This window comes from Hydra vulgaris, chromosome 09 (assembly GCF_038396675.1).
Source record: "Hydra vulgaris chromosome 09, alternate assembly HydraT2T_AEP".
Taxonomy (NCBI): Eukaryota; Metazoa; Cnidaria; class Hydrozoa; order Anthoathecata; family Hydridae; genus Hydra; species Hydra vulgaris.
In genome coordinates this window covers 38,119,863-38,191,951 of record NC_088928.1, presented here as the reverse complement: position 1 = coordinate 38,191,951, position 72,089 = coordinate 38,119,863, and the positions used below count along the sequence as shown (strand labels likewise).

The window sequence follows — 72,089 nt, the reverse complement described above, 5'->3', positions numbered from 1 at the left end:
ACATGTGAGTATGTGCGCGCGCACACACACACAAATACACTTACACACACGTAAGTGTATTTGTGGGTGTGCATAGCGTTTTTTTATGATACGGGCTATTTTCTTCTAATCAACATAATTTTTCGTAAATATACTTTTTAAATTAAAAGCAAATGAATAACGATAAATTAATTAACAATTTTATTTAATAAATACATTTTTATTTTACGAATTGTAAAACTAAAAACTTTTAAGTTTACTTTTTTTTTGAAAATTTTTCAATTAGATAATGCCATTGGTTGTTTTTTAAGTATATATCTGTTATTGCAAATAACTTTTATTTGTCTATAATGTATCTTAAGGAGCAAAGTAACGATGGTTAATCATGTTATAAATATTATTGTATAGGGGAACCTGTTGTACCTTTGACCACGTTGTACCTTTGGTCACTCTACTCTGTTGGCTTACTATTATTATTTAAAAAAAACGGGAAGTGTCATTTGAAATAGTAGTCCATGACAACTCTTCTTATCGTAAAACATTATACTTGGGATAGATGGTATTGATCCACAAGCAATTATAAGTTTTGACTCTTAAAAAGTAAATATTTGTGTTAATCTTATTCTGATTTTAAAACTGTGATAAATTGTTGTTTGATTCATCTACGACATTATAAACATTACCCAACATCTTTTTTTTGTTATGGAAAATTTTGGATGATTATGTCTGACCGTAAATGGGGATTAAGACAATAACTGTTAAAGAAACCCATCTCGTGTACCTTTGACCAGTCAAGGACGTTGTACCTTTGACCAATAAAAACTGCTTCCTCGGTAATTTGCGGACTTTAAGAGGGCAAGATTATAAAATTTATAATCTACCTTATTAGGCGTCGTCTGTGCTTTATTGCTTTTTAATGCAAAATTGTTTCTAGTATTATGATGATGAAATAATTCCATTGAATTTTAATGCAATTCACTATTTATTCTTGAACCACTACTACACTTAGAATAATCAATTTTGTTAATTTAGTTAGTTGGACAGCTGAAGCAATAATATTGTCAAGTTCATTTTATTACCTAGTTTCTGCTCAGCTATAGGGAATTAAATGTATCGAAATAGTTAATTAATTTTGTTAATATATTTTAGTTTTAAAATGCCAAGGAGCAAGATTGGTGTTTTTCGCAAAAAGATTTCCGAAATGGATATGCTAAATGCAGTGAATTTTGTGCTTCAACAAAAAATGAGTTTAAGTGAAGCTGCAAGACATTGCAACATTAAAAAGTCAACTTTAATATATCAGTTGAAGCAGTTTAAAAAATCTGGTAGTTGCGAATATTTATATTCACATACCAAACCAAAAAAAGTATTCTCAACTGAAGAAGAATTAATTTTGGTAAACTACTTGGCAGATGCTGCAAATATGCATTATGGACTTACATTAAAGCAGATAAGATCCTTTGCATATGAGTATGCTTTAGCAAATCATAAAAAAATTGAAACTTCATGGATGAAAAATAAATGTGCAGGTGAACAATGGCTGCGAGATTTTCGCAAAAGATATAATAACAAGCTATCTCGACATAAACCACAACCTACAAGTCTTGGTAGATCTTCTGCATTCAATAGAGAAACTGTAAGAATTGTATATAAAAATTGCAAAAATGTTTTAGAACGTTATCATTTTGACCCATCAAATATTTGGAACTGTGATGAAACAGGAATTACCACAGTCCACGTACCACCAAAAATTCTAGCTCCAAAAGGTAAAAAACAAATAGGGAGCATAACTAGTGCTGAACGAGGCAACAATGTAACAATGATTGCAGCCATTAATGCTACTGGAAATAGCATCCCACCATTACTTGTATTTCCACGTGCTAAATTCAAAGACTACATGTTAAATAATTGTCCTCCTGGAAGTGTAGGAGCAGCTAATAAGTCTGGATGGTCAAATGAAGTCATTTTTGTGCAATTTCTTGAACATTTTATTAGTAATATGCGACCGTCAATTAAAAAACCTGTTCTTTTATTAATGGATAATCATGAGAGTCATGTAAACATTTCTGTTATTGAGTTAGCAAAAAAATCAGGCATAGTTTTAATGACATTTCATCCTCACACAACCCATAAAATGCAACCTCTTGATCGTGGTGTTTTTGGACCATTTAAAACTTTTTATAACAATGCCATGAATAACTGGATGATATCACCAGGCAATGCTGGTAAACCAGTCACAATTTATGATATATCTTACCTTGTTGGTCAAGCTTATCCTCATGCTTTTGTACCAAATAATATTATAAACAGTTTTAAATGTACTGGATTTTATCCATTTAATGAAAATATTTTTACTGATATTGACTTTTTAGCTGCAAATGTTACTGATAGGCCAATAGTGAATACTGAAGCTTGCCTTTCTAATGAGATTATTGATGTTAAAACTGCTCCATCCAGTGTACCATCAACGTCATCTATTGTTTTAGGGGAAATCCCTACTGTGAGTTTACCATCAAGATCAATTGTTTCACCTGAGATAATACGACCTCATCCTAAAGCCAAATTAAGAAAAACAAATACTTCAAAAAGACGTAATAGAAAATCATGTATTTTAACTGATACCCCTGAAATTAAAGTTATTCTAGATTCAAAATCTAATAACCAACAATTTAAAAAGACCTCTTCAAGCAAAAGAAAAAAAATGGCAAAGCAGATTATTTTTAGTCAGTCTGACATATGTTTAAATGATGAAAGCTCTAATGAAATTGATTCTGGAGTAAATATACTTGATAATGAAAGTGAAATTGTTTCTGGAGATTTTTTAATTGTCAAGTTGGCTGGAAAGAAATGCTCTAGATTTTATGTAGCAGAAGTTTTAGAAGTTGTTGGTATAGTTTACAAAATTAAGTATCTTAAGAAATCAGGAGACTTTTGTTACAAGTTTATAAGAGAAGATGACAATCTTTATGATTTGGAACTTAAGGATATTATTATGAAACTTCCACCACCAAGTATTGGTCATGGTTCATCTAAACGTCAGTATCTTATGTTTGATGTTGATCTGACTATTTGCAATAGTTAATATATTTTACTCTTTTATCATTGTATTTTTTGTTGTCATCATTAAGATATTTTCTATAAAAAGCATTATGATCATATGTAAATGAATATAGACCGCCAGCTAACATAAGTTATAAAAATATATTTTTGCTCTTTTCTTATCTAAATTAATAAAAATAACTGTATATATTAGAAAATATGTTTTGTACAATTAAATCGCGTTTAAAGTTTTGGACCTTAATCCTAATTATTTCATGTAAGTAGCATCTAAAGAAAATATGTGACTTTATCTAAATAGTTATAATAACTGATTTTATTGAAAAAAATTAGTAATACTGAGTATCGTAACTTTAATACACAAGTCTTTGCAAGATTGTAAGGATTGATTTTTCTAGTTTTTTTTTAGACAATTAGGATTGATTACAAAATAATTAGATTTTTTTTATTGATATAAGATGGACCAAAAGTTTCTATATAATATATAACAAGCTAAAATATTAAAAAGGGTTCAAACATTGCATGATTTTTTAATAATAACATTTTGGTCAAAGGAACAACGCGCATCGGTCAAAGGTACAACGTACGTGTTGTACCTTTGACCAATAGACTTCTTTTTTTAAAACGCGGGAAAAAGATACTTCTTGGTCAAATGAAAAAAAAGTTCTAAGTATAATTTTTGGGCAAAATATAAGAGAATATTATAAAGTTTGAATGGTTTGGATTTACTCAATAGGCTACGCAAAAAACGCCTTAAAGCAAAAAGTGGTCAAAGGTACAACAGGTTCCCCTACACATCATGTCTCATTTTTTTTAAAACTCTTTCCTATTTCGTAAACTGTTTTGAAACAAAATCATATTATTAATGGTCGGACATTGTTTTAAAAATACTTTAATTTACCAGTTTATCTTAAGTTATATTAACAACAAATTTGAATAAAATTTTTTTTATAAATTTATTTCATTAGTAACAGAATTATAAAAAAATTTTAAATAAAAGAATTTAAAGGTTTATTAAGTACAAACTAATTATATTATTTAAAAAAACAAAGTAATTATATTATTTAATTATTAGACGAAAATAACTGATAATTAATAGTAATAGTAATAATTTATAATGATAAACATGTCTGTGGCCACACTAGAAGTAGAAAGTTAACATAAAGTGTTGTTTTTTTATCTAATTCTTAAATCTTAAGTTAAGCAAAATTTAAGAGACAAAATTTAAAAAAATAGTACTACTTTAATCATTTTACAAAAAAAAAAGAAAAACAAATTAAATTTCCTCGGAGAGTTTAATTAAATATTATGCTTAATTGTCTTTAACAAAAGTAGAATATTATAATCTAGTATAGAATTTAATGGTATGGCTCTAATATATATATATTGACGATATTCAAATAAAACAACCAAATTATACTTTTCCAATGTTTTTTATTGATGAAAATCTCACTTGAAAAAATCATGTTCAAACAATGTGCTTCAAAGTTTCAAAAAATATTGGAATACTATTCTAAGCGAGAAATTTTATAAGTCGACATGGATTAACTCAACTTTATTACTTATTAATCCAATGCCATGTTAATTATGCAAATATCGCATGGGAAAGTGCTTTAAAAAAGTCGATTAGGTCGTCTTTATTGGCAACAGGAGCAGCTTGCACGTCTTATAAACTTTAAAAATTGTTAGACTCATGCCAAACCTTTTTTGTTCGAAACGAATAATACTAATATATCAATTATAGTTAATATATATTAGGATTATTGATTTTGAACAAAAGAGTATTGGCATGAGTATATATATTTAAAGTTTATAAAACGTTTTAAAGTTTATAAAATAGAAAACAAAGAGTGTTTATAAATGCTCTTTGCTTTATATTCAAATCCAAAATAAACTAAATTTCTTCAAGGATTTAATTTATCTTACATTTGATAGAACATCTGAAAGATACTATATACTATCTTTTCAATAAATATGATTTACAATTAAAACTCTGGTATATAAAATTTAGAACTAAAGACATTACAGAGAAATATTAACTGACAAAAAACTTGTAATTAGTTTTTTGCCAATTTGTATTATACTATATTAAAAAATTATATATAAATGGTGCAAAACAAGTTTAAAGTTACACGAATTCAGTGTATGGTTTTTATTATAAAGTTAATATATTAAAATTTAATTAATTTTTTAAGAAAATATCCGATTGTTGCTGAACATTTCTTTGATGAAAATAAGTTAACGGTATAGCCAAAAGCAACGAAAAGCCAAAAACAGATGGTTAAAAAGATAAATTATTTTTACACTTTATATAGCAATACAATTACTTAAAAAGTTTTATTTTTCACAGATCGTATTGCAGCTTGCGGAGAAAATGCAAAATTTAAATTCAGAATTTTAAGCCAAACTTTTTTAAAGTTACCATTAAAGTGGTGTTGACATCTTTATTCGAAAGAAATGAGTGATGTTTAATTCCTATCTGGCATTCATAAAGATTGAATAGTGTGTTTTATTCTGACCAGTTATTACTTTATCATAAATAAAACTGTCACAGCACCTCTTGACTGTGAAAAAATTGAGTATGTTAAAAGAATTGAGAACCAAGCTAATGTTTCTGAGGCTTGTCCAATTAAAGACTTTTGGATTGATTTAAATACAACAAGTTTACATTAATAATTAGGAAACCAAAAATATAAAACAACTCTAACTTTGAGCCAATAATAACATTAAAGCATACTCCTCAGACAATTTTATAAGATTTTATGTTTATGAGGATGCCTTTGACTGTTGTTTATAATGTTTATAGACATTTTTAACTGCATTTATTGACAAATCTACCATTATTTTATAAGTTATAGTCAGTGCACGAAGTGGAGAAAAAAAAGTAACGGGATAGTATTTGGTAAATTAAAAATACCATCCCGCCTAATCATTGTTATATATAGAGATTTGTAAAAAGGTGGCGGGATGATTTATACTTTATAAAAAGGTGGCGGTATGGCATCCCGCCGCATCCCACCTCACTTCGAGCTCTGGTTATAATAAAGTCCCATGTTATGTTATGTCAGTCAGATGTTATTTTGATGTCTTCGTTTACGTCCTGCCGATGAGCAGCTGTCCATCAAAAATATGTAAAAATTATATCTTTGTTTAATTTTAATATATTGATTTTAGATTACGCGCCGAAGTCGGCCCAATGCCTATGTCTTATCTGGATAGATAAGATTTAGAAAAGTTAAAAACATTTTTATTTTTTTTATAATTAAAAAAAACTATGAGAATCCCTCAAAGTCAAAAACACCCCACAAAACCTCCCTGCAGACATTTATTTTTAAAAATTATGTTCTAAATGTCTTTTAAACATACTCTAAGCGTTCTTTACGTTAGAATGTTTAAAGATATTTAAAAGATGTCTTATTTAAAAGACAATTAGAAGATAACTTTTAAAAGCAAACGCCCTCAAAATTGTCTCTTTTTTTTGCATAATAAAATAAAGTAATGATATAAGTAAAAAAGTAATGTATTTAAATAACTTTAAACAAACTTCAGAATAACTATTTAGCAAATTTGAATATTTAAAGATTTACGATACCATATTTTAATATTTTTAAATACTTAAATTTATTTGATATCTTTAAGTACTTAAATTTGCATAATAGGCCCGTAACTTTTTTAATTAAATAATTTTGAAGCTAGTTTTAAGATAAAGCAAATTAATAAAAATTAGGAAAGAAACAAATAAAAAAGAAAAAAAAAAAAGGACAGACAATAATTCTGAGTTATTTATGTGTACGCATGAATTTCTTTTTAACAAACATAGCAATGTTTCCTTGATGTCGGAGAGTTGTTTTTAAAACAATCAATTGCAAAATGGATAAAAAGATAAAACAAACAAAACTTATTTGGTTTCAAAAAAGATATGAACTCACTTAATCAATATATAGTTTATATTGTTTTGCTGGTAGAGTGGATCTTAAAATCTGAAGTTAGTGTATTTCAACAACTTCCCTAGCGATTTCTATTTACGCTATTAAATATAAAGTGTTATTATGTTTATTTTTTTTCCCAAAGTTTTAGCCCATCTATTTCATAAGATGATATTATATAAAGTCCTTGTTATCGAATTAAATTGCGCTTTAAAAGGCAGAATATGTTATCTAATCCTGACTAGCCAACAAAACCGTAGATCCATTATAAGATGTGTAGTAATTCAGCATATTTCATCTTATGCATCAAAATTACTTGTTTGAATGTTATCTCTTTCTCTAAAAACCAATGTGCTAAAAAGCTAATGTGCTTTTCACTACAAAATTTTAATTGGAATAAAGTCACAAACAAAGATGGCTTTAGCGCTTGTGAGATTTTTTGTTTAGAGCAGCTCAACAATAGAAGAGTGCATCTTTTTTTTTGGAAAAGTGATTTTAATGCAAACATATAACCTGTCAATAGCTTTACCGGATACCTCATGCACTTTTGTTAAAGACCAACATTCTGCTTCTAGTGCGGTTCAAACATCGAAGTCAATTAGAAATGATCAGTCATTTTGGAATTCTGGAAACTAATTAAATCAACGCAATTACAATTGCAGATTGAAAATTCATACATTTCAAGTAAGAAAAAACGTCCTGCTGGAAACGTCCTCCCTACGCAATCCCCCCCCCACTACCCCTAGTTGACATCTACTCGCGCCGTTCTTAATTAAAAGTAATTTTATTGCTAATATGACGTACTGCCCTGAAACAAGGGAGAGTATGCATCGAAAGATTCATTACAAAGCTCTTGGTAACGCAGATAAAACAATAGCAACTCATTTTGAGCCAGATTGGGCTGTATACCGAAGTATGCAACAAATTTTCATTAATGCACTAAACGGCGAATCCTATAACAGAGAAATTAATGTCGTTTTTGAAACATTTGAAAATGAATTTAGAAAAAATGAATCGATTGCTCAATATTGATATTTATTTCATATACATTTATAATTATTATATCTCTTATTAAGATTTAAGTAAACTTGCTACTTTTTTCCATTGTATAATTTATATATGAAGAGCTTATTTTCAAAACGCAATTTTAATTTTATGTGCCGCTTTATATATTATTTAATTTAAAAAATTATTAACGCATAAAGCACTTTGTAACTATTTTTAGTCTAGTTTTAATTATTTATTGTTTATTTTTGACACAATTATTTGTTAATATTAGTAATGTGTTATTTTTCAAGTTAAGTAAATTTTTTAATCTAAGTTGTCACATTAAAATAAAATTGCTCATACCGCGTTTTGAAAATAAGCTCTTTATATAATCTTTATTCTTTATAAATATTCTTTATTTCATTTTAAAACTAGTTATTTCAAAATATTATTAATATTTTTGTAACTCACAGTCAGGCGTATAACTATAATATACGCAAAAAAATCAATAATGTATATTGTTTCCTTGCACAAACATGACTGAATTTAGGTTTAAAGACACATTACAAAAATCATTTATATAAATTAAAAACAACAGTGGACCAAGGATAGATCCTTCGGAAACTCCACTTAAAACATTTAATACTCTAGATTGTATATTACATACATATTGTTTTCTATTGGTAAGATAACTTTTAATTCAATTGTAAGTTTTATTAATTATACCATAGTGCTTTAGTTTATCTAATAGGTAAATCAATAAAAACATAAAAAAAAAATCAATAAAATTTATTTTGGTAAATCAATAAAAACATATAAAAAAAAGGTAAATTTATTTTGTTTAAAATTATTAGTTATTTGATCAACTAATTCAATGATTACATGTTCAGTTGGGAGATTTTTTTGAAATCCAAACTGATTTGGGTAAAATAATTTATTTTTAATGAAGTAAATATAGATTCTATTATAAATTACACGTTCGAAAAGTTTTGAAAATACGGAAAGTATTGATATAGCTCTATAGTTGGTTATGTCCGAATGTTCATAACATGCTTTTGTGCTATTTTAGGTAAAAGTATGAAGCATGGTTTATACGTTGATAAAATTGAAATATACATTTTGAGACTCTGACCTACTTCCACAATGCATTTGTCTCCATGGTAACTAGATCATGTCCGTAGCAGAGACAGTTTTCCATTTCTGGTCTTTTATAAAAATTTAAAACTAGTTGAACCTCAGTGTTTGATCAGGAAAGTTTGACAACTGCTATTTTAGAAAACTCAAAAATAAAAATTGTTGCGTGAAAAGAGTCTTAAGCTATTGTGGGTCTTGGATTGTGATCTATATTATACAAAGCAGCAGTTGTGAATACGTTAAAATTCAATCGCGATGAGCAAACCAACTTTTTAACTGCGTAGTAGTTCAAAACTCTATTTACCTGTTTGTGTTGATAATTCCATAACTCTGTTAAAAGATATTGATATCTTAAGTTTATAAAGTTTATCAACAAGTTTTCTTTTGCAAGTTTTCGTATGAAACATAAATCTACATAAATCGCATTTTGACTTTCTCAAGACTTTTATCTTTTTTGAACCTTTGTTATATTGTTGGTTTTGACAAACACGTTTTATACTATTGTAAACTATCAATTGAATAATTGTTAAAGTTGCTTTTTGTAAATTTCAACTACATTTGTTACTTGTATTCTCTTCAACAAGTTCAACAAATGAAAGAAACAAGAACAAATTTTCTTTGTGGAATCTTGTAAAAAACAATTATTGATGACATAACCTTGATTTGCGAGAATATCTTGCCGCAAGATTTTAGCTGACAATATGAAAGATTTATTTTAATAAATCTTTTCATAACAATTTTTCAAAACATTTTTGTCAAATGTAAAATAGGAAAACTTTTATAACTGTACTCCCTGGATACTTTTAGAAGTATTTCCACTAAGTTTACTTATCTTTTTGGTATAGTACAGTAAGGTTAACTTAAAGACAATTTAAAGACACGATTATCTTTATAATTTGTTTCTTGAATCATATACTCTTTTGATTCAGCAAAAACCGGGCAGCGATTTAATTGTCAAAATTATCGTATGACATTTTATCAGAGTTTTTTCTAATAGATCTTGTATAGAGACTTAGCAGATAAGTAGAGTGATATATAGCATCGGGGCTATCAGGTCACTAGCACTAATATTAACTGACAATGTATTATCTTCAAGGGTAATGGTGCACTTTCTTACACATTTTACCAATTCAAATGTTGAAAACCAATGAAGTGCAACGTCAGAGCTTTTACGGAACATTTCGAAACGGATTCACAAGCTGTTCTCAAAGATTCCCTCATACTTGCTAGTTGATTCATTGAACAAAAATTACGTTCGTCAACAATGTCTTTTTTCTTTAGATCAAGAAAGACCTTTTTAATTTTACTTCGCTAATAATATAGTTTACATTTATATGTATAATAATTGCAAAATAATATTTAAAAAAGTTGTATAACTTACGAAACTTTGTATCATGCTGAATAAACTATCCATTTTAATATTTGTATTTTAATTACCAAATGATATATTGTAGTTGGTGCCCAGGCTTTCTAATTTTTCAAATTAAGGACTTACTCAATTTTGTATGTTTTTCAGGCCGTAAGTGCTATGGGCTTGATTTTCTTGTCAAAGTTTTTTTCATAAAAAGAAAAGATAAACTAATTTTATATTTTAAATAAGCAAAACTCTTACAAAGTTTTGTAAATTGTCATTTTTGTACTTTTTTTTTCGTAGTTGTTTTGATTTGTTATAAAATAAATTATTGAATGATGAAGGATATCATAAAATAATTGATAAAGCTTTATGCAACTTATTGCTCTTTTTATTAGGAAATTTTAACTTAGAAACTATAGATTATCAAAATAAATAATCTAGAATCTAAAACTTGTACTCGCACATATGGTGACATCATATATACATTTAACCAGGAAGTTTATGCCGTCCTCCTTACTAATGTCACTTATTCCGCCAGAATCTCGAATCTCTTTATTCTGAACCAGAACTCTAATAACTGCGTCACGACTATTCCTAAAACTTGTAGAAGTATTATTTTTTAGAAGTATTTTTTTCTAATGCTACTTTACGTTTATAATATTCAGTCAGCCTGGATATATTTAGGAGTACTCCGATTCTTTTTCTCACAAATAAAAAAAGATGAGTTTTTGCTATTTTTTTGTGCTTCTCTCTTTTGCCTTCAAAAAAATCAATTTATCCATGATCGCTGGGAAAACATTTTCTATTTTGTTTAAAAATTGCTAATCAGTGTGTATGTTATGTAGACCCTTCTAAAAAAGTTTATAAAAGATTATCAACAAATTAAAAAAATAACAGTGAAAAAGTTATTGTCAAAATCTCTTAGCCTGTTACAGATAGGGCTGTTATTAGGTTGGGTCTAGAACAAGACCCACACCCAAAACCCACTAGACCCAAACCCAAAACCTGCCAGACCCTAAGCTGTTAAACCCATCAACTCCGTTAACCAAAAAGGGTCTGTTATGGGATTTATTGTATCCAAACCCGTTAAACGCAAACCCGACCAACATTTTCTTGGCTAATACCGTTCTGAACTTTTAAACTGCGCATATTTTCTGGTCTTGTTTATTATTGGGTATATATACCAATAGAGCCTTATAGTCATGATGATGTCCGTAATGACCATAATGATCCTACTCTGACCATATTGGTGGCATTATTGAGGGAACGGCGTGAAATTTCCAGATAATTGTTCTGTGACGAAACCATTAGGTCTTATCACAAAACATTGCCGAAGACTGTAAGGTCTTCTTAAAACACTTAAACAACCAAAAAAAAAATTTCAGCGGCTTTTTGATAAAAATCAAATAAAAGCTACATTTAATAAGGAGGACACACGGGACGGCATAGACTGTTTGTGATGCTCCATAAAAGTAATCTATTAGATACTAAATCATTATTATTTTTTATGACCAACTGATTTAGTTTTTAAAAATTTCTAGCATTGAAAGCTGAGAAAAACTAATATATATATATATATATATATATATATATATATATATATATATATATATATATATATATATATATATATATATATATATATATATATATATATATATATGTATATATATATATATATATATATATATATATATATATATATATATATATATATATATATATATATATATATATATATTTAATTATATTATAACTGTTTTTGTCCATGATGAAACACGTACTCAATACCCCACATCAAGTAATGATATGCATTGTTCTTAATTTATCATAATTGGTGCGGGCCCAGACCCGCCCAATATTCGTAAAGTAAATCTGGTATGAATCTGGGTTGAATCCATTGATACCCAACCCAAACCCATTTATACAAGTAGGGCCTGGATCAGCGAACCTTAATACCCGATTGAGACCCAACCAATCAACAATCTTAGTCACACAGTCATAACCCATCAGTATCTTTTTTAAGAAATTGCTTTAGCGTAAAAAATGCATTTTATTGTAATTCAATTAATTAGTTGCGTCACGTTTAAGATTAATTACGCAATTAATTAGTTGCGTCACGTTTAAGATCGCAGCACAAAGTAATTTTTCAGACAATTAAGCAATTAAAATTAGTGTTTTTATAATAAAAACAAATTTATTTTTATGTTTAACAATGCACTTTTGCAATGAAGCAATGTAGGTTGTCATCATTGACAACCTAATGTTGCCATCCTTTCTTCATTTCAATATGTTAACAATGTTTTAGGAAATAATAGAATTAGCTGTAATTGTTCAAAACAATTGCAAAACTTTATAAATAATTGTTTTGACTTTATTTGTAATTAAACGTCTCAACATTCTAATTTTGGAAAAAGGCTTTCATAGATTAAAGCGACAAGATTTCATGGATTAAAGCAAAGGCTTTCATGGATTAAAGCGACTATGACAAAGAAAATACTATATTTCACAGAAATAATAGAAATCATATAAAGATACATTAATTGTCTCAAATTGAAGATTTTTTTGTGTGTATTTAATTAATCGAATTAACGTGCATTTAATTAATCGAATTAGAAAAACTTAAATAAAAAATTTTAACAAAATCTGATCTTAAAGAACCTATAACTTCGGAGTTTAATAAAATGAAAGAAACGAAAATTTATTTTGTATCTGAATCAGTCTACTCGTTCAAAGATAGTGTTTACAAATTGAAATTCAATTTTGACGACTGATCAGACGCACGAGTCTCTTTTCTTTCAGTATGGAAGTGCCTGGTGTAGCACTTTCTCATCATATATATATCTCATACATCTCATATATATATCTCTCATATATCTCATATATCTCATATCATATATAGATATATCTCATATATCTCAATATATAAATGTAATATATGCATATATAATTGATTTATTGATTATTATGCATATATTGTTGAAATATATAAACTCAAACTCAAGCTCAACTACTTCTGCTTTTGTTAGAAAAAAATTTGTTAAAATTTATTTTTTGTTTACACAAAGTTAAGACTTTTATAAAATCTATTTTTATACTTCTTTGGGATTTTGCTTAATCAATATGCTTCCAATTGCTTTTAAAAAACATCCATAATTTATACATGGTTATAGATCAAAAGAGCTAAAACTCTTACAAAGTATTTAAGATGTACTGCCGGAGGCTTCAGTACATCGACTGACAAATAGCCTGACTCTCAGCGGAGTGCTGCTACATCAATTAAGGGTTTATCACGGGGCAGCAATCTTTTCATTCATTATTCTTCGTTTTTTTCTTCTCTTTTTAAAACAGACGTATCCATTTAGATAAGCAAAAAAAAGTGAGCAATGTATTCCATATAAATACACTCGTATATATATATATATCTATATATATATATATATATATATATATATATATATATATATATATATATATATATATATATATATATATATATATATATGAGTGTTTTTATATGGAATTTTATTGCTATAAGTTTAAAATAATCAAGAGTATTTTTGGATATAACATTAAATCAAAAAAACATGATCCAAACATATTAAATTTTGTATATATATGTAGTATTTAAATTTTCTAAAAAATAAGTGTTTACTTAAGTAGTTAAAAACTATTTAGCTATCTATTTGTGTTTAATAATTACATCATTGAAGCATCGTTTTCAAACATTTTTTTGTGAAATAATGAAATTGTTTAGCTAAGTTTGTAAGCTATTAATTATGAAAGTTGTGCAAAAAAGTTGTGAAAGTATCATTTTAAAGCCTAAGCAGATTGAATTACACATTAGAAGAAGTGGTCTTTAGAACTCAGAATGGTCTGATCACAAGAAGAAGTGGTAATAAAGGAATCAAAAAAGATTGAATCGAGAGACGAGATGGTTATGAAAAGAGATCGCACTAATTGTTGTTCAGAAAGCACAGGTATAGAATACCTCTTATTAGAATAGAATACCTCCATTTCCATTTTTGTGCTTATTTGAAACTAGTAGTTATACTCTAACTACCACTATTTTTAGATTATTGAAAAGAATTTTATGTTGTAAATTATTTTTCGAAGATTTTCAAGTTAAGAGAAATTGAAGATAGAACAAGGAGGAACAATCTAAAAGTTGACGGAGTTAAAGAAGATGATAATGAAACCTGGCTGGAACGCGAACAAAAAGTAAAAGTAATATTTAATGAGTACTTGGGTGTAGAAATTATAAAAATTGAAAGAGCACATAGAGCTGGTAAAAAAAGCGTAAAAGAGAACAGAACAATTGTTCTGAAATTATTGGACTTTAAAGATAAGGAGGAAATTTTAAGAAATGCCTCAAAGTTAAAGGGAAAAAACATATATATTAAAGAAGATTACTGCATGGAGACGAATAAAATAAGAAAGGAATTGCGTGAAAAAATAAAAACTGAAAGAAAATCGGGCAAATTTGCTTACATATCATACGACAAGCTTATTGTACGCGAGTGGAAGACAAAGAAAACATAATTTTCTATTTATTTTATTTACGGTTTATTTAAATTTTATTTATTATTTAAATATTTTTATTGATAATATATCAATAACGAATCCCTTTAAAATGAATCCGAAAATGTTTGAATACGAAAGTCTTTTTAAAAACATTTCAAATAAGGTTTTTAAAATAAATGATCTAAACACTTTTGATAAATATGACCTTGACAAAAACTTTATTGATAACTTTTCATTAATGAATATGGAAACACCTTACATGTTTCCAGATGAAATAAATAAGTATTTGAAAGATGTTAAACCTCATGAGAGCCTTTCGCATGTTCTTCTTAATATTAGAAGTGCTTAGGCAAATTTTAAAAACTTTAAAATATTCTTAGAGAAAGGGAATTTTATTTTTAATATTATTTGTTTAAGCGAAACATGGTTAACTGATGACAAATTTAACGAGAGCACGCTTTTTTAATTAAATAACTATGAAGGAGTATTTGCAGAGAAAATCGAAAAAAAGAGGTGGGGGTGTTGTAATTTACATCAAAAATAGTTTGCGGTATAAATTACGAAACGACCTATGCATATCTGATTACGACAGGGAATTTGTTTCTATTGAAGTCATTAACAATGACTCTAAATATACCTTAATTTCATGCTGTTATAAACCGCCACAAACATCAACAGAAATATTCTCAAATCATCTTCAAAATATTATTTTGAAAAGCTTCCAAGAAAAATTTTTTTTATTTATCCTAGGAGATTTTAATATTAATACTCTAAATTATGAAAATAATAAAGAAACACAAAGTTTTTACAATAATTTATTTCGATTTGGTGTAATTCCTCTCATAAATATACCAACGCGAATTACAAAAAATTCGGCAACACTAATAGATAATATACTAACAAATTCCTTATTTGAAATCTCCTTAAAGAAAGGAGTAAGGCGGCATTTTTCTTTGGATAGTCAAGTTAACTTTAAAAGTGAGTTAGCAAAATTTTGACTGGTCAGATTTAGAATCCTCAAATGATACCAATTTAATGTATAATACGTTTATAAATATTTTTTTATTTTTTTATGATAAACACTTCCCCAAAATAGTAAAAATAATTAAATTTAAAGGCATAAATTCACCTTGGTTGAGTAAAGGTCTTAAAAAATTATCTAAGCGGAAACAACAAACTACTATCTACTATATATATAAAGGGCAATGTGTGTGTGTGTGTTTGTTTGTTTGTTCTCTATAGAAATCCAAACCGCCGGACCGATCTCGATGAAATTTGGCATGGGAGTAGTCCTCGAGGGGGAGAAGGTTCTTAGCTGGGTTTTGACCCCGTACCCCGATCCCCGGGGTCAAGGGGGCCCAAAAATGGGCCCCCTGACCCCGGGGTCATGGGGAATCATTTTTTGGGCCCTATTTTGTGTACAGATATCAGGTAAGCCAGTTTAAATATTGGCCCGGGCAACGCCGGGTAACTCCAGCTAGTATATATATAAAGGGCAATGTGTGTGTGTGTTTGTTTGTTTGTTCTCTATAGAAATCCAAACCGCCGGACCGATCTCGATGAAATTTGGCATGGGGGTAGTCCTCGAGGGGGAGAAGGTTCTTAGCTGGGTTTTGACCCCGTACCCCGATCCCCGGAGTCAAGCGGGCCCAAAAATAAGCCCCCCTGACCCCGGGGTTAGGGAGGACCATTTTTTGGGCCCATTTTTGTGTACAGATATCAGGTAAGCCAGTTTAAATATTGGCCCGGGCAACGCTGGGTAACTCTAGCTATCTTATCTTCTTATCTTATCTTAATCTTAATATATATAAAGGGCAATGTGTGTTTGTGTGTGTGTTTGTTTGTTTGTTCTCTATAGAAATCCACCGATCTCGATGAAATTTGGCATGGGGGTAGTCCTCGAGGGGGAGAAGGTTCTTAGCTAGGTTTTGACCCCGTACCTCGACCCCGGGGGTCAGGGGGACCATTTTTTGGGCCCATTTTTGTGTACAGATATCAGGTAAGCCAGTTTAAATATTGGCCCGGGCAACGCCGGGTAACTCCAGCTAGTTATATATAAAGTACCATAAAAAAAAGCGATTAAACGAAATCGGTAAACAAGAACTATGCAATTCTCTTTGAGAAAATTAAAAAAACCGTTAAAGCTAGTTATTATAAACTACTTGAAAAGAGTCAAGCAGATTCTAGGAAAACATGGCAATTATTAAATGAAATTATTGGTAAACCAAAAATTAACAAACCGTGCTTTCCTAAAACTATAAAAATCAACCACAAAACAATTGATGTTGAAAACATCATTGCAAATGAGTATAACAACTTCTTTGTTAATATAGGATCTAAACTTGCATCCCAAGTTCCTAGTGAAAATAAATCTTTTGATAAATATTTAGATCGTAATAAAAATGAATTGAATAGCGAAAAACTAACCATTGTTAGAATTTGACAATGCTTTTAAAAGTCTAAAAAGAAATAAAGCAACCGGAATCGACGATATCAATAGCAACATTGTAATTAACTGCCAAAACGAGCTTAAAGTTTCTTTTTTTAAAATATTTAAACACTCCTTAAAGGAAGGTATCTTTCCTTAAAAACTGAAAACTGCAAAAGTAAAATCTATTTTTAAATCAGGAGATACAAGTGAAATAGGTAATTACAGGCCAATATCAATACTTTCTACATTTTCTAAAATACTTGAGAGAATTATGCACAATAGATTATACACTTTTAATAAAGAAAATAATTTTATTTACTCCAAGCAATTTGGTTTTCAAAAAAATACTTTAACTGAACACGCAATCCTTCACCTAGTTGATGAAATAAAAAACTCTTTTACAAACGGAGAAGTTACATTAGGTGTATTTATAGATCTCTCTAAGGCTTTTGATACCGTCGACCACAAAATATTATTATCAAAGCTTAGCATTTATGGCATAAGGGGTAGAACGAACAAATGGATAGAAAGCTAATTAGATAAACATGTGCAATTTATATACTATGGAGATAATAAACTCTCTAATCCTTCCATATTAAAGTGTGTGTTCCTCAGGGTTCAATAATTGGACCTTTGCTTTTTTTAATTTATGTTAACAATCTCTATCGGGCATCAAAAAGAATTTCAACTATAATGTTTGCTGATGATACCAATTTTTTTATCTCCGGAAAAATTATACGCGAACTGTGCGTATAAATGAATCAAGAATTAGAAAAAATTTCTGGATGGTTTAGGGCAAATAAACTTTCTACTAACTCAAGTAAAACGAGTTTTTCTTTATTTCATCCTTCTTATAAAAAAAAAGAACTCCAATCTTCTCTTCCAAAATTATTAATTGAAAATAGGGATAATGTTACTAAATTTTTAGGCGTTTTTATTAACGAAAATCTAAATTGGAATAAACATTTCGTCTATTTAGGTAGTAAAATATCTAAAAGTATCGGAATAATATACCGATCACGCCATTTATTGAAAGAGCCGCTACTCAAACAATTCTTCTATAGCTTTGTTCAAAGTTATTATTAGTAATACAGCATGGGGTAATACCTATAAACACAGACTAGAACCTCTCTATCGTAAATAGAAGCATGCTATACGAGTAATTAATTTTAAAAATAAAAAAGAACACACAAAGCCTCTTTTGAACAGATGTCTTTACTAACATTGATTGAACTAAATGTATATAATGCCTTATGTATAATAGCAAAATGCAAAAAAACTCCTTCAATTTTCTATAGTCTTTATAAACAAAAGCCAGAGTATAAATACCTGTTGCGCACAAATAGTACCCTTTTAGAGCCTTCATGAAAAACTAAGCTTGAGCAATTTAAAATTACTTATCGTGCACCTCATATCTGGAATAAGTTTTTATTACTTAATCAAAATATTATTGACTTCGAAAACTTAAATAGCTTTAAAAAAACTATTAAAAAGAGAATTTTAAAGTATAAAAATTTACTTACTGATTTTTTCTAAATTTGTTCACTGCTAGCTTCCTATATAAACTCTTATTTTTTAATATACTTATATATATTTTTCAAACATTGCATTAGCAATAAACGTGGTAATATTAAAAAAAAGTAACGATGTATGTTTGTATAATTGTTATCTTACGTTTTAATACAATTATAATGAAACTATTAAACGTAAAAGTTTTGTAAATATTTTAATTTTTCTATATGTATATGTATGACAATGTAAAGCGGTTCTTGATGATAAGACCTCTTGGTCTTCTGCAAGTTTCCCGCGTTTTTCTTACAGTTCGTATTACAGGAGTTTGTTTATTATTTATGTTTGTAATTTTTATATTTAAATGTATATTCAATCTTAACGAATCTTTATTATGTAATCACGAAAATGTATACTATGGAACAAAAATAAACTTGAAAAAAAAAATATATATATATATATTTCTATCAAATCGTATAATGAGTAACGTATGAACGTTAAAGTTCCTCTCAAGCAAATTAAAGACTCAAGATTTGTAAGGAAGGTAAGCAATCGAAATAAATATTTTTTTTTAATATGTGTATAATTTGTTCGAATATTTTAACGTTATTATAGTGATTCTTACTACAACTTTGGTTTTCTGTGTTATTATTATTATGAAGTTTAAGTTGCTTCATTTATCAGCATAAAAATCAATTTTCGTTTATCGCAAAAAAAAAAAAATTCAAACTTATTTGAAGAAAAAATTACCAATGTAATAGTTTTAATGAACAGCACATAAGAAAGAGTAAGTAAGTGCTTAACAAATGAATCAAAACTGTAAAGAATCTTATATATAATAATATTACTTTGGACCAACGTTAGAATACGTTGCTCGCCCAACGTCGGATGTCTACGTTGGGCCAACGTTAGCCCAACGGTTGGCTGCGACATCGCGCCGACTTTCAAATCCACGTTATAGCACGTCAGTTGCCGACCATCAACCAACAAATTTTTCGACGTTGATCCAACGTTGGGCCAACGTTAATGTGCTATCTGGAAAGCTACTTTGTTTCCTAGTGCCATTGGAATTCTGAGTCAATGTTGCGATGATCGATTAGAGCTGAGTGTAAAGTCTTTCAATTGAGATAATGACTTTGAGGAATTAGGTAGCTATAATGACTTTTTTTTAAACTATAATTAAATATTCTCCAGTCATTTTTTATTCCTCCATTCCAGCAATAAAGAAAAGATCAATCCCATTGGTTCCGGAATTTCCACATCCAAACAGAGAATACCGAAACAAATAACAGAGTTAGATAATGGGCTCCAAATTAAATAATCTTTTATAACTTTTTCTCCTTTAAGCAATAAAATGTACTTCTTTTGGGAGGGCTCTGTTATTAGAAGCATCTCGTGAAATTTTATCAGGTAAAGTTGACCAACCTTTCTTGGCTAAATCTACTGTTTCCCTTTGCTCGAGAATCGATTCAAAACTTAAGTTATTATTCAACTACTTTGAGTTATTGTTCGTATAAAAACCTTTATTACTTATTATTCGGGTTTTAATTCATCATCAAAACTTTTGTCGGCTATATTTTCAACTGAACCGAGAGATTGTAGATTAGCAATATCGTCAACGCGATTATTCTCATGATTATATTTCTTGGTCTAATTGATTAATCATCGATCAAAATGAATAGTAGAAAAATTATTCCCACTTATTATTTGTGTTCACTGTTTCTTCTTGTTTTTCTTGTTTACTATCAACAGTTACGTTTGTTTTTCTTTAGTCTGATGAATACGAAAATCTCAAAAGACGCTATTTATGACAAGTTTCGTTTTTTATCATTATTTTTTTATCCGCTAAAGGCTTTTTAAGGAATAAAATAAAATGATAAAAAACGCAAGTAATTTATCTATTTCAATTGGAATTTCAAGGGTTAGAAAATTATTTTTATTTTACTGGCATCTGGCGCTCCTTAGACACCTGCCACCCGGGACAGATTGTACCTTTTGCCCTCCCCCACCTCTCGCCCCCCTTTCTGCTTGTTTAAGCTCCTTTTACTTTTTTTGGATACTGCCAGCATATTTTTGTTTGTTTATGCGACACAATGGTCGCAAAAAGTGACCAACGGAGCCTTCCAGTCACGTAGATCTGGGAGATGTGAAAATAGAAGTAGATTGAAGATGATGTCATTGGGTGAGAATCATAAATGAATGTAAAGACTATTTTGTAGGAGGAAGAAAATTTTAGGACTCAGGAATTAGGTGAACAATAACTCACGCTCTAGTCATACTAAACAAATGATAAAACAATGGTCTATGAGTGAACAAGTCAATATCGATCCGCTGGTTCATTAAAGGCAACCATGGCTAAAATTATCGCACCATACAAAACAATAAAATAAGTAGATAAAAAAATATAAAGTAAAATGATAAAAAATATAAGTACGAGCAATATAAAAAGAAAAAATAGGCTAGTAAATGTGCTACTATATATGGTCTAAACTCTAGATAACAAACTGAAAACTGATAATAACCTGTGTGAGATAAAAGTATATAAATGTCGTTAATGTAACAAATTCATAATATAAAGCTCAAAAAGCGCTATAATACGTGGGTGTAAGAGGTAAAGAAAAGTTGGTGCCATGGTAACCAATCAGAATTAAGTAGTGGATAATGGTAATCCCCCTCCTCAGGAATGCACTGCGATCACCAATGACGTTTCGGAGAGCCCGAGACCTGCACTAACGCCACTCGTCAGGGGCGTGTCCTTGCAACAGATCTCACCGCCTGCACTCTACGTCATGCTAGTCAATATTGCAATATAACAGGACTACACTACAAAAGCCAAAAATCCCAATCCCTATCCCAGTTTTTAATACAGCTCTAACATTCTTAGAGATCTCATGAGGGTGGTAAGGGATGCGCGTGGTGTGAATATAAGCAAATATGTTAATACATATAAATATCATGTACACTTACATTAGAAAAGACAAACGTGTACACATGCATGTATGCGTATGTATAAAAATAAACAATTTAATGTATAGAAATAACACAAAGCAAATAGAAAATAGAAATTAATAATTATGAGTAACTTACCGTTTCTTTTATGGCTGAAATGTGTCTTTTAAATATAATAAGTAAATATCACTCATAATCATCGAAACTCAGAATGTTTGTCGTTAGTATAAAAGTATTTAGTTGAAAATATGGTAGAAAATCTGGTGACTCCAATAGTATGAGAAATATAAATCTTGCCTGATAAGTAGAGACAAAAGCTATCACACAAAACAGACTCAGATAAATTAAAAAATGATTAGCCAGAGATAAAAAAATACAGACATATAATCAGTAGGCAGAGAATAGTGAAAAAAATAAACAGATGAGACAATAAATGCGATTTTTTACTAATAGCTTATAACCACTGAAAAACGTAACGTTTAAAAACAATATTGTTGACAAAACGACCTAACGAACGTTAGTGAACACTGTATAGTGCAAACCACAACAAACTAACTTAGCGACATCAGATCAAGAAAACTAGATAGAAACAAAAGAGTAACAAAACACCTTATGAGATTGTGATATGTCTAAACTTATCTAGTGGTATAGTTCAGTACATACAAACCAATAATACATTTGTTATAAAAATACGCTAATACGTAATTTTGTGAAAAAAAAAATTTTTTTTCGCGCTCTTTTGCTTCTCACAAATATGCGGTCTCATTCGCACGTAATAACACAAATCTGAATAAATATACAAGGATAAGGTCAAAAAAAGATTACGAACAAAAGTATATAATAAAGAACAAATATTTGATATACTGATTTTAGAGACTGTTGATGTCTACAGGTGTGATGGTGTAGTGCATTAGTATGTACCGTTTGGTCGTCTCGTCTGGTCTCGTTATGTTTTCGTTCACTTTCAAATCGGGTGAATAGAAAGCTAAACACACTCACTCCTTGCGCTTATGAGCTAGCACATCAGAGCCAGACGTAAGACCTACAGAGTGGATTTCAATTGATCGAATGCACACATTAGTCACCGTAGGCCACAAGCCATCGCTCTTAGTCAAAAGAGCTACTGCCCCGTGCTGGTGTGGAATGATGTGCTATGGAGTAAGATTTTAGATCCGAGCTCATAGTCAGCGAGCGCTGATCCGACGTGCATTGTGGAGCTTCCGAATGAACGTGTGTGTGAGTGTAAGCGTAGCCATTAGGTTATTGAGCGCCGTAACCACATCCAGCGGGATAGCCTAATGTCCGTTTTGTCGTTGTAGTGTACATTGGAAGAAGTCGGGGCTCACCAGCCACAAAGAATAAATTTGTTTGTTTATGCGACACAATGGTCGCAAAAAGTGACCAACGGAGCCGTCCAGTTACGTAGACCTGGGAGATGTGAAAATAAAAACAGATTGTAGGTGGTGTCATTGAATAAAAAATAAAAATCATAAGAAAATATAAAATGTGTGGCAAGACTTTTGTGAAGTAGAAAAACAAAGAATAGACAATAAGGGGGTATGGGGAGGAACAACTAACGCTCTAGTCACTCTGAGTGTTGAACATATGCAACAAAGAACAAATATTTGATATACTGATTTTAGAATTTAAAATTATTTTTATTTTACTGGCATCTGGCGCTCCTTAGACACCTGCCACCCGGGACAGATTGTACCTTTTGCCCTCCCCCACCTCTCGCCCCCCTTTCTGCTTGTTTAAGCTTCTTTTACTTTTTTGGATACTGCCAGCATATTTTCCAAATCTAGGTTATAACAGAATATGGTAAGGTGATTTCAAACAATGATAACGAGGTTTCAATCAAATCTTTGATGTACTTATCATTTTTATCTTAAATTTCTTTCAATGGAAAATGCACGAGGAGTCATAGCTTTTAAAAAAGTCAAATTTATTTTAAGCTTTAATTAAAATATGACAAAAATTTTAAAATTATAATTATGATCATCAAACGCAAGTTTATGTTAAATGTTAAATTAAGAAGTTCTTGTTATTACAAAAAATCTCCTAATCTCCCAAAAATCGTTTTTTACGGCAAAATATCCTTTAATCAAGTTAAATGAAAAAACTGTGCATTTTAAGTTGGATATTTAGTATCTCCAAATGTTTTGTAATGTTATTTTACCAATATATTTTCAATAAATAACCTTATTTAACCACCATTTCGGGTTTCTAAATTATGTTTTCTTTTTAAAAGTAAACAAAAAGATTCAGGTTAACGATATGATTGTTAGGTATATGCTCAGGGCCGGGTTAAGTACTTTTTGGCCTTCCGGCACTTTAGGCCTTCTAGCCCTTGTTGGCCTCCTAGAATTCAAATTTAACAGGCGGTTCATAGCGATTTAAAATGAAAAAATCGGCGGACGTGTAAACAACGCACCCCCCTAAGTTTAAAACAAGTTTTATGGAAAATAATGTTTTACTGACCTAGAAACTTAATTAAATAAATTAATTAAGTGTATTTACATCAACTGATTATAAGTGATGAATGGAGTTAAATCTACATGATTCGACTGACCCTTAGGGATTGAAACAACAAAATATACATTCACTAATTGACCCTAAGGATTGGAACAGTAATAGTCATGATTATTAGTATTTTATAGGGTGCGTCATTTACATGTCCACCAAAAAATCATTGTAATTGTTGCGCTATGGTTTTATAACGTACTTTCTTTTGTATTTTAAACACGCATCTTGCGTTATTTATTATTAAAAACACGCTGCGATTTGTATAGGTTTGAAAACAGCTTTTGTCTGCATTTTTAGCTTGCAAATCCAGATAGATATCTTTTAGGTTGATGAAATCCAATACACGGTTTTCGATTTGAACAATAGAAAGATCTGAAAAAAATTCCTGAAAAAAATTCCTGAAAAAAATCTTCAAAATGAAGATATTTGGCTTATTTTTATTTAGGTGCCCCAAAAAGTCCTTATAGTCTTAACACAGAGCACCGTGAATGCCGCGGATATATATATTTTTTTTAAATGCGCTGCCAGGTTACTGGAATTATTTCCGGCAAGAGTTTCTGGACACACGCACCCTTATTTTTTTTGTCCTGTACAAGACATGTTAACTTGTAAAATAAAACCTTGATAATTTCATTATCCTGTTATTGATTGGTGTATAACTCTTTAGAAACTTAAGAGATTAGAATTATTTCGAAACAAAAAATTGAACGTAATATTAATGGGTCAAACATAAAAATTTTTTTTAAAGAAAAAATTTTATTTTTTCAAACGACAGATACATAAAAGTTTTTTACAAATGACTGTTCCTTAAACAACGGGAACAAATATATATCTTTTTCAAATGATAGTTACTCGTCATGTAATAATGCTACCGACAGTGACCAATGGGTAGGTACCCGTTGACAGATACCTGTCGACAGCCTTATATATAAGTTTACAGTTCGCATTTGACCGACTAATGAAAATTTATATTGAATTGTGCATTAATTGCCAACCTTTGACTATTTAAAAAAAAGTTGCGATTTTGTTGCAGAGAATGGTTTTTTTCTAAAACAGTCGAATAAACTAGCATTTTTACATTTACATCAAATTTCAATGAACATTGTTCATTTAAGTATTTTAAGTATAAATGAATTTTTTAATTAAAAAATATTTTAGAATTCTCAAACATAACTTTTTTCATTTTATTTTACATTGAATTAATTAAAAATCAACTGGATTAACATTAAAAAGTTAATTTCACTGGATTTGAAAGTAACTTGCGTTAATTAAATACTAGTTATTTAGAAAATGTAATTGTATATTTTACATTTGTTTGTTTTACATTTTAAATTAAATAGCATTACGTACATTCATTTTTTTAAAAAGGTTAACGTTGTTATAAGAATTTTACTTTGTCAAACAAATCCAAATTTTGTCTCACGACTAATATTGCGTTTAGTGTTTCACCCGAAAGTCGAGTTCTCAAATGAGTGTAGACGATTGCAAAACTACTAAAATCTCGTTCAACTTTAACCTGAGAAAAAACAGCAACAAAAACATCTTGAGAAGTCTTAGAGAGTTTCTTCCAATTATAATCATCACGTTTTAAATGCCAATATTCAAGAGTATTAAAATTTTCATTTACCCCAATAGGTGGCTCACTATACACAATATTTGTTATTATGCTGATAAATTCTTGTACTCGGCTTAACATGTATGATTTGACGTTGACCTCCTCCTTAAAGAAGATAGATTTGTTATTAGTTATTTATCAAGCAACAAATTTTATCTAATTTATCTGATTAAATTCAATCAAACTAATAAGATATACAAAAGCTTTAAAAACTAAACTTACTAGTAAATCAACAAAATGTTATACTAATTTTTAGTTTGATTTTTGAAAAGAAAAAATAGATAAATTTATGACCTTAACCCTTGACATTATTAATTTTCTATTGATGATGAAAGTTATTAATATAAAAGTAGTAAGTGGTATTAAATTTTTGTTGATTTACAATAAAAACTTTTGAATCCTAAATAAAAAAAATTTCTTTTCTTTAAACTATTTAATGAAAATTTCATATAAATAATTATATATCAAATATTGATTAAGTATCCAGTATAATATTGAAATACCTGAAAGTTGAGTCAAACGATCTTCATCTTTATCTCGTACATTTTCATCCTGTCTAGCAATTTCAGCAAATTCTATTTGTGAGTTTATAAAATAATGAATTTTAAGTAGGTGATTTACTCCACGACTTCTCAATAAATAGTTGAAGACTTTATGACCAGCAGTACAGTTTAGAGTAGCCGTGGCGCAGTGATAGCGCACTTGCCACAGAAACGAAGGATCCGTGGTTCAAACCCCACCTCTGGGAAAATTTTGCGACATCGGTTAGGAAGGAGGCGTGAACTTCCAATTAAATCCTTTTCCGTGGTGCTCTGTGATATGACGGTAAGGACTTCTTGGGGCACCTAAATAAAATTAAAAAAAAAAAAAAAAGTACTCCATGCGAAACGAGGATTGAATAAGAGTGCAGCAATGAAAGCATCGGACTCAAAAATTTTTTGCGAACGTATGTTTAAAGCTTCGAGAAGTTTAGATTTGAAATTGTTTTTTCCAAGTTCATTACCATTTTCATCCATCGTAAAAAGAAGTCCAACATGGTACATCTGATCTTTGAAAATCCTTCATTACAAAAAAAAAATTGGTTCAAATACTTTTGTATATTCTTCAATATATTTCCAGATTTCATTATTTAATTTTGGGTCGCGGTTATTTCGATTCGTCTTAATCTTTTCATATATAGCAAGTTTTTCAAACATATCTGATACCATAATATATGTACTACCCCATCTCGGAGCAATATCTTTGCGTGGTCTCTTAAGATTAGCAAAAATTGCATCATATTTAGGCGCTCGTGTATTTTTTATGAATTTTCTTATTTCAGAAAGAATGGTCTCAAACGGTTCAGTAACGTCTTTAGCAGCTAATTGGCGCTCCACAAAACTTGGTGCCTATTGTACCAATATTGTTTTCTAACACATTTAACTTTCTCTCGTGTTCTAGAGTTTGCGATTGTCTTTTGCTTTTGGCATCTGTATTTTCGGAGTAGTATAAAAAGAGATTTTTAGGCTTTGAAAAAAATGCATTTTCAAAAAAAGTATTAGAAAGATTTATACAGTTCATTGATTTCACAAGTGAAATCTAAGTATAAATAAATCTAGCTCTGCGTAAAATAAAGAATATCCTATAACATCAAAACTTCCAGATTGTCCAGTTTGTGCATCACCAGAGTTTAATGTAACTACTAATCTCCTTCCACTACCAACACTAGGCATGAAATCAGAAAAGTTTCTGTAAAATGAGATAGTAGTTGTAGAATCAATTAAATTTTTTGATTGATACAATAGTCCAGATGATTCATTATTAAATGCTTTAATATTTGCACCGTTCCGCAAAGAAAGATAAAAGTCTTCTTAACCAGATGAGCAGTAAATACATACACTATTACTACCAAATCCTTGAAATATCGTATAATTAGTATCGTTATATGATGTCCAAGGTTGTATAACAGAGTTAGTATTTACTGGAGAATTGTATGCATCATACATGCGTACTCTAGATTCCCACCAATTTCCAGATATAACATGCATTCTAATATATTTAAGAAAAACACCTTGACCAGCATTGTCTGTAGTGTCAAATAATATATATATATATGCATATATATTCTTTACCATAAGCGGTGTTAATAAATCTAAATGTTTCTGAATATAATTGAATAGATGACAATGATTGAGGTATTGATGTAGTTTTGTAATAAAAGGTTGTTACCAATATGTTAGTGAAGTACTAGTTTTATTGTATAATTGAATTACTAGAATACTAGTAAATGGTAAATCTAGTGTAAAGTATCCTCCAAATGAATTAGCAGTATGCACATTACAGCCTTGGTCAAGTAGTAAAAATAAAAAATCACAGGCTAAAGGAATATTATTATCTCCAACACTACCTGTAGAAAAATAATAATCTACTATGCAAATTGCATGATCTGCGTACTTGAATCTCCTGTATTTAATATTCCACATTCTTTTTTTTTGTGTTTTTTTAAGACATTCATCTCTTACAAGTACACCTTTAAAATGTTTTATTTTTAATATTTTTGCTGCTTTGATCAATTTAAAATTTGTTAGTGGTTCATTTGGTAAAATTATTCCTTCAACATTGATAAGTTTATGATGATTGTTATTAATTTTTTTTATTTTTACTTATAAATTGTTTTTTTTCCTAAAAAAAAACAATTTGATCTCTTTGGGCTCTGGGTTCTTTGACCTCTTTGACCTCTTTGACCTCTTTGACCTCTTTGACCTCTTTGACCTCTTTGGGCTCTTTGACCTCTAAATTATTTACTTTTAGTTTGTAGCGTCCATTTGCTAATGTTTGTATACCATCTACTAAAACAACTTTTTTATGATTTTCTGCGCTTAATGGTACTTTATTGACCTCTTCTGTGTAAATTTCATGTGAATGTGATCTTATTACATTCCTATTCATCATCTTATTTTCTTTACTTTATAAACATTTTTTGTAATCTTTATGTGTTATATATTTTTAATTAACATTTTTCTTTACTCCCTTACATTTTTTGTTCCCTTTTCCGTGTACTTTGTAAGAATACAACTTTGATCTGAGTCCTACAAATTCTTTAATTTGTGCTCCTTTTACCTCATCTTTAAACATTCCTAATACTTTATTATTAGCTCCAACTTTAAAAGCTACCTTATTTATTGCAGGATGATTCTTATCCAATTCACTTGTATCAAATTTGCTTTCAATATCTTTAGAAATATATGCGTAAAAGTCTTCTGTTTTAATTTCGTATGCTAAAGAATCTGTATCTGTGAATAATAGTTTAGCTCGATCAGAATATTTTTTCTTTATGTAATCATAATGAAATTTGTACATTAGTATTTTGGTCAAATCTAATATGCACATTCCTAAGTAAATTGGTTTAGCCTATGTTAATTTTGTTCTTTTCATATGTATTGCAATTAAGTTTTCATAAAATATTGTTCTACTTTCAAAGTTAGGTTTTGATGCTAATTTAATAGCTTCATTTCTGTCTGTTACTAATCTAATATCAACTCTGTTTTCAATACTTTCCATTGTTTTTCCAAATACTTAATTATTCATAAGTTTAAAAAAGTCTGTTTCAAACTTGTTAATTGCTTTAGCTCTAAGATTTGTATTAAGTTTAATGTATTCATTTAGCAATTTTCTTTCTTCAAACTTTATTTGAATTTTTGTAACCTTCAATCCTAATCTTTCATACAATTTAAGATTTTTATGATATAATATATAAAACTTCTTATTTTTCAAGTTAAGTACTAATTTTTCAACATTATTGACAGTTATTCTTTCAGGTGCAAGTGGATAATCATTATGTTCATCATGCAGATGTTCATGATAATCTAAATCAACTTCTAATATACATGGAATTGATTTCCAGTTAGTTAACTCATTTTCATCAATCCATTTAAAACCATGTGTTAGAAGTGGTTTACTCATTACCCATCCATATAAATTATTAGCATCTAGATATTGTATGTATAATGATTCTTTCTTTTTATCATACGCAGAGCCCATGTACTTATTATTAGAAAATCCATATCTAGTTGATATCATACTAATTCCACCTCTTATTCCTTTACGTATCATCAGTAACATATCGTAATCACTCAGCAATTCTAATTTTATTTTTGTTTTCTTTAATGCTGCATCCCAAGCTAATTCTGGTGATGTGTAATACCAAGCTGGAACTAAATCATAAATACTAATACAAAGATATCTAAAATTTTCAAATACATCAGCAATTAACAACACGTCTGAAACATTGTACGAATCATGATAATCTCTAAATGTTTTACAATTAAACTCTTTCCATACAACTTGTGCATGTGAGTAATCATCATCACTTATATCTTCAGCGTTTAATCTCGAAAAAAATGATTCTTTTGGTGGTAATTGTGTTTCGGAAAATTTATCAATAGAATCGACCCAATCATATGGGTATACACCTTTTCTTAGTAAAAATCTAATTTTTTACTTGAATAAAATTTTGCAATATTTTTACATTTATTTTTTGCTAAATTCTTTGATAAAGCATCTAAACTATCAGGCATAAATCTATAACTATCTAAGATACGAAGTTCACGTTTAACTTTAACTTTCTTACCCTCTTTATTAATAAACTCACCAACTTTAATTTCTCTAGAAAAGCTAATATACTTTTCTTCAATGTTTGGTATACAACTCAACTTTCCTCCTAATAATTTCTTTATAAATAAGTGAATATAAATTTCTTATAAATTGTGAGATAGTACTGGAAAGAATTTTAAAATTTTATGTTTTAAATTACAATTTTGATGAGCAGCACCTCTATAATTTCCAGCAATATGACAATGGTCACGTACTTTATCTTCATTTAGTTTTTGTCCACAAATGTGACATGATATTGCTGCATTAAAATCATCATTATTTTTTATCAGTAACTATCATCCTTTTTGGAAATTTAATCTTTTTATAAATTTTTGTTAAATTTTCTTCTAAGCTGTCATCAAATTTTTGTGCACCATCATCTGTTTCATTAGTTGAAGTAAATGTAACTGGACTGCATTGATAAATACTTTCGTCAAAACATTTAATATAATAACAGAATGAACTTGAAATATATTTTTTATTTTGTTTAATATAAGATTTATTCGGATTTGGTTAACATGTGTCAATTGGTTGGATAAAACTTTCAAAGCATATACTACAAAAGGAACTCTCATTGATTTATTGTGATTAGTAAATTGCATTGTTGATTTTGGTGGTCGAAGCTCGATACGTACTGAATCATGTGTTTCACAATAAGATATATGTTTAGACAAAGATTCTTCCGAATTAAACCCAAGTAAACAATTCCTACAATAATACACTTTACCATAATCTAGATGTTTGCGAAGAAACTAATCTACTTAAAATTTTTATTAAACATTAATAATTATTTTCACCATTTGAAATTAACAATAAATCTATTAAATGTTTGCGATCATTATTCTTTGATACATGCAAAATATGAACTTCTGAGTTTTCATAACCAAATACATTAGCACTAATATCTATATTATTTTTCTCAAATTGTGTAATTTGATTTAATGATACTGGAAATTCTATTTCATCCCAGTTTATATTTTCAGCTTGAATTTTAAGCTCTTTATCAATTATTTCATAATGTTTTTTTTTTGGATTTAATGCTCTTGCTACACACCACTTAAAACATTGATTATCTTCATTTTTTATATTAATTATTTCTTTTTTAGCTGCTAAATTTTTATCAAGTGGAATGTATGGTTTAGCTTTAATAGAATTATACTCAACAATATTTATATCCATCTTTTCTACAGAAACAAATCTCCAACCTGATCCTACCTGTTGATATGATGATAATGATTCTAAAATTTTCAGCTTTGATGTTTCATATAATTAAATCAAATCTGATGATTCTAATACAACTTGATTATTGGTGTTTTAATATCAGTACGCTCCATTTCACAATAGAGAACTACATAAACTTTTAAGTTTTTCTTTTCTTTTAGTACTTTAATAGCGCTATTTTTAGCAGCATTTATGAAGAATAAAGCATCGTAACCTTTTATCCCTTTAGCTGTAAACTGCTTTGTAAAATTTTTAACAAATGATTTCGTTAATTTAATTTTTACTGGTTTTCTTTCTTCAACTTTATTTTCAGGTTCAACTTTATTTTGAGGTTCATTTTTATTTCTAACTTCCAATTTATTGTATAAATTTTTTAATGAGTTGATTTTTTTGATTGACTTTATTCTTAATTATATCAGGTACGTATAACACAATCCAATCTACAATAGAATTAAATTTACTTTTTTCAGTTAATTCTTTTTTTGCTGTCAATGTATTCACTGTATTTTCAATTGTATTAGGCACATATATTATAAGCCAATTTGTAGATGTATTGACTGTATCTTTAATCGTATTAGGAACATACGACGTTAGCCAACTTGCAGTAGATTGCGTTGGTTTTTGTTCAATCGATGTGTTCCTAACTTGTGTAGATTGCGTTATAATTACAGATGTGTGCTCAACAGACGTGTGCTCAACAGGTGTGTGCTCAACAGGTGTGTGTACTAACGCTTCTAATAATTTACTTTTTCTCATTCTATAATATTTCTTAACTTTTCGCTCTTTGTGTAATTCTCTAACATTTTTAGGTTCCATGTAACAAGATATTTTTTTTTAATTTAACATTTTCTTTAAATGATTTTTTGTAAAAAAAAATCTTGTTATATTTTTTAAATTTATTCTGATTTTTAAATATATCCAAATCCTCGTATTCCACAATAATAATTAATATTTTTATATTTTGAAATCTCCTGCTCTTTTGTAGTTGTCAATGTTCTATATACAAAAGGTGTAGGAGATAAAATTTCAGAAGATGTCATATCTGGAATAGGTTCACCTAGTATATTTTCCATTTTTTTATGACAAGATTTTATTTATTAAAAATATTTACAAAGCACATGTAAATATTTTTCAAGCATATATTTGTTATAAAAATTCTATAAGTTTCTATAAGAAACTTATAGAATCTAATTCTATAAGAAGGTTTTATAACTCTTTCTATTTTAAACTCACCTCTTTTTCAATTTTAACTGTTCTATTTGAAAAAGTTAAATAATCGTTAGATAATTCCAAAGTTATATCTCTTACATTTTTGTTTTCCATTTTTATATATGACAAGATTTTATTTATTTATTATTATATTAATCTTTTTCAGAATTTTTAGATTTTAATATTTCCAATATTTAAATCCATTATCAACTTTTCCATCACGTAATTCAAGATATCTCCATCCATGCTTAGTCTCACGCATAGCGCTATATAATGATCTTTATATTTTAATTTCTCCAGTTTCCATGTTTGTTACTTTAACAGTGACTTGTTTTTTCTTTATTGTTCTTAATCTTTCATATTTTGGATTTTTTTTTTTTTCTTCTTGTTTTTCACGATGTATTCTAGGCTTAATTGTTTTTTTCTCTTTTGCTTCTTTCACTGGATGTATTCTAGGTCTGCCAACTGGTCTTTTATCATTTACTTCTTTCACTTCAGTCATAATTGATTCTTTATTTAACAAACCATTATCTATAGCAATCATTAGCAATGAAGCGATATTATCAGATGTTTTTAAAATGTTATTTTCTTCTCATAGGTTTTTTAAACTTTTCTTTGTGTATTTCATTTTTTTTAATATATAAAGAAAAAAAATTTATTTAATTTTCAAAAAAATTTGATTTTCAAAAAATTTAATAAACAGGATAAAAATTTCTTCCTTCTGACTGCAGTTGTAACATTTTATTAGATATTGTAGCTGCAAATACTTCAGTACCTACTGGAACAGTTGTATTAAATGTTGCTGTAACTTTTATTTGTATCGAACCTGATTTTTATGATTGTTTACTAACATCAAAAACAAAAATTGGGTATAAATCTTTATAGCCAGAAGGAGTTATATTGATGTGTGTGATCAATTCATTCATTCGATAAAATTTTTCATTAAAAACAGATGCATCTCTATAAGCTCTTGAAAATTGCTGATTTGGGAATGATAAATTATAATCAACAGCAGGATATCTTTCAGAATTAAGAGAAATGTAGGTATTTGACAAGTCACAATGATCGAATATTGAAAGATTAGCATTTTGGTCTCCACTTTTATTTGTTTGAAATGCAACAATAACGTAACTCGGTCATTCAGTACCTATCCTTGTGCACACATCCCAAGAAAATCTAGTAGATTGTTGAACTGATATAGTATCACACTGACGCTGACGATAGCATACTTGAATGTTTGTTTTTGATGCAATTTGATTAAAAAGTTTAAACTTTTCTGCATCTGCTGGTAGCGCATGTGGTATAAACAATGATATTTTATTAAGATTAACTTTTGCATCAGCTACAGTAGAAAGCTTAAAAATTGCGTCATTATCAGTTTTTCATACAAGATTTATTGTATGTTTAAATCCAAAAATAACTTTGTCATAATCATCACAGAATCCAAAAATGTGCCTTAAAGATATGCAAAATGAAAATGTTCCTTTTGTAGCTGGTTTCTGAATTATGTATGATTGTCTTATAGCAATCCCTGAGTTATCAGCAAGTACTGCTGTTGATGCAGTATCTTTATACCAAAATTGATTTAATCCTTGCGCTAATTGAAAGTCGTTTGGGTGTTTAAGCATTCCTAACATTGTAGTTGCTTTACCTGGGTGATTAATATTTTCTACATTTTGGTTTGATAATTGGTATGATATTTGACTAAATAAATGCATAATACCATTATTTGTCAACGTCACTGCATCTGTATTAGCATAAGCTGTTCCATCAGCTAATTTAACAAGTTGTCCTTCAAATATGAGACAAGCTTCAGATGGAAGTGTGTAAATATCTTGTGTCACAACGTTTTTTCGATTCTTATTTCTCCAGGACTATTTAGATTTGTACAAGCAGCTGCCTCATATTTAAAAATTCAAGTCTTTCAATTCCATTATCCACAGTTGGGATTTCTGTAAAATTTAATATTACAGAAGTTGTCATTTTGTTTTTTTATATACAATATAAAAAAATAATTTTAATTGACAATTCTTAAAAAATAATTATATATAAAAATATCGCAAGTCTATGCAAGTCTAATCAAGTCTAAACAAGAAGAAGACCATGTCGTTTTTTAGCTAGATCTTCTATTCTTATACCATTTTTATTTAATACTTTTTTACTGATCTTATTGCAGAACTCATCATTATTTTATTTATATTTGTTGTTATATCATCTACATTATTTTTTTAAGATCTTTCAAATCCATTATTAATCAGATCTGTAGATCCAACCAAATTTGAAATTATTTCATCAATTTTTTTATTAGTAGCAGGTTGTGAAACTATTTTTGAAGATGCTTTATCAATTATTTGTTTTCCTTTTTTCAACTGTAGCATTTCTATCGCTGATGTTGAAAGTTCTTTTCCTGCTGATTTAGCAGCAATTATTGCAGTTTTTTCTAAATCAGTAGTAGCCAACTTCTTCAACATTTGACATTTTTATTTGTTTAAATAAATCTCTTATACTTTCAAATATACCACTTTCTCCAATAACACGTTTCTTTATATATCTCTTATTATGAACAATTAGCATTTTTTATATACTATACATATTTTTTATATGCACTGATATATAATTATAAATTATTTTGTATTGCTTTTTACTGTGAACTATCTATTATACCTTGTCAAAATACTTCATCAAAACTCGCAACAGCTTCATTTCTTGCTTCAGTATTACCTGCTTTCCATGCAGCTATACGTAATTCAAGCATTTCAGTTAATGCATCAGGGTTGCTAGAAAGAATTATAGTTTGTATTTTTATTCTTCCTCCAATTCTATTTCCTTTTGATTCTAGCTTTCTAGATATTTGTATATCTCTCCAAATGGGTGCTATTATATATCTGAATTTTTCACTTCTAGATGACTTTGGTTTACCTGTATCAGTAGTAATTGCATCTATTTGTATTGATATATTTTGATAATTTTTCAGGTCGGTATATTTCCTTATCAGGACTAGACTTTGGTATTAACTCCCAAAGTCCAGGAGTACCATAATATGTTTCATCATCAATAAATATATCATTATCATTAATATGTATTGTTTTTTTTCCAATATATAGTTCACCATCTTTAGTATGTACCCCAAATGTAGTATCAGCAATTTTTTTACTTGCATACAATGTTAGATAATCTGTTGCAACTTTTCTTATATTCAGACCTTTATTTTCTTCACGAGATGGTAATAGTTCTTTAGTTTCAGTCATTATTATTTCTTTATTTGCTTCAGGATAAGAATTTGAAAAAGTGAGTGCAAATTTATAAGCTTGATCTTGCAATTTATTTATGTTTTTTTCCAACTTGACTATCAATTAATGGCTTGTACAATTTTTCTAAGCAAGCTTTAAATTAGTTTTACCCATCTTTTTATATAAACTATCATTCTGTATTCTTTTTTTTAAGATCTAAGAATTCTTAAGGAATTTGATTTTTTTTTTCAGGATTTTCAATTTTTAGAAATGACATTTTGCTTTTTTTATAAAAAAAGATAAAAAAACACAACATAAATTGCTATGTTGTGTTTTATGTTTTACGTTTTAATAAATTATTTTAATAAATTATTTTGTATTTTTACATCTACATTTTTACTAAATCTGCTTTTGAGTATATTAATTGCATCATCTCTTCCTTATTTAATTAATGATTCTTTAGTTTGTTCATCAATTAATTCTTTTGTATTTGTTCTAATTTATTCAAGCATGACTTTAAATTTTTCAAGTTCACTAAGCATTAGTTTAAATTCATTGTAATCTATACTTCCATCTACTAAAGCATTAAAATATAACCACTTAATGCATTTAGTTACTTTATTCTTTATATGCTTTTCTGCTTTTAAATTTAATTTTTTTATCAACTTACCCTCCTATTAATGATAAAACACCTGTTCCTAATGCTGCACCTTCACATGCAATAACTACTGGTGCTGCAATTATTGTTGCTAAAAAGCCAATTCCAATAGTTCCAAGTGTCATAGTGCTTGCTAGTAATGCTTTATCAATTGTTGAAATTATTTTTACAGCTCTATGATACTTTTTACTTAATATATTTCTCTTTTCTCTCTCACACTCTATTTCTTTTTGAATCTTATTAATTGTGTTTAGGCGGTACGCATGTGCAGTAATAATATTATTTTCTTCATCAGGCGCACTTGGAAGATTTGGATATATTTTATTGAGAGTTTTATTATCATTTGCACTCTGTGCATTTGGTATATCTGAATAAATACTATTACACAGCTTTTTGCAATTAAACTCCATTTTAATAAGTAAAAATAATTTTTTTTTAAATAATTAAAAAAAAAAATATTTACAATAAATTAACAAAACATAAATCTCCTATTTTAATTAATACATCAGAATCAGAATTATTAACAACATTTATTATAATATCATCAACAGTCTCTGATATTATAGAGTTTTTTAAACTTTACATTTTTAATTCAAGTTCTTCTTTTAGTGAAACTAACGCAACACCTTTATCAACTACTATACCAAACTTTAAAAGAATATATTGATGTGATGAAGATTTAATTATAATGTCGTGTTGTGCAAATATTTCATATTTATTTTCATCTATTAATACTAAAGGGTGCTATAAATCTTTGTATACCTTAGAATGAAGAAGTTTTTTATAGGTTCTGGTATATATTTGTTTATGAATTTATGTAATAACGGATTATTTCTTGGCATGTCTTCTTATATGCAATATAAAAATCTTTTAAGAAATCACAGAATCATATTCAAAAATGGAATATTAGCAAATGGTGAATTTGGTCCTAATAATAAACCTGATCCTGTTGATGTATATCCATTTCCATTACGTAAGTACAACTCATCCCCTACAGAACCTCCTTTACCTAATGGTCTCAAATATAAACCATTTCCTGCAGCTGTCATTTTAACTCCTTTTTAAGTATACAACACCCCTTCCAGCAATTTTATCAACCATAGCTGATCCAGCTGTTGAACCTTCTCCTGTTAATAGACCTGTTGTAAGTGCTGGAGCAACGCTTGATAATAAAAATTTTCCAGCTGTACCAAGTAAAGGAAAAAATACACCAATAAATCCTCCCTCTATTTGAGAATTGTGTGCTATTTGTGTTTTACTTAAAGTAATTATTAAGCCTTTACCTTTTTTATATGCTTTTTTAATTCTATTCAACTGATAATCTGTTACAGCTAATACATGTTCACTATTAAGATCTGAATGTGATAACTTAATACTAGCTCCGTAACCATATTCAATTGTTTTTTTAAGTTTTTCTAATTGCCCTTGCGATACATTTATTTTAACATTAGTATATTTACTCATTTTATATATAATATAAATATTATTTAAAAAAAAATACGAAAAGTAAATTAAATAAAGTAACAAAAATTATTTTATGGTTTATATCTTTTCTTCTTTTATATGAAATGTAATAGTTACTTCTTCTCCTCGTGAATTCAAAAGATTTCCATTTTGAGCAAGCAATTTATTTTCTATTTTTGATACTGTTTTAAGTGTTACTGGTAAACAAATTAAGTTATACGGCTCTAAAGCAATTTTATAACCAGGACCTACAGTTGGAAAAAATGAATATATAACGTTATCAGTTCCTCCATTTATATACGATGATCCTATTATATCACTTGTTACTCGTATACTATTAACATTTAATATGTTTACTATATTAGTTGATATATTGTAGCCTGCTGAATATATTCAAAACCAAAAACAGTTCTAATTGAGTTTGAAGTTGTAAAATCAACTTTAAAACTAGTTGCAATAGTTAAAGCTGATCTTAATGTATTATTATTTCCTTCAATTGTAATATTTGCAACTTTTGAACTTGCATCACCGTTTCCTGACATAATCAGTTAAATATATTTATTTATATCATTAATTTCATAACATCCATTTAGATTGTTTTTATCCTTCCAAGTTGATCCATTATATGCGCTATATCTGAAATTGTTGTTTGAAGAATTAGTATTAGGAAAACTGTAATATGTCTCTAAACTAACTCGAGCCATTTCATATTCTCTGTCTTCTCTAAGTCGAATAATAGGAGCAAACATAGTTTTTATAATATTGCTATTTCCGCTCACTGATAACTAATATGCCATTTTTATTTTTTTTATATATGAGATAATATTTTGTTTTTTATAATTTTTTTAAAATTAACAAATTGGTATATAAAAACAATTTAATCCACTTCCATATTTTTCATAATCTCTTTTAGTAGATAGATCTATAATAACAAACCCATAAGGCTCTGACCAAGTTTTCTTACAAAAACTTTTAAATTCATCTTTTGCATATCATTTGAAACATGATCATTATAAATGTGATATTAAAATTCTATGAATCATGTGGAAATAAACTAATAAAGTTTGTATTTTCTCGTATAGTTTGCCTAGGTAAGATAAAATAATTTTGTGCAAGATAGAAACAATCTACATTACTATGTCTTCCTCTTATATAACATTTTTCACACTTATTTTTGCTTTGTTAATTGTAAATCATCAAATATCATCAAATTATTTTTATGAGTATCGAAATCTTCAGGATTAAGTACATCTTCAGCTGTTTCAAAAAACTTGCACTCCATATCTGTTTTCTCATTTAAATTTGTTGAAATGTCTTCCATTATAAGCTCAGGGTTTGGATTTAATTTTTCTATTTTTGTAACTTAAATAGTTGAAGAATAATTTCTTTTGGTAACTTTTTTTCAAAAGATTGTTTTAATATTTTATTCTGGTTGAAAAAGAGATCTTCCAAAAACTTATAAATTATTATTACTTTATTATTGAATTTACTTTTGAGACCTGGCCTAACAAACCAGGTCTCAAAAGTAAATTCAATAATAAAGTAGTTTTTCCACAAACCAACTTTCCAACAACAATTCCTCTTATACTCTTGGGAAACAACTTATTATTATTGCTCCATTGAAGAGTAAAACTGGAGTTGATGTTACTGATGCATTAAATAAAATCTTTAAAGAAAGAAAGTGTCAAAAAATGCGGGTAGATAAAGGCTTAGATTTTTGTAATAAGCATGTTAAAGCGTTAGGCGTTGAGTTATATTCAACTGAAAATGAAGAAAAAAGTTGTGTAGTTGAACTTTGGAATAGAACAATGAAAGATAAAATGTTTAAGTACTTTTTATCTAATTCTACTAGAAAATGTATTGACATTTTAAATGAATTGGTAAATAAATACAACAACACAAAGCATTCTTCAATTAAAATGACACCAGTTGCAGCTAGCGATAAAAGGAATCAAAATATTGTTTCGTTAAATCTAAATGGTAATGCACGATTAGAGTCTGTAAAACCAAAGTTTTCAATTGATGATAGAGTTAGGATAATTAAAAAGAAGGGAACGTTTGAAAAAGAATACAAGGATGGACTGAAGAGGTTTTTACAATGTCATAGGTTCAGTTCACAAATCCAGCAACGTATAAAATAACTGACATTAATGGTTAAGAAATAGAAGATACTTTTTATGAACAAAAAATGCTAAAAACTGATCAAAACATATTTAGGATTGAAAAAGTTATTCGTAAACTCAAAAACAAATCATTAGTAAAGTGGAATGGGAATCCCGAGTCGTTCAACTCATGGCTCGACAATAAAGAATTGATAAGTCTGAAAATCAGTTATGTAGTTGGATATGCTTTATTTTATGCTTAGATTTCACTTGTGAAATCAATGAGCTGTATTAAGCTTAGATTTGACCTTATAATTATTATTTCTTTGTTGAAATAATAATTAAATTAATACCATGTCATGCTGGTTGAAGAGATCCCATAATATACATGGTGAAAAATGGTTGATATGTATCATACTTTGTAACTCAGACACTTTTTTTAAAAATGCACTTTTTTTAAAGCCTACAATGCTCTATCTATACTACTAATAAAAGCATTGCTTTTATAAGTAAACAAATTAAACTGTAGTTTTCTTACGTGAGCTAATTTAATCATCGGTTTTCTAACACATAAGATTTTGGGTTTCTAAAGTGAACAAATAAAACGTTAGGTTTCTATGGTGAAGCGAAAAAACTATGAAGTTTCATAAGTAAACAAATTAAACTGCGCAGTGGCGGATTAAGACTTTTCGGGGCCCGGGGCTATTTAAAAGTAGGAGGCCCCATTCCACTAACAACGACAAAAATGAGTAAAACAAAGATTTTCTTGAAAACGCTATCACTGATATTTATTTATATACAAATTTTATATTTATTTTATTGAATTAAGTTGAGTGATTTTTTTCTGCTTTTTTTCCCCGCAAACTCTGCAATCACATCGCTGAAATCCAAAGTTTCTAATAATTTTGACTCAATAGTTAATCTTGCTATATTACTTAAACGACTATGGACCATTGTTGATCGGTGCATGTTCTCAACTCTTTTAAGAGTAGAGAATGATCTCTCAGCCTCGCAATTTGTTATGGGAATAGTTAGAAACAAGCGGTATGCTATATAAACATTTGGAAATACATCAATAATATCGGTTTCAACAATCCAATTTAAAACATGCAGAGGAATCAATGTATTTTCAGTCTCAGATTCATCACTTTTTGAAAATATTTAACCAAATAATATCTGTACTGGTTTTTGAACATCCGCTTCGAAGATTTGAAATTAGAGTCTTTATTTTGAAAAAAAGCATACCCCTTGTTTAAATACTTCATTCGTTCATTTTCCTTTAATTGTAATGGCCATAAAGCAGGGTCTTCGCGTAGAATGGTATCTAGGAAAAAAAATCATAATAAATAAGCCTAATAAAAAAATAATAAGTGACAATTTATAGAATAAAAATATTAACTGCCTAAAAAGAAAATTGTTTGTTTAGCAGATGTTAGAGGTGTCATTAAAGATAGTAAAAATTGGAGTACCTGAGTCAAGCTCATTGTTATGCATTGTAGATTCAACACTTTCAACTTCTTGAATTTCATTTGAAGGACCTTGGCAGGCTACCTCATTTTCTGTGTTATTGTTTCATCTTTTCTTTCATTGTTTTTATTATTATCTACAGTTTGTGGAAATTGCATAATAGTTTGGTTTGATGAAAAAAAATTTGTCATTTTTGGAAGTTTAGCTACCATTTCCTCTCTCTCTTTCTTCAATCTTCTTTTAGAAGCTCCACTTTCATATTTTCTTAGCATTTTAATTACAACTGTATAACCTGAAAAGTGTTAAACTGTTCTTTTTTTCTCTTTCACGAATTTAGCGCTTCAGCTATTAAATGCATTCACACAAGAACTCTTTTGTGCGGAAGTACAAAAGAATTGTAGAATTGCAATCGTTAATGCATTTTCAATAACAATATAATTATTCAAGTCATTAATAATTTTCCGAAGGGAATTGATTTTGTAGCAATTTGTACAAATGTTACGTTCCATTATTGCTATAAGGCGCTGCTACCAATCTAGTAATTTTTTTTTGTAGAAGTAGTTGCGCTCCTTCGTTGTCAAAGACCGGAAAAAATATATAATGCAGCGTTTTTGTTGACAGTTATTTTACTTTTGTGCTTTTGTTTTTAGACAATTTCTTAAATGTGAAAATTGAACTTTAAGCTTCTAAAGTGAACAAATAAAACTATTGGTATCTTTAACATAAAAATTAAATTAAATTCCGAAGTGAACAAATAAAACAATGGGTTTCCTAAGTAACCAATACTAACAATTCGTTTCTTAAGAAAAGAAATTAAACTATAGTTTATAATGTATATATATATATATATATATATATATATATATATATATATATATATATATATATATACAGTTATAAAGTATTATAAGTGTATATATAAAGCCTATTGATGGGTTTCTCAAGTGAACAATTTAAACTATGAATTTTTTATGCGAACAAATAAAATTATGAGTTTCTTAAATAAAAAAATAAAACTATGAGTTTTTTTAGGGTTTCATCTAAAAAACAAAAAAATTACAAGAGACGTTTTCAAATACAAAAAAACCTTTTCATAAATTATAAAAAAATAATTTATAAAAACAGATAGGGACTCAAAGAAGATATGGATGACCGTAGTCATCACAATCTTTTCATAGAACCCCTATTTGGCTTGTAACACTTTAAACTAAAATAAAATTGTTATAAAAATGATATAAAACTCCGTTCAAGTATCAAAAAATAAGCACCTCCCTAATATTAATGGAGTAAAGGGCAAAAAAGAATTAAAATAATTTCGAAGCTTTCGTTTGATTTTTCTTTTTATACGAAACTTAAATGAATTTACTAATTTCACGATATTGAAATGGTTACTTTTCAGGCTATTCAATATCTTTGTTTCTAGATAGGTTTTGCGGAACTCTTTATATTTAGTAAATTAACGAGGCAGTGTATATGCGAGCCTCTCTTTAGATTTTAGAGAATAGTTATTGTTTTGATTTATTTTAAATTTTGTTTCAAATTTGTTTTGTGTAAGATTTTTAAAATGATTACATATAAAGTACATTTGTTGAAACCTGTTTATCTCATATGCATTCAACATTTTTATTTCCCTCATTAATGGATTTGCATGCTCAAATCTACTTTCTTGGTATACAATTCTGCTAGCGTGTTCGACTAAATATGTTTTTGGTCACTGAATACATTTTTAAGTTTAACAGGTTGTGTACTGTTAACCCACGTAATGTTTCTATAATTAATGTAGCTATGAATATTAATAGTATATTAATTTACAACTTTAAATATCTATGAATGAGCTAACTCTGTATATTATGCCAATAGTTTTGTTTATCTTTAACTCGATGTATATTATGTTAGGAAACCAAGATAAATTTTTATCTAGAAAAACTTCTAAACGTTATAAAAATTCCTACTTTTTAATTTGTTTATCATTTATAAAGAGAGCTGGTAATTTTTGTGGCACGTTTTTTTTTTGGTGTTTTTTTTTTATAAAATAATGTTTATTGAGATTTATCTGCGTTTATTTTGAGCTTGTTAGCCCTAAACCATTTATTTACTTTCATCAGTTAAACATTCATAATATTTTTTAGCTATATAAAAATATAGCTGAACAATAATATAATAAGTATTATCAGCATACAATAATGAATTTAATTTTTCAAATACATTACAGAAGTTGTTTATATAAATTAAAAATAGAAGAGGGCCGAGGGTTGAGCCTTGTGGAACTCCAGACAGAATGTTTAATGCTTTAAAATCCGGATTGACTACATAATGTTTTTGGTTAATAAGTTAACTTTTAACCCAATTAAATGTTTTGTTTGTTACACCATAGTAATTTAACTTTTGAAAAAGTATGGAGTGAACTACTGTGTTAAGTGTTTTTGACAGATCAATATATAATAATCTAAGTGTTAACTGACTTTTTTTGAACCCGTTAGTTATTTCGACAACTAACTGAATAGTTGCATGTTTGTTGAAGTGTTTTTCTAGAAATGAAGCTGTTTGGGGGTCAAAGCTGGTAAATTTTATTATACATAACGCGTTCAAATATTTTTGAGAGAAATGATAACACATATATAGGTAATAACTTAAGATATTGGAACTAATATTGGCTTTTTAAATTGGATAAACTTTACCTATTTTTTTTATATTGGGAAAATTTTCTTGACTAATTGAAAGTTTAAAAATATGTTTGGTGATGTTTTTTTCATTAGAAACTACCCCAATAAGAAAAATTACGTTGGAACAACGTTGTTCCAACGTCCATATCGTTGGAAAGACGTTGGTATGATGTTATAAATAAAACAACCGAAAAACGTCATTTTGCTAACGTTATTGCAACAATGTAAAAATTATGTTGTAACAACATTACATTTGAGCTAAATGACGTCGGAAATGCGTTATAGCAAAGTTTAACTTTAAAAAAAAAGACGTTATAAAGTCATTTCATTCAAAATATACTTTCAGCAAACGTTATATTTTGAATGAAATGACGTTGAGACAATATATTTTCTATCGTTGTTTAGAAGTTGGATTAATGGAAGAAATTGTGCTGTGAAGTTCTTTTTTCCTTTTATTTATTAAGGTCATATATGATAATTATTTTAGTCCAGGAAAATAATTGAATACAGAAATTAAAAGACTGAAAAAAAAAAAATCTTGCAATACTTCTATTTTAAAATTTTAAAATTATATGTAATAATTTTGAGGAAGTTTGTTTTTTACTTTCTTTCCAAATTTCAACCATATCTCAAATAATTCGCGTACTCTTTGTTTGACACTAAAAGAGGAAAATATCTGAAGAAACATAGTTAAAATATGTTTTATAATCATGTTTCTTCATGGATGCCATGACCCTATAGGGTCATGCATCCCCTACCGTAAAGAAGCACTTACCGTGGTTTTCGAAAAAATCAGTAAATTTTTTGTTTATTTTTTTTAATTTATTTTTTTTTGTATTGTTTTATACAAAACTAACTTATTTCAGTAATAATATACTTTTAAAAATATTTTTAAAGATTTGAGATGTTTTTTTACACGAAAATGATTTTTATTGCTTTCTTAAGAGAATCTTTAACAGTAAAAAAAAGTTTGTCTAGATTTTTTTATGGCATAAAATTTATTTATTCTTTTTTCGATAAAAGTTTAAAATAGTTGTAAAAACATTGAATATTTCAAACTTAATCAAAAAATATTAGTATTTTTTGTATAACATTGTTTAATCCTTTACACGTTAGGTAATTACAAAAATTATATTAGTTAGCACTTAGCGTTTATGGATAAATTTTTTTGGATGTGCTTTATTTTGTGAAGTTTTCTCTCTAAAAGACCATTATAGTTAAACTAAATTTCCAATTTAAGGTAATTTAACCCTTGGGAGTATTTATCTGATATATTTTTTATACTTTACTTATTATGTGAAATGAATTCGATTAGAAAGATGCAAGGTTCAAAAAGAAAAAAAATATTCGAAAAAAAGCTATTGTATTCCGAAGAACAACTGCATGCTGCAATTAGAGCTTTAAATAAAGGTAAAAAATTTTTATGGGTCAGCAAAAAGTTTAATGTTCCTGAAAAAGCCTTATGCGACAAATTATCTGGTAAAAGCCAACTCAAACGGCAAAACTCTGGCTTTGAATCATATTTTGGAGAAGAAATAGAGAATGAATTGGTTGCTTGGTTAATGCAGTGCGCCAACATGGGTTATTGCGATAACAAATATCGGCCGCACATACGCTGTATAAAGCTTGATAAACATACTTGGATTCCAATTTTTAAAAGTTCTTTTGAGTATCTCAATAACAGAGTTTGCTTTAAATGTAGCCTGACTAACCTGTTCTGACCATATGAGTTTATTATTAACTAAGATACCTAATGTTCTTTCGACATATACAAATTCAAGAGGAATGCGACTACCATTTTCGACTAACATTGTCAGGAGGATGTCGAATTCTAAGAAACCACTGTGAAAATTTAGAACTTTGAATTTATTTATACTGAATTCTATGCGCCAAAGTCTTAACCAATCACCTAAAATATCAATGTCCTCCTGAACATACTGTCCTCCAAATCCATAACTGACTTTATTTTTGCAACCAATCGGCTATCATCGGCAAAAAGTTTACAAGTATTTTTAACCAGTTATTTATAAATAGCAAAAGTAGTAGAGGTCCTATGACCGATCCTTGAGTAACAACACTTAGAACATCCATTCATTCAGAGAGGAAATTGCCATAAATAACACGTTACTTTTTACAGTCACGAAAGTTCTTGAGCCAATTGAGAATTTTATTGCAAAAACCATAGCTAGCCAACTTGAAATGAGGCAAAACATGCGACACACACTCAAAAGCTTTAGCAAAAACTAGCAAAATAAGCAATGCTGCACAATCATAACTTCAGTAATTATATCCAGCACTTCAAAAAGATTTTTAATGCACGATCTATATCTGACAAAACCATGTTGATGCCAAGATAAAAAATTATGTTTTACTAGATGTTCACAGGCCCGTAGGAACAAAAATTATATTTGGGGGGAGGGGGGACAGTGCTGGATTAAGGGGCCCTGAAATAGTTTTAAGGACCTTTTTTTTTTTCGAATAATTTTCTCAGCCAATTCTTTTAAAATTATTTATTTGAAAATTATTGGGGGAAGGGAGAGGGTATAAAGTGCCCGTTTCCCCAAACACCCCTCCCTCCTCGGTTGCTACGGGTCTGCTTCAGTCGTGACATCACGCATTATTCTTTCCATTATTTTTTCAGCTGCAGAGGTGATGGAAAGAGGCCTATAATTTCAAGGATCAGTACGATGACCTTTTTTGAATATGGGCTTTATTTTAGCGAATTTTGACCCATGTGGCACATGACTAGAATTAGAGGACTTGATAGATATTATAGAAAGAGGCACACTAAAATCTTTAGAACAAGTTTTGTGCACTCGAGGATGAATTCCATCATAACCGGTGGCTTTTGAAACTTTTTTAAAAGTTGGTTCAGTGACAAACTGTGATAGGAAACAATCATTAATAGTATCAAAAGAATTTTTACTGGAATGTTTTCCACTTTTACATTGGCCACCCAAATCACTCTACCTGATATCACTATGATTAATTTAACAACAGTAAGAACACTAGTATATTTCCTACCATCGATTAGAGCTTTAGCACATTTGATTACTAATTTGTAATTAATTTTTTTGACTTATTAATTTGTAAATTAGACTCATTTCGTATTAATTACTTAATAATTTGTAAATTAGACTCATTTCGAGTAAACGAATGACAATAAATACATCCAATTAACAAAATATCATTTCCAATTAAAATTTAACACCATATTTGCTCACCCATTTGTTTATCACTGCACTCGTATTCGTAAATGAAGGTATATCTTTTCTAACATACAGTATCGTACAAAACTAGTGCAACCAAATAATGCTAATTTAGTTTCTTTATATAAAAGTGCTGCATTTTTTCAATTTAGAGAAACAACTATATAACTGTTTAGAGACAAAGTTCTTCAAGTTTTATCACAAAGTTCATTATTTGTACACGAAAATGAATAAATTAATCAAAACTATTAAAAAAAGTTGATTTCCTTCTGGACAAAACAAATGCAAGTCGACAAAATGTTGACCAAGCTGTATTTCGCTATCAATATTTCGTGGCGAATCCTTTGTTGTCGATCACAGCCTTGCATCTTTGAGGCATAGATTCGATCAGGTGATCAATAAAACTTTGTGGAATCGCTGCCCAGGCCTTTTGGATTTGTTCAAACAGTTGATCCATATTACGAACACCTTCACGATTTATTCTGCGGTTGACGATCTCCCACAGGTTCTCAATAGGGTTGAGATCCAGAGATTGAGGCGTCCAATCCATCACCGATAAGTGGTTGTCTTAAAACCACTGCTTGACTACTTTTGCATTGTGTTTCGGATCGTTGTCTTGCTGAAAAACCCATTTTATTGGCATATTCCATTCAGCATGAGGTAACATAACATCTTTCAGAATATTTTTATACATGAAACGGTCCATTATTCCATCGTTTCGATGTATTAGACCTAGACCGTTAGCAGAAAAACGCCCCCAGACCATTACATTGCCTCCACCATGCTTCTCGGTCTTATGACAGTAACGTAAATCGAGGCGTTTTCCGGCCGGTCGACGTACACGGCAAATGCCATCGCTCCCAATGATGTTGAACTTCGATTCATCACTGAACAAGTCAGATCGCCATTTCTGCACATTCCAGTCTATATGAGATGTATCAAACAGGAGCCTTTTCTTCTGGTTTTTTAGTGAAATCAGCGGTTTCTTTGCAAGGCGTCGAGAAAAAAATCCAACTTCAACAGCACGTTCTCTGATTGTTTGGTCCGATACAAGCAGCTCTAATTGCTTTTGTATCTCGACTGATGATATCCAGGGATCCTTCTTGATGGATCTGACGATCATAGAATCCTCTCTAGAAGTGGTGGAACGCGGTCTTCCACCTTTGTTATCTGATGCCAACTTCCCCGTGGAAGAATGATATATGGAACATAGTCTTGATACGGTCCATTTTTCCACGCGATATTTATCACAAATACTTTTTTGTGACATTCCACTAACGTAATCGCCAATAATTTTCTTTCTTAGTTCCAATCCAAGACTGTCGGGAGCCATTTTTGCACTTGAAGTCATAAAAATAATAAAAATAAATAATCACGCTTCTCAAGGCTTTCCGTGTTACATTTACCTCGTGATGATACAATAATGCTCTGTGGAACACAACGTCTTGGTTGGATGTGGAATGTATTGATGTAATGAGACACTTGTTGTATTTCACTTCTTGTATTGATGTTCTTCGATAAAACACTTTGATAAAACTCACTTCGATAAACTGTCTTGATAATACTGACTGATTGACTTCCATATACTGACTGAATTACATGTCGATTTACATGTCTTATAAATAGTAAAATAAACCTGTGTGAACATGTTCTGCAAGATTCTAGATGCTTCTTTTCGATGCTTCTGGAAGCTTCTGGATGCGTCAGGATGCTTCTGAGTGTTTCTGGATATTTCTGGATGCTACTGGATGCTTCCAGATGGTTCTTTTGGAAACTTCTGGAAGCTTCTGCATGCTTCTGGAAACTTCTGGAAACTTCTGGATACTTCCTTTAATTATTAAAAAACTTCCGTGACGTTGACACGGACCAGACTTAAGAAATGAAACAAACCAAAAAAGTTGCACTTGTTTTGTCCGCTGCAAAAGGCCACTTGTCAACGAAATTCTGCCTGTGTGCTTTCACCTGTCAGCTGATTGCTCATGTCATGGCATTCTATGACTCCACACCCCTGAACTGTTTTCTGTGGTAGTATAGTTCGTTTCGTTTTTAAGATATGTAAAATTAGGAACACTTTTTAGCATTGTTCGATGTTGGTTGCAAATGTTTTGCCCAATACTGTATATGGCCACACTACATCCACGAATTTATCTATTTCGAAGGTACGCAGTATAATTGTCTAGATTTGTTAAAGATGTAGAAGTGAACCACGTTTCTGTGATCGCAATAATGTGTGGGTAATCTAATAATGCAATTCTAGCAGACCTTCAAATGAATTTGGAAAAGCATTATTTTTAATTCTGCATTCAGCATAAAGTTTAGATAGAGCTACCTTTTTGTTCTTGGTTTGGTCTAATCTGACATAAACTTTTGTGAAACAAGAACCACTTTTTAATTCTCTTGCGTTATCCAAAGCTAATTAACGTTTCCCATAATCCTTAAATTCAATTAAGACCAACGGAGGAGGCAAAGATACATCAGTTAATTGATTGGTGATCCCATAAGAAATAGAAGGAGTAGGAAGTGATGTATTTTTCTTTTTTAGGTTTTTTTAACTTTTATATTATCACGAGACACTTTTAAGATGGTCAGAACTTTCAATCACTTTATAATTATCCTCCAAATTAAATGACTCAGTTAGACCACTTTATATATATTTATATATATATATATATATATATATATATATATATATATATATATATATATATATATATATATATATATATATATATATATATATATATATATATATATATATATGTATATATATATATGCGTATATATATATGTATATATATACATATATATATATATATATATATATATATATATATATATATATATATATATATATATATGCGTATATATATATGTATATATATACATATATATATATATATATATATATATATATATATATATATAATATATATATATATATATATATATATATATATATATGTGTATATATATATCCGTATATATATATATGTATATATATATACGTATATATATATATATATATATATATATATATATATATATACATATATATATACATATAAATTTTTTAATTTCGAAAATTAGATACTGACTGGGAGTGTAATTAATTTAAATCAATATTTTGTTCATTATGACTAAGTTCTGGTGTAAAATTTAGGTATTGTGTTGCTGTTTCTGTAGGATATGCTTTTCTATTCCTAAAATCAATTTTAATTTTAGGTTTCAGAGAAAACCCTTTTTACTGCCAAGTGCTGAAAAAAAAAAGACAAATTATTAAGTATAAAGTTAAAAAAAACAAAATGAATACTTAATTATGCAGTAGTAGGGTAGTGGCAAAGCACTTGCTTTATAAGTGAGAAATTTAGATTTTGATATATATATATATATATATATATATATATATATATATATATATATATATATATATATATATATATATATATATATATATATACAGTAGCGTGCAAAAGTAACCGGACAAGTGCATGACTTGAGATAACTTTTGAATGAAAAGTCCAATTTCTTTTAAATTTTCACTGAAATGTCAAAAACTTGATTACAAATCTAAAAACAAATGAATTTTTACTAAATCTAAGCAGTTTAATCTTAAAAGTTCATTTTATTAAAATATGCGCGTGCAAAAGTATCCGGACAGAAAAAAAAAACTTGAATTAGGTTGTTTTTTTTAACATTTTTAAAATTGAAAATGCTTTATTTTAAAGCAAATTGCAGTAAATTAAGTGTGACAAGTCATTGAGTCCACCAGCTTCTTAATCACAATAATTTTGATTTTCCCCAATCTTGTTTCAGAGTATTCAATAAATCACGTTTACTTGTTGGTTTTCGAACTGAAATTTATCGATCAATGAGCTTACATAGACATTCAATAGAATTAAGGTCAGGACTTTGCTAAGGCTATTCGATTAATCGAACTTCTTTGGTTTTGAATAAGTTTTTCACAAGGGTTGAAGTGTGCTTTGAGTCATTGTCCGGCTAAAACATCCTTCCTTAAGGCATTTTGTCTTTAACATGTGGTATCATAACATTCTTAAGTATACAAAAATATATACAAAGTACATATTTTTGTCCACTTTGCCATCAATCAAATGGATAGGACCAATACAATCTCTATTCAAGTTAGCCCAGTTCATAACGTTTCGACCTCTGTGCTTTACTATTGGTAGCTAGTATTTAGGATCGTTTTTATGGCCTTTGTGTCGACGGACTTATCTAATATTATCAGATCCAAATAACATTAACTTAAGTTCATTACTAAAAAGTACTTTCACTCACTGTTTTCTTGCCCAACTCAAATGTTCATTAGCAAATCTTAAGCGTGCTTTTTAATTCTTTATATAAATATATTAAATTTTTTATAATTATAAAAAAAGTTTCTTTGTAGAAAATCTTCCAAATAGATTTGCAGACCTCAAAAGACGTTTGATTGTGTCAACACTACATTTTATATTATAAAGTTCTTTAATTTTAGCATTTACCAAGACAACATTTTGTGTGAAACATTTTTCAGGGCTCGAGGATGGATATTTCAGCATGACAATAACCCAAAGCACACTTTAACCCTTGTGAAAAACTTGTTCTAAACCAAAGAAATTCAATTAATCGAATAGCCTTAGCAAAGTCCTGACCTTAATTCTATTAAATGTCTATGTAAGCTCATTGATCAATAAATTTCAGTTCGAAAACCAACAAGCAAACGTGATTTATTGAATACTCTGAAACAAAATAGGGGAAAAATCAAAATTATTGTGATTATGAAGCTGGTGGGCTCAATGCCTTGTCACTCTCAAGCAGTAATCAATTTACTTTAAAATAAAGCATTTTCAATTTTAAAAATGTTTAAAAAAAAACCTAATTCAAGTTTTTTTTTTGTCCGGATACTTTTGCACACGCATATTTTAATTTAATAAACTTTTAAGATTAGCTTGCTTAGATTTATAAAATTCATTTGTTTTTAGATTTGTAATCAATTTTTTGACATTTCAATGAAAACTTGAAAGAAATTGGACTTTTCAATGAAAAGTTATCTCAAGTTATGCTCTTGTCCGGTTACTTTTGCACGCTACTGTATATATTTATACAGACACACAGACATATATATATATATATATATATATATATATATATATATATATATATATATATATATATATATATATATAGATATATATATATATATATATCTTCTATATATATAAAGGGCAATGTGTGTGTGTGTGTTTGTTTGTTTGTTTGTTCTCTATAGAAATCCAAACCGCCGGACCGATCTCGATGAAATTTGGCATGGGGGTAGTCCTCGAGGGGGAGAAGGTTCTTAGCTGGGTTTTGACCCTGTACCCCGACCCCCGGGGTCAAGGGGGCTAAAAAATGGGCCACCCTGACCCCGGGGTCAGGGGGGCCGATTTTTTGGGCCGATTTTTGGGCCGATTTTTGTGTACAGATATCAGGTAAGCCAGTTTAAATATTGGCCCGGGCAACGCCGGGTAACTCCAGCTATCTTCTATATATATAAAAGGCAATGTGTGTGTGTGTGTTTGTTTGTTTGTTCTCTATAGAAATCCAAACCGCCGGACCGATCTCGATGAAATTTGGCATGGGGGTAGTCCTCGAGGGGGAGAAGGTTCTTAGCTGGGTTTTGACCCCGTACCCCGATCCCCGGGGTCAAGGGGGCCCAAAAATGGGCCCCCCTGACCCCGGGGTCAGGGGGGACCATTTTTTGGGCCGATTTTTTAGGCCCATTTTTGGACCCATTTTTGTGTACAGATATCAGGTAAGCCAGTTTAAATAATGGCCCGGGCAACGCCGGGTAACTCATGCTAGTACTCTATAAAATACACAGTGAAAGTCATATTGCAACAATTCACTTTGCATCTTTTATCAAAATTCCCTTAATATACTGGCAACTTATTTACACTTAATAATTAAACTCAATTTTCTTTTATTTAAAAATTATAAATAATTTTAAACGATAAATAACCAACAAAAACTAATAATCAACCTAAACAAGTAGACATTTTAAATTATCCGAGTTAGCGTATAATATTTTTATGCGCTAAGTTTATATACAAGTTAATATAAGTCTACTTATAATTTAAACTTTTTTGAATCTGTCCTTTAGACGTCTTTTAGACAAACAATTTCTAAGGTAATTAGGACGTCTAAAGTAGGTCTTAGGGATGTTAATAGAACGTCTTAATATGGAAGTCCTAATAACTTTTTTATGAAAACGTCACGAGTACGTCCTAATAAAGACGTCTTCACCGAAAGTTTTTAGGACCTCTTATTTTGGTCTGACACGTCGCGACCTGATTAAGACGTCCGTAAGACGCCTGATTGATTCTGTTCCCACTAGGTTGTATGTTAACATTATTCTTAGGCTTCAATAATAAAAATTTTTTCCAACAAAAATTTCTGTGTTTCAAAATCTATACTTAAATAAGCAAAATTTCCAACAATTTTGTTTAATGGATACTTTCCGTACTAAGAATGGAAAATAATTCCATAAAATAGAGAAATTTTTAACAGTGCACAAAATAAAAGATAAAAAGTGATTTCAATAAATAGCTATCTTTACCATCAGCTGCCACTTTATTAGGTGTTTTTTTGTCTAATAATTATTATCAAAGCTACTTTTTTTCACGTAAACTTACCTATACTGACATCTTTTTACAAAGAACCAATAATTTTAGGCTCAATAGTTTTTAAATGAAAAGGCAGACATATCATGAAGGCTCACTCAAAGTTTTTTAACAACTGAATCAGGTTCTGTACATTGTATTTTGAAAATATTGGATCATAATATTCCACAGCCTCGAATACAAACCAATTAACGGCATCAATGCATAACCAATGTATTGATGCTGTTGAATTGGCTTTTATTTTCTTGTCATTGAGACCAAAAGTGTACAAAAGAAATATGTAGCCTTTCATCTTTTAATCTTTACCAGTGATCTAGGCTATCTGACAAACTCAAATGGCATTTTACTGGATAAGTCATTTGACTTTTCAGAAATGTGATTAGTTAGAACAAATGACAAATGAGATATCTTTGGTCCCTCTTACTGAAATACCAATAAATGATCAACAATCCCAAAGCAAACTCAAGGAACGCAAAGTAAATCAGTCGTAAGATTTTATGATCTTTATTATTCATCTTAGAATACTGTTTGTCTGAGCGTAGAAAAATATGAAATGATTGAAAACAACTCTTTCTAGCCATTTATTTTTCCATTGACACATGTGGCAGGCATTGTAAACTGCTATCAAAACTGTTTTAGAAACTACTAAGAAGAGTTAGGTTTTTGTTCACAACATAAAAAGTAACAAAAAATAGAGGTTTTGAACCTAACTAGAGTTAAGCGGTTTTAAAAAATAACCCTAACCCTTTATCAATTAATTTAACTTTACGAATTTAAAGTTTATACCGACCGACTTGAGATTTAACCTGCTCACTTTACTTTATTTTTAGCGCCTTTCTCTGGTCATTTTAAAAATTTCCCTTTAAATCAACCTTAAGAGTCCGAGACGAGGTGTCCCAGTACGTCTCATCTTACTCAAACCAATTTAAACAACTCCATTGAGATATAATAGCGATCTAGTTTAGGGTACTAGAAAAAAGTTATTAAATTTAAGTTTAAACTGCATATTTATTTACATCATTTTTATGATTATTACATCATGTTTAAGATTCGATAACGTTTAAGTTTAACATTTAAAAATGCAGAAGTTTCGTTTGTGTTGTAAAATGAAGTTGTGTTTAGGTTCGAATGCTGACGTTGCTTCGATGTCAAAAGTCAAAAAGGTAAAAAAGCAAACGGTGAAAACGTTGTTTAAAACTTAATCAGACAAATGTTGGTTTAATGTTAACTAACTAAAGTTGTTCCAACGTCCATTTATTAAGAACATTAAAAACCTCAATTGACATTCATTTTCCGACGTTGTTCTAATGTTAGATAGACAAACCTTAGAACAATACCATTATAAATGCACAAACGTTGTTGGAGTTTGGTAACCTAGAGTCTCAATCAAAATCCAACCATATCATAAAATTATTACAACGTCTTTTTTATAATGGGTTCACATACATTTCAATTTTCATTTTCTAATCCATTTATACGTAAATTATTATTGTAATAATGTATTATTTTCCTAATATTGTACTGTAATATTTTAATGAAATAAAATTACAATAACAATTGTATTGTTTCATAAAAAACAATTACAATAACTATTGTAGTGCATTGCAAGTAAAATTGATAAATAATGTATTAATTTCATGTATTACTTTTTTAATTCGGGCATTCTCTAAACATTAGAACTATTTATTTTTTACCAAAAGACTAATATAGATATTTTTCGAAAATAATTTTTATATTTTCAGATTTCTCATTACTTTTCAGGGCCGTGTCCTAATGTTTATAAAGAGCTCCTGCATGGAAAATGAGGCAATGTAGAATACTAAATAAATATATTTTTCTTGGTTTTTGTTACAAAATTTGGGCAAAACATTCGGAATTCGTAACTAAAGGGGGTCATTTGCACGTAGTAATCCTCCCCCCTTCAAATGAAACGGCATACCTACCTTTATTTTTTATATCTAAACTGCAAATGCCAACAAAATATTGGCTATCCGGAAGCCTGACAAAGGAAAGTAGCATTGATAAACTATTTGATATTTAATTGAAAATTAAGTTTAGTTAAACAAACTGATAAACAAATCAAAAATTTTTGCACAAAATATTATTGAAGTAAAATACAACATTTATTGTAACTACAATAAATGTATTACACTATTTATTGTATTACAATATTTATAAACCTCAGATATTGCTATTATTTCTAAAAAATTAATACAACAATAACAGCTATTGTTTCTGTTATTGTTTCCCTAACAATTACAATAGTCTTGAACCTTACCCAGTAAGCATATGCTGTCGATCCAACGTTGGATTTATGTTGGGTGACATTGACTAACTAAATCTAGCATTGTAATAACATTGGTTACCCTAACGTTATTTTTATTAGAACTAATTTTTTTTTTTTTATGTATTACTGATGTATTACTGATGTATTACTGATGTATTACTGATGTATTACTTATTGTATTAAAATGTATTTACTGATGTATTAAATTGTTTGAATATTTAATTTTTCAAAAATAAATACAATATCAAATTTAATTTATATTTAACTTTTCACAAAAAAAAAGTGAATTTTTCATAATTTTTTTAAATAAATATTTCCTCAACGAGTACGACTGTGTAGCATTGTTAAAAGTGTGTTATAGTGAGTAGCGTGCAATCGGAGTTCGAGTTCCAATAAAACACGTTGCTTTTACATCAAAATTACAACGTTGATTAACGTTAGAAAATCAAACGTTGGAAAATCTAACGTTATCTATCCTTTCCATTAATCTATCCTTAATCCAAAGTTATTAAAACACAAATAACAACATTATTTAGCCATGTTCCAACGTTATTTAGCAATGTGCCCACTGGTTAATTTGTCAACTTATAATCTTTGATTGAAGCATCGTTTATTTAATTGTGAAGTAATTGGTACAAAGTTTTTAGTTAACAGAATACAAAAAGTTTTTCTACTATTTAAAGAAGAGTTATTTCCTTAGAATCACTCAAAAAAAAAAAAAAAAAAATTCCACTCAACAAAAAGATTTAAGCAAAGCATTTTTCAAGATATGTGACAAGGAGAAAAATAAATTGCTCAAAACCTTTTGGTGAACCACAATATATTGTTTCTAAAAAATCCCTTTATAAGCCCCACAAACATTGCTATCAAAGACTTGGTTTAGACCTATATGGCCATTTTGAGCGGTTCATGGCAGTTTTACTCATTGTTTATTTAGTGGGTAATTACGTATGTTGGATTTACGTATTTAGTGGGATGTTACGTATTAATTAAAAATTAATTCGTGAACATATTTAAATTGCACCTTTTAACACCGCGTGCAATCCTGTTCGCTGTCTTTATGCTATCTTTCTAAATCGACTACTTCTATCTTTCAATCTAACATGTCTTCGTTCTTCCTAAAATCACTTTACTCTTGGTCCGTAGAGCGGGTTATGACACTCCTTTTGGAGCCGAACTTGTTTTTGCGGTCCTTGGTAATGTGGCCTCTATATGGCAATTAGCCGGAGGAGGATAAACCACAGTACCAATTTAGTGGGTAATTAGTGGAAGCCGCAATACATGGCCAGCCGATAACTTCCCGACATGTTAAATTAGTAAGCTATTGGCTAGCCTTTTTTTGCGGCTACCACTAATAGTCTACCAAGCAACAGTGAGCAAAGCTTTAGTGAAAAGCTTAAAATGTCTATATATGTCCATTAAAGTTTAGCTATAGCTGTTTTCTGGGAAGAATAGCGGGGCAATTTTGTCAGATTTTACTTTTTTTTTGTTTATTATTTTTGTTTTATTACACTCTTTAGGAATTTAGTGTTATCTGAGTGTATTTATTTCATATTAGGAGGAGCCAATCACGTGATGCCTAACACTCTTTACGTCAATTTTTTGGAATATGCTTTTATTAATCTACAGCTTATTTCGATTTTTCGAATTTCGATGCTTTTGGCATAGAAATAAGCAGTAGATCTTAGTCATGCTTTAATAAATACTCTATGGACCAGTGTTTTTCCTTGGTTATTCCAACATATTGTTGGCCACCTATTGGCTTTTTCCCCTTAGTTTATCAATCAACGTTGTTAATGGTATATTACTATATTTTGCAGCGGCTCGAATATATCTTTTATATCCATCTTTATTACTTTGGAGAACGCGCTAACTAGTTTTTACATTATAGTTTTCTTTGTTGCTTTTGTTTTTAATTGTGAACCAAATTTTTCCTTTTCTAAAAAATTCAAAATAATTATAGTATAATTAGAATATACATATTTTGCAAATATTGTTAGATTTCTAATAATGGTCGTCTTTAAGATTTTACCATAAAATGCCAGTTTTAGGTTTATTTTAATTTTAAAGACAGGAAAAGCTTTTTTTTTTATTTTTTTTTTAATTTTTTGATAGATTGCCTACCCCAACCAAACCCTCAGCCAATGTAGCATCATTACGTTGCAAGTCAGGCTATTTGTCAGTCGATGTAGCAGCACTCCGTTGCGAGTCAGGTTATTTGTCAGTCAATGTAGCAGCACTCCGTTGCAAATCAGGCTATAAGATAGTCGATGTTGCAACACTCCGCGCATGTTTTACAGTTAAAAAATAAAAAAATAAAAGCATTCTGAATGTTTTTATGTTTGAAAAATAAATCAAAAACATTCTAGTCTTTTAATTTGCGTTTTTGTGGATCAGTTACTTCCTGCAATTAAATTAATTTTGTTTTGACATAATATAACCTTAATTTTTTCAGCTTTAATATCACAAACAAGCAAAGAGCCATTTTTTTTTACCACAAACACGTTTTCTTAGCCGTAAACTGTAGGAATATATATATATATATATATATATATATATATATATATATATATATATATATATATATATATATATATATATATATTCCTACAGTATAACTATAGTTGATGGAACTTCTAGTCATGCAAATGCGAAAGCCATACTTTTAAAGTAAATTTTTCAAAAAAGCTATAGGGTAGGGTGGGGTAATGTGGGTCTACGGGGTAATCTGGGTAATTCATATTTATCTGTTATATTAATAATGGCTTTAGGTATAAAGTTGAAATTTTTACCACGTTGTTATAGCATATTAGGCTAATTAATTTTAAAATATAACCTTGCTATGTTGTTAGAAACGGCACTTTTTTTGCTAAAATGCTAGATACATAAACCAAGTCATTTTTTTCTCCGTTTTTAAACTTCAGAGAAAATATATTCAAATAAGTCGTAAACGTATGAAAAATTTTTATTTTGAAAGTAAAGTTACTATATTTTAAGGAAAGTATACCTGTAAGACACTAACGCACATGGTTTGTTTATAATTTGAAATATAATCAGGTGGGGTAAAGTGGGTCTATGTATATAAAATATTATGATATGTAATTATATTATCGAAGTTGTTGTTAGTAACATTATAAACCTATTAGTTTCATCAGACCTAACTATTTTTGTGTTAATAATTATTTAGAACTATTAAACACTTATGTTTGAAGTTTATAGCTTTGAAGTTTATATTAAGAAACATGTGTATTTATTTGTATGAAACAATACCTAGGTCAAATAAAATATTATATAAGACCTATATGGTGTTAAAATATTTTTTGGTGATATTTTATGATTTATGCTAATTTATTTCACTAAAAGTTTAACAGATTTTTCATAATTATTACTTTAGAAAGTATTTAAAAAATGCCAAGATGTTATAATAAAAAAATAAAATCCAAGTACAATGCTGATAGTTTGGAAAGAGCAATTGTGTTAGTATGTGAGAAAAAAAAATACTATTTATCATGCTGCTAAAGAATGTTCTGTTCCTAAAGAAACATTGAGACGAAGAATAAAACAACAAGAATTTAATGCAAACAAACGTGAAGGTCGAAAAAATGTGCTGAGTGATAATGATGAAACTATGATTGTAGCTGCAGCGCAGTATTGTCAAAGATATGGTCTTCCATTAGATTCTCTTGACATTTGTAATTTAGTTGCTCAATTTTGCACAACAATGAGGATGAAAACTCCTTTTAAAAATGGAATTCCTGGAAAAGATTGGATAATTTCTTTTAAGAAGCGTCATGTTGATAAACTTCGATTACGCAAATCTCAAATACTTACATTTTCAAGAGCTAAAAGTTTAACACATGAAGTTGTAGATAAATTTTTTACTATTTTATCTGATGTGATTCATAATAATAACATTGTACCAAGTAGTATATACAATCTTGACGAGACTGGGCTTTCCACAAATCACTTAACGAAGAGAGTATTTGTACATCCAAAAAGCAAAGATGCTTATGAACTGGCTGGTTCTTCTGGTAAAGCTATGTACTCTGTGCTATTCTGCGTGTCTGCAGATGGAAGATATCTCCACCATTTGTTGTTTTTAAGGGAGAAGGCTATCTGTATTCTAAATGGGTAGAAAATGGACCACCAGGATGTGCTTTTGGGGCAACAGCAAGTGGATGGATGCAAGACTTTCTATTTGAAAACTGGTATTTTACTTGAATTTTATAATTTTTATTTTTCTATTTTCATTTTTTTTTCTTTCCTTTTTTTTATTAATGTATTTACACTGAATAGCCTTTGTTGCTCTTGAAGGCGGTACAAATGATTCAATAGAAGTAAATACATTCTTTATTTAGGTTTGTCGAGCACTTCCTACCATTTGTTGACCAAGATCAAAAACCAATACTCCTGCTTTATGACGGTCATGAAAGTCATTTAACATATGGTACTATAAAAGCAGCCATGGACAACGATATCCAAATTATTTGTCTTCCACCAAATTGCTCACACGCATTACAACCGTTAGATGTAGCTGTCTTTGGACCATTAAAGAATGAGTGGAGAAAAATTTTAAAGCGGTTTGCAAGAGAAACACAACAAAAAAATATTGATAAGACAGCTTTTACAGGATTATTGAAACAATTGTGTCAGAGACTCTCTCCCGCCAATGCTTTAGCAGGATTTCGTGGTTCAGGTATCTCACCATTAAGTAAAGAAAAGATGTAAAGAAGAATAACAGGTATTGACTTTCTCAATCAATCACCTGAACGTTATAGCCCTAAATCTCCAAGAATACAAACACCGAGATCAGCTATGCGAGAAGCTTTAAGGTCAGTCATATGTCCTAATGTATCTGCAGAAACAGCAGCAATAATTGAACAACAAAAATAAAAAAGGAAGAGAGTACAAGCAAAATGTGGAGAACTCCTTACAAATGAGAAAGTCAAACGACGGTTACTTGAGGAACGAAAAGTCAGAGAGGAAAAAAACAAAGTTAAAAAAAAATGTACAAAAAAAACTATTACCTTTACTGAAGTATCAAAGAAATATCAAAAAAACCCAAAAAATCTAAGAAGTGCCCAAAATAGCAGGAATTTTACCATAAAAGTGCAATCATCAAAAAAATAGTTATTTTTTATAAAACACTTTATTCAAACATGATTTCTGTTTTAAATCACTATTTTTTTACTTTTATTTGACCGAGTTTTTAATTTTTATTGTTGTGCTGTGTATGTATGCACTTTTCTTTTCAAAAAAAATAACTTAAAACTACTTTTTAAAATAAAACCTTGTATATATACTATAAAAAAGGTGCGTACATATAGAATGTATGTCAGATTTTTCATAAGCAGCAGTATTTTAAACCAGAACTACCAATATTTTATGAAGACCCACATTACCCCACGTAGTGGGGTAATGTGGGTCTATATAGGTATCTTCGAATAAAGGCTCCCCTGACTTAATGATAGTATTTTAAGTAATAGTTTTTTGTTAAATTTGTTTAGTAGGATGTCCAATCATGATTTTAAGACATCATTTATCAGAAAACCGATACCTAAGCATTGTTTTTTTTTAACTCAAAGTCAGAAATAGGTAAAAATAGGCTCAGATTACCCCACCTTACCCTAAAGAATACTTAAAACTGTCATACTTAAACTCTGTTAAACTGATATTTTCTCAGTTAATTTATATAAAATTTGGTACTTGGTTAATATTTTATGTTCCTATAAGGTAATATTCAATAAAATGTAACTACATGGACAAAAAAGTTAAACAAGCATTCAAAAAAAAAAACGTAATCAGAGTCATTGTGTGTATGTTTTTTCTACTTAAACATTTTTTAAAAGAACTTCATTTTATTTCATTTAATTGAAATAAAAAGTTCATTGTATAAATTATAATAAACAAATTTAAATTCTAATTTGTGAAGTAAGTTCTGATACAAACTTGGACGCACTTTAAACGTTCAAATTGTACGTTCATTGTACGTTCACTTGGACGTACATCAGTATCTCGAATCTGAACCAATTCTGAACCAAAGTTGTACGTTCCGTCCGGATGTCTTTTGTACGTACAATGAATGTACCCGTGCCCGCTGGGAGGTATATTTTTTATTTATTTGTTATTTATAAGATCTACCTTTTTTTTTTTTCAAAATTTCTACCAAAACTATCTATATTTTATGTATATTAGGTATACATAAAATTTTTATGCTATTCTAACTAAGTTCAATATGGAAAAAAAACCTGCTGTAGTAATATATATTCTTGTTGTTTTATATCTTATTGTTTTATATCTTATTTTTTTATATCTTTTGTTTTATATCTTATTGTTTTGATAGAAAAATATAAGAATGCAAACCAATAAAAATATATACGTTACTATAATAGTTTATTTATAGTAACATATATATTCTTATAGATTTATATTATAATTTGATAAAAAGATGTCTCAACTCGACTAAAAATAATACTCAGGCATATAGCAAATGTTTATGTAAAAATAATATAGGTTTTTGGATACTTAATGTATATGCAAGGAGAAATTCGAATAATAATAAGCCATAATCATTATTAGAATGAGCATACATTTTCAAAATTAGGGAAAACAGAGATTTGTAGACGTAGAGAATAAAATTGGGAAAATGTTGATAAAAAAAGTTTTTCATGTTTGCGGACCTATAAGACAGTGTTGCCATAAGAGTTTGAAAGGAGAGTCAACCAATTAAAGTACATAATTTATTGTCATTTATAACAACGAAGTTGGCTCGTATTTGAGCATAACTCTAAATCATTACGTAACGTTTCAAAAATAAACAATATACCGTAAAACGGACTTTCATAATGGAGGTGACTTCGATAGTTTTACTTGCTACTTACAAAAATATTAGTCGGAAAATATAATTGCAAAATAACCAACCATTTCAATTTTATTTTCTAGTATATAATATTCTTTGTATAACTTTGAAATTATTATGATTTTGATGTGATCTTGATTGTGCAAATGTGCATGAGTTAACCGAACTCAAACAACAAAATAATGATTTTTAAATGTCTCCGAAAAATGTTCAAAATATAATCATAATTTTTCGCATAAACTGAATTCTAAAAACCCATATGTAGATGTTCAAAAGGTATATTCTAATTAAAATACCACTATATCTTGGTACTCCCAATTAAATTTCCAAAAAAATCTAAACTTTTCTGCAACAGTGAATGTCGATTTCATCTTTTTTTACAATTACTTTTTTTCTTGATTTGTTAGCGATTTTGTATTGTTTGTCATATGTAACTTTTTTTAACTTTTAAATAATTTTGAGTATTTGAAATTTCAATCCCATTTTAATTTTTAAATGTTTCAAATAGTTATTTTTGTTAAAAAGAAAGACTTGCAAATATTCTAAAAAAAAGTGCAAGTAATATGAGAATTTATGACCGTAAACAAGGAGTTTGATTATATGCATTGGAAAACACCTTTGGATAGTATGGATATACGTCTGCTAGGGAAAAAATTCTCCACACAGAATAGGTGTCACTGATTCAAAAATAACTCCTCTGGCTCTAATTGAACCAAACTCCTTATTTTTTGCAACAATCTGACTGCCAGAACTGCTGACAACGTAACTTCAGTAAGAACTAAAACTGATAAGATTTACTTTATTCATTTTTTTATGAGTTATCCATTACACTAAAAATGATTTCTTATATTAGTATATTTGAACTATTAACAAGCAATAACCAATGCATAAAACAGTAATATGTAGGCGTGGCCTTAAACGTGTAGAAAGAAAAATGCGGCATTCCAAAAGAGCTATTTGTATTATATACTGCAGGAGTGCGGCTGCTCAGTTTTTTCTCCCATGATTGTTTATAAAGCCAAAAACTGCTAATAGAGTAGACTTGTGGTAGCCCTGCCGGAAGTATATTCGACAGTTGAAAATCTGGTTGAACATTTGAGCATTGGTTCACTAAAATCTTTTGTAGAAATGCTGAAGTAGCAAACTCTTCTAGGAACGAAGATCGTTATTAGAGATAAATTTAGCTTTACATTTTTTGTCTGATATCATAAAAGCATGTTAGGAAAAAAATGTCTGCGTTACATATTTAATCCTTAACGCAACCCATATGCTGCAACCACTTGATGTTGCTGTTTTTGTATATTTAAAATTTAAGTGTAAAAAGATTTTGCATACGTGGCAATGAGAGTCATTTATTAAGAAAAAACAAAAAAGAGCATACCTATATATTGTAATAATAAAATTAATCCTTATATAAGGTTATAATATAATATAATAAAATTAATCCTAATATAAGGTTTCTAAGAAAAGTTGAAATGTTCAAAAATCTGGTTAAATACCCAGTTCAAGAGGACGTCGTAGTTGCTGTAGCTTTCTCGTACATATTGCAACATGTTCAATCACCGAAGACAAATAATAAAGTATCAGCTGCAGTTTGCAAATGTAAAAATTATTGATAACCCATTAAGCGTTTGTATCAGATATGTAATCAGTAGTTGTCAGAAACATTCAGTAAATAGTTTATCTTAGATAACTTGATTTAGCAATATTGATATCTAGACATTTAAACATTTGTTTTTATATTTATTTATTATCATTAACCATGCACTTTTATTTATTTTGAAAGTAATAAATGTTGCGCAATTTTTATTTAAATTAAACTTAGATTCATTTATAACAAAGAAAGACTTTTTTTTACATAAAACCTTCTACCTTTTTTTTCAAAAAAAAAAAGGAAAAGTTTTATTTTTTGGTATTGAAGTTGGTATTTATGTTTATAAAGAATTTTATAAACATAAATGCCAGTTTAGTTTCAATTACCAATTAAATTTTATAAACATAAATACTAATTTAATTTCAGATTGTATCACGAGAAAAAGTAGTAAAAATATGGCAATATAAATATTTGAATTGAAATAGTATGTTTTTACTTAATATTTATTCAAAGCTGTTGTATAAACAATTAGTTATTTTACATAAAACATTTCATAAATATGTTACAAAACTTACATAATAAGAAATAAGACTATATAGTTAGTATAAAAAGCTTCATTTTCATATATTTCTGAACCTTATTGCAAAAGTTCTTTTAATAAATAAGTAAACGAAAAGTTATGGAACGTATTCATATAAAGAATTTTTTTTTTTTTAGTTACAATATATTCTAATTTTATCTATAATTGATGAAGTGTATGATTTTGTATACTTATTGCTTTTAGTGTTATAAGAGCATATATACATTTTTAAGTTCTTAAAAATGTTTAATTGAAGCATTAAAAAAGTGTTGTGACTATCCAATAAGACGTAAAGAAGGTATATTCTAATGTATATATATATATACATATATATATATATATATATATATATATATATATATATATATATATATACATATATATATATATATATATATATATATATATATATATATATATATACATATATGTATATATATATATATATATATATATATACATATATATATATATATGTATATATATATATATTTATATTTATATATATATATATATATATATATATATATATATATATATATATATATATATATATATATATATATATATATATATATATGTATATTTATATATATATATATATATATATATATATATATATATATATATATATACAAATAACAAAAATTAAGAACTATTGTCATAACTATTAATAACCGCCATGTAACATTTATGTCTTTAAAATGTTAAATCTCAATAAAATTATTAAAAATAAAAATTAAAATAAACATTATTAAATCGTTTCAGAAACAAAAAGTTCTCAAAGACATTATCAGATTTATGAAAAGCTTTTGAAATTTATATATATTTTTTCTGCTTATTTAGAGGGTGGAATTTAAAACTTTGTTTTCATTAATAGGGAGTTCATTTGATTTTAATTGAAATTATTGCTAAATCATCGTTTATTTTGTATGACGAGTTAAGGTATTTCTTATCCTGAAACAAATAAGTTATTGTTATTAACATTATTGCTGATAGACTTGACACTTTTTAGAGAATATTTAAAGATTAGAGACATTATTATTAGAGAAGTACTACACAAGTAATCTCTATGTATTATTGCTGAACTTAATAGTGTTAGTGCCCATTCGACACGGAACCCTTGGCCCTTTTGAACCCTTGAAAAAGTGTCGCAGCACTTTTCGTAATGAGAAAACGTAAACAAAAGTGAATGCAAATATTCTACTAATGTAAACTCGAAGTTATCTAATGTTATCTAATCAAGTTTTATAGTTTGACTTATTAAAAAAATTATTCAATACTTTTAAAAACTTTTGAACATCAAAGTGCCAGCGTGGCCGGATGGATTGCGCGCCGAACCTCTGAACAAAAAAAGCTCTGGTTTGAGTCCAACCACTGTTTTATTTTTTTAATTTTTTTCGATTATTTTAAAATACAAAATACTTTTGAAGTTTTATAGAGATTATATACTAACATATGTAACGATATTATACACTTTAACAGAGGAAAAGATTTTAAAAAAGTTAAAAATTGTAAAACCATCAAAACACCGGGAGAAAAAAATTGTTGCGTATATTTCATGATTGAGATACTTATGTTATTAATTCGCTCAGGTAAATAGTCCTAACATGCTGTGGATGGTCCGTAAAAAAAATTGTCTAAAACTTAATAAATAAAAAACTTAATAAGACAGTCCTGCTATTCCAGAAGATGCTGCTGCGGAGGCAAAAAAAAAAAAAAAAAAAGCCCGCAGCTAGAAAAAACTGTAAAACTTTCTTTTGAAAATTAAAAGCTTTTTTTGCAACATTTATTTCTTTACTATAAATATAGGTTACAGCCGTTTTTCAAAATTTTAAGTATAGTGTATTTGTGTTTGCAAAGAAACATTATATAAATCATCTTTTAATATAAACTAATTTTTTTTTAAACTTTGTTGCGCTTAACGATCCCTATATAACCAATGTATATATAAACAAATACGCAGTTTGTTTATATATACTGTTTATAAAATGTAAAAAATCCACTTACATAACATTTTATTCAGGATCATATGTTATATAAGTAAACTTTTCTAATAATTACATGTCTTTTTTGCTCAAGCTTTTTGTTTTGATTTTGTGAATGTTGTTATATTTTAAAAAATTGACAAGATTGAAAAAGCGCAAAACATATTGTCTCATCCAAGTGGAAAATTTGAAACTTCAATTTTAGATTTGCCCGTTTCTTGATACAAGATACTTGTATCAAGAGACGGGCAAATTTTATACTTGATACTTGGGACATTCGCTAAAAAAATTTTTTTGTTAATATATTGAAGTAAAAAATAGTTTTAAATTTATTTTTCGAAATATTTTAGATTTCGTAGTTATTTTTAAAAAAATTGCTCAAGATTTTCATATAATTTATTTCTTATAATTTATTTCTTAATGAATGACAAAAGTGCATTTCAGTAAAAAAATTGAGATTGCATAACCTTATTGTAGAGCAAACAAACTTTTTTTTGTTTAATTTAAATTTAAAGTTTAATTTAATGGCTAAGAAACTCAGTAATAACTGTAAGATATTTTTAAAAAAAAATCAAGTTTTAAGAATAAATTTATTTTTATTTTGAATATTTTTCTTTTGAAATAACATTATTAAGGAAAGAAACATTATCCTTAGTTAGATTATAAAAATGTAAGCATTTTAAGTTAGAATTGTAGTTAATAGTTGTCAATGAATCAACTGTCTCAATATCAAGTCGATTTTTGTTATCATCTCAGATCTGATTATTTATCGAAAAAAATCTCTCAATTTCTGCTGATGAGCCAGTCAAACAAAAAATGCAAACTCTGCAATTTTTCTAAAATTGTTAAAGGTGTTGAATTTTCTCTAAAATTTATGAAAATCTAAACCCAAATGCTCTCTGGTGAAAGTTAAGTTTGACCAGCCTGATAAATTTTGTATAACATAATCACGCATTAAGCCATATTCATCAAATATTAAATCAACATTTAATAATATTATTGAACTTTTCTCCATATCTTTTCTTAACAGATTGAGTTAATAATTCGACATCATTTTAATCAGGATATTTATTCATTATCATCCACATAAAAACTTGCAAACCATCTATTGAATTTTCCCATAACTGAATATAATTGAATATAGTTTCATAAAAATCATTCATTTTGATCATTACTTGATTTTTCTTAGGTTCACTTAGCTTTTTAAATTCAGGTTTAAAATCAGTAGGTTGAAATCTAAATGCTTTTCTATTTATTATTTTTCCTTTCAATATTTTCATTTAATTTGCTGCTTCAAAACTTGATGTAGATAATGATTCAATAAGTTTCATTGAATCATTTAAATTTTTATGCTGATTTGCAATAAATAACCTCCAAAATTTATTTTCACTGTTGTCAAAAAAAGATTTGATAACTGGTGGACACTTTGTTAACGATGCAAAGTAATCCTTCAAAGAATTGTAAAACTCAATTAAACAAAAAATTTCAGTTGAAGTGTTAAAAAGCGTGTGCTTAAATGGTTTAACATACAGTATCGGACAAAACGAGTGCAACCAAATAATGTTAATTTAGTTTCTTTATATAAAAGTGCTGCATTTTTTCAATTTTCAGGATATTTTTATACATGAAACGGTCAATTATTCCATTGTTTCGATGTATTGGACCTAGACCGTTAGCAGAAAAACGCCCCCAGACCATTACATTGCCTCCACCATGCTTCACGGTCTTATGGCAGTAACGTAAATCGAGGCGTTTTCCGGCCGGTCGACGTACACGGCAAATGCCATCGCTCCCAATGATGTTGAACTTCGATTCATCACTGAACAAGTCAGATCGCCATTTCTGCACATTCCAGTCTATATGAGATGTATCAAACAGGAGTCTTTTCTTCTGGTTTTTTAGTGAAATCAGCGGTTTCTTTGCAAGGCGTCGAGAAAACAATCCGGCTTCAACAGCACGTTGTCTGATTGTTCGGTCCGATACAGGCAGTTTTAATTGCTTTTGTATCTCGACTGATGATATCCAGGGATCGTTCTTGACGGATCTGACGATCATAGAATCCTCTCTAGAAGTGGTGGAACGCGGTCTTCCACCTTATCTGCTGCCAACTTCCCCGTAGATTGATATTTGGAACATAGTCTTGATACGGTCCATTTTTTCACGCGATATTTATCACAAATACTTTTTTGAGACATTCACTTACGTAATCGCCAATAATTTTCTTTCTTAGTTCCAATCCAAGACTTTCGGGAGCCATTTTTGCACTTGAAGTCATAAAAATAATAAAAATGAATAATTACGCTTCTCAATGCTTACCCTGTTACATTTACCTCGTGATGATACAATAATGCTCTGTGGAACACAACGTCTTGGTTGGATGTGAACTGTATAGATGTCATGAAACACTTGTTGTATTTCACTTGATGTATTGATGTTCTTCGATTAAAAAGACTTTGATAAAACTCACTTCGACAAACTGTCTTGATAATACTGACTGATTGACTTCCATATACTGACTAAATTACATGTCGATTTACATGTCTTATATATAGTAAAATGAACCTGTGTGAACCTGTTCTGGAAGATTCTAGATGCTTCTTTTCGATGCTTCTGGAAGCTTCTGGATGCTTCTAAATGTTTCTGGATATTTCTGGATGCTACTGGATACTTTCAGATGCTTCTTCTGGAAACTTCTGGAAGCTTCTGCATGCTTCTGGAAACTTCTTGGTTCTTCCTTTAACTATTAAAAAACTTTCGTGACGTTGACACGGACCAGACTTAATAAAATGAAACAAACCAAAAAAGTTGCACTTGTTTTGTCCGCTACAAAATGGCACTTGTCAACGAAATTCTGCCTGCGTGCTGTCACCTGTCAGCTGATTGCTCATGTCATGGCATGCTATGACTCAAGACTCCTGAACTGTTTGCTGTGATATTATAATGCGTTTCGTTTTTAAGACATGAAAATTAGGAACACTTTTTAGCATTGTTCGATGTTGGTTGCAAATGTTTTGTCCAATACTGTAGGTTTATAATACGAATCAACTTCATTACAAAACTGTTTGAATTTTTCTGTTCTCACAGTGTAAATATTTAAATGTTTATAAATTTTAATTTGAAGCATTATGTGCTGTATGAGCCATAGATCCATTTACAATAATTTCTCTTTTTAAATCGTTTTGAAGCTTACGTTAGACATTATTGACACCATTACGATTGAGTCTACTAAAATTCAAATTTGTATTTTCAGCTGTGAACGCAACTACTTTTTCCTTTAAATTTTGTTTTTCAATTATTTTTAAAATTAAATTAGAAATTGTTGTTGACTGTTAATTTGGAATTATTTGGAGTGAAATTTTTTTGTTAAGAACATCAATGACTGGATTAAAGAATCTTGCAATTACAGGCAACATTTTGATGCTCTTATGATAGAAAGTATTTGTTACAAGAGCTATAAAATTAGCCTTTTCTAGTTCACTTTTTGTTGTCACATCAATAAACGGTGCAACTACTTGTGTTATTTCTGCTGAACATAAATTGCAATACGCTTTACTGTGGTTTCCGACCACTTTTTTAATAAATTCAAATTCAGTTGCATATTTGTTACTCCATTGAGTTTTTCGTTTCTTTTTCTCAGACATGATGCTATAAGAAAGTCAAATTACTAATTAAAACAATCTTAATTGTATATTTTTTACTTACTATCTTACTTAATATAACAAGTTTAATATATTAATCTTATTTAGGAATCACAAATATAAATTTAAATATTAAAATAAATAATTTCTTGTCACTTTAAAAAACTTTCAATACAGATTTCAAGACAATACGACGAAATTCGAAATTTAAAAGAAACTTGACATCATAAATCGCAAATTTGTTTAAAAAAAAAAACGTTAAACTTTTCATTTAAAATTAAAAAGTGAAATTTGTACTAAATTATTTTAAAATACGGGACAAATGTGGTCAAATAAAGGACACGGGACATTTTGTAAAAATACGGGACTGTCCCGGCTAAATACTCGCAGATGGCCACCCTATTAATAGCTGAGGCTATTAAACGCCTAATTTATTATTTATTATTCTTTAGTTTTTAATCATAAGAATGAACGTACAAACGTTTGTAAGTGTAAACGCCGTGGGCATATGTTGAGTTTGAAGGCATTATACGGAATAATTGTATATAATATATCTACAAAATGAAAAAACTTTAAAATTTTATTTTAAATTTTTAAAATCTTTTTTGCTATATTATTATTTTTTTGCTATAAATATA

The 72,089-nt window shown here is 28.8% G+C and overlaps 2 protein-coding genes across 2 annotated transcripts; both read left to right on the top strand.

The window, feature by feature from the left end:
- The first annotated feature begins 40,096 nt into the window (after positions 1-40,096).
- On the top strand, positions 40,097-40,770 carry LOC136085450 (uncharacterized). Its single transcript, XM_065806757.1, has 2 exons — positions 40,097-40,494; positions 40,623-40,770. The coding sequence occupies exons 1-2, from the start codon at positions 40,097-40,099 to the stop codon at positions 40,768-40,770; spliced, it is 546 nt and encodes a 181-aa protein (XP_065662829.1).
- A 5,168-nt stretch (positions 40,771-45,938) lies between these two features.
- Positions 45,939-61,520, top strand: LOC136085449 (uncharacterized). The gene is made up of 4 exons (XM_065806756.1): positions 45,939-46,187; positions 60,274-60,840; positions 60,897-61,000; positions 61,151-61,520. Exons 1-4 carry the CDS (start codon positions 45,939-45,941, stop codon positions 61,518-61,520), a joined length of 1,290 nt encoding a protein of 429 aa, XP_065662828.1.
- Positions 61,521-72,089: the final 10,569 nt, after the last annotated feature.

What these genes read in the sequence shown, in the direction of transcription:
- LOC136085450 (XM_065806757.1), top strand. Translation starts at nt 40,097, where the DNA reads ATGCGGGTAGATAAAGGCTTAGATTTTTGTAATAAGCATGTTAAAGCG. An exon ending in TACAAGGATGGACTGAAGAG is followed by an intron (nt 40,495 to 40,622) that starts GTTTTTACAATG and finishes AAACATATTTAG; the next exon opens with GATTGAAAAAGTTATTCGTA.
- LOC136085449 (XM_065806756.1), top strand. Translation starts at nt 45,939, where the DNA reads ATGAATTCGATTAGAAAGATGCAAGGTTCAAAAAGAAAAAAAATATTC. An exon ending in AAGAAATAGAGAATGAATTG is followed by an intron (nt 46,188 to 60,273) that starts GTTGCTTGGTTA and finishes CAATTGTGTTAG; the next exon opens with TATGTGAGAAAAAAAAATAC. An exon ending in CTGGTAAAGCTATGTACTCT is followed by an intron (nt 60,841 to 60,896) that starts GTGCTATTCTGC and finishes GTTGTTTTTAAG; the next exon opens with GGAGAAGGCTATCTGTATTC.